Raw genomic sequence first — 72089 nt, forward strand, 5'->3', positions numbered from 1 at the left:
CTTCCTTAGCAACCACACCTTTGGGTTTCAGTGCATGAGTCTTGCCCTTGCCTTTGGTTTGGGTCTTACCCTTACCTTTAGGCTTCCACTTGCCTTTGCCTTTAGACACCATCAAAATGGAACTAGACTTTGCCTTCTTAAGGTTGATTTCAGCAGTTCTCAACATGCTCAACATTTCAGGCAGTGGTTTGTCAATTTCATTCATGTTGTAGTTCATGACAAATTGACTATAACTATCAGGTAACGACTGCAAGATAAGACCAGTGGTCAATTCTTGGCCTAGTAGGAATCCCAACCTTTGTAGATTCTCCACATACCCGATCATCTTGAGCACATAAGGCCCTATGGGGCTTCCTTCTTACATTCTGCTTTGAAACAGTGTTTTAGAGTCTGTCCTTGATACAGTTGTCTAAGATGCTCAACCATATCATAAGCATCCATGTTCTCATGTTGCTTCTGAAGCTCGGGTTCATGGTGGTGAGCATAAGGCATGACACATCTAATGCATCATCTTGATGCTTCTTGTAAGCATCCCTATCAGCTTTAGTGGTAGTAGCAAGGGGTGCTTCAGGAATAGGCTTCTCTAGGACGTACAGTTTTTGTTCTTCTTTAAGAACTATTCTCAAGTTTCTATACCAGTCTAGGAAATTAGCTCCATTGAGCTTGTCCTTATCAAGGACAGATCGCAGAGATAGGGTATTCAATGTACTTGATGACATGGTAATCTACAACAGAATAATGCAGAACTTAGTATCATATATCAATCATTTAATTAGGCCTTTAATTAAATAATTCTCCCACTGAATTCTAAAGCTTGATAGGAGCAAGTCACTACTAGCTCTAAGCCCAAAAGCAAAGACATTCAAGTGGGACAAGATCCATATTATATCTCATCTTGAGTTAGCTTTGGCTAATTGCCCAAGACTTGTATAAATTAGATAGGCAACGTCTACCAATTGGACAAAATCCTTATTATACCTTGTCTTGAGTTAGCTTTGGCTAATCGCCCAAGACTTAGTACAACTTAGGTAGACAACGTTTACCAATTACATCCTATGTAACTCTTGTATCTTTAGGAGAACAAAACTGTTTGTTCATTTTCCCATCTTATGAAATCCATACTATTACTCATCTTGAGTTAGCTTTGGTTAATCGCCCAAGACTAGTATAATATGATTTACATCTTATGGGATATGCCTCTAAGTTCTAAACTTAGTTAAGTCACACCCAAAGTCCAATAGTCGGACATCACAATTGTCCAGTCGCACTCTACCAAGAAAAAACGAGTCACTTTGCTTTGGCAACCCTGACTACAAATGATCGAGGTAGTAGTCAGTACTAAACTTTGGTAGGCATATGTAAATGACCTAATTACGATAGCTACACATGCATCACATACATTCATGGCATATTATGGCATATATCAACATATACACAAATTTAAACGTGACATGGTTATGCCCCTCATAAAATACGATCTTCTCAAGACAATAAGAAGAGCAATGAGTCAACCTAGGTCCAAGCCGCTTCTCCAAGCGCTTCCTTGGTTGTCGTGTGTTGTTGTCCTTCCTTCCTTTTCACCCGTCGTCCAGAAGACTAACTCTTTCTAATTTTGTATATTACAAAATCTAAAGAAACTCGAGTTACATTCGAGTGTAATCTAATTACAACAAGAATAAAAGGGATGAAGGTACGACACACAGGTCGTATTATGAATTACAACATTACACACATCCAATCACATTGGTGTTAAAAGGTCATAACCATGCACCATGTCATATCTATTCATAATATTTTATGACATAAAATTTACTATGATTGGAACAACTAATTATGAGCGGCAACGCTACGGCAGCCCCGACTATGTTTCGTTCTAAAAAAAACACCTTTGGTCGAGACCTTGGTCACACACCAACTACGTTTTGTTCCCAACAAAAGACCCATCTTGGTCAAGACTCAGGATTAGGTCGAGACTCAGAATCTAGCCAAGACTCATAGTCTGGACGAGACTCATCTTCTGGCCGAGAGTCAAGTGTGGCCAAAACTCACAATTTTTCCAATCACAGTAAACCTTTGAGCAATTTCTATATCATATATAAAAATTCTAATAACTTAGCATAGCCCTTCACAAGTGGCTCTGATACCACTGTTAGGATCTAGCATGCTAAACACGCAGAAGCACAGCGAAAATTGACTAGATCCTCTATCCAGCAGATCCATGCAAAGGGAATAAACATTGCATACAAACAATCTATACTAATTTACATGATAGGATTATACCCTTGATGCGTGCACACGATCTCCCGATAGCTCGGATCTCATCACGATCACACGTTCGCGCTTCTATGGTATCCACATGAACAAGCCTTGTCTTTGCTTGTCTCACAAACAAAGCAAGAAGGAGAAGAAAACACACAAGGTTGTGCTAGCAACCTCAAAGTGTGTTTCGGCCAAGAGAGGGGAGGAGGAAGAAGAAGAAGAAGACAAGAGACTTTTCACCTTCTCAAGTTTTCAACCTTTTGAAAAATATCATCCAAAATGATATTTATACTCATCACATGAATACCAAGAGTCTTGCCTTTTCATCTTCCCATCCAATGGCTCAAAATTAACCATTCAATCCAATGATTCAATTTTGACCATTAAACTTCCTTAGTGAACTCAAGTTCGGCCAATGAGTCCAACCCATTGATTCTCATCCAACTTGACTCAATCCAACAATTGGATCCCTTTGAGTCTGACTCAATGAGTCAAATTCGGATTACACTTAATCCAATGATTCATCACATGAACTCATCTCCATATCAACTTGTTCTTTGTATGTGACCCTATAGGTTCTCGTAACGTTGGCAATGTAGCCAAATCACCATTTAGATACATAAGCAATGAGTGGCATCTAGCAAGGCATCATTGTTACCCAAGTGAGGAGAAAGTCGAGATCCGACCTAACCTGTCCGTGGCTATTATCTTGTATGACTTGGTTCCTCTATCCTTGATATCTAGATTGATCAATGAGGCATAGACTGTGTCATCCTCTTATTAATCTTTGTGTTTCTTGATCTCCAAGTAAACACACTCAAACAAATGAGCTCAATATCTCATATTGACTCATTTACGCATGGTCATGCTTTCTTGTCTCCTACTAATCAAGGGGCACACATATATCGCTTCTATCATATGGAAGGGATAGATCCCATCTTCATCACTCACATCCCTCCGCATAATTCATTGCATACCCAGTGATCGACTTTATAGTCCACCCTATTACGGGTGATGTTTGATGATACCAAAGTATACAACTCCTTATGTAGGGAACCGTAGTGACTTCAGGTCTAAGGACTATTCATACCAATAGTCACATGTGAAAGTTTATGACACTCATACGACGATCCATGAAACATTCTCATGGCGGATCATTCAGTATATATTCTCTAATATATACTCATGTGTCAACCTGATATCTCATATCCATGACTTGTGAGATCAAGTCATCTGTTGACCTACATGTTAGTCTCAACGCATTAATATTGTCCTTGTATATTAATGCTCGACTAGGAATAGTTAAGAGTAGTGTTCTCTACAATATCTCACTATTAATTCAACCAATTGATATACTGTAGATAAGAACCTACTACCCAAGGACATTATTATATTTATTCAATCGGCACTGAACTGAAATAAATATAATAACCAACTTTACCTTTTCTAAATAATGATATATGATACAAAAATGAGTCATTTACAATCATCTCATAATTGGTACTAGGGCTAATACTAACAAGCCACGTGTGGATAAGCCTTTGCTTCGTCGCTGCTTATCCTCCAAAGGGCGCCTCCAAGCCCATGGAGGGCGCCCTCCACCAGCGTCCAGGGCACCCTCAAGCTCCACGAGGGCACCCTCTGTCCAACGTCCAGGATGCCCTTAAGCTCCACGAGGGCGCCCTCTGTTCAGCTGCGCGAAGATCTTCAACTAGTGACCTGAGGCACCTCCAAGCTCCATGGAGGGCCTATCAGGACTGTTCATTCAAGGCTTTTGCTTCTTTTTCACCCCCTGCAAGATGGGTTAGTCCAAAATATAAAACACATTCTGCAAGACAGAGTTTAGCAAAACAAAATAAGTTAAACATAAGAATTTGACAGTCACTGGACTGTCTGGTTTTGACTTCAAATTTCCAATCGGAAACCCTAGGTCCAACCAACGCCTACTGTTCCCTCGTCGGGGAATGCATCCTCACCTACTCTACTCAGGAGAGGATACCTATTGCCAGACCAGTCCTCCAAACCAATTGGACTTTTGCTCAGCGCCCGAGGCTCGAGGACTTTCTGCTGGACATCCGCACCACAACACGCCCAGTCTTTCACCTGGTTCGTGACGCCAGGACTTTCCACCTAGAGTCCTCGACTCTAGGACTTATGCCCAAAGCCCTCGACCCGCCAAGACTTTTCGCCTAGAGTTACCACCCCCTAGGACCTAGGGTTACCACCCCTAGGGTTTTCCACCTGCCTAACCGCAACTAGAACTTTTGCCTAAGTACACTTAGAACTTCCCTGCAAAACTCATTCACACCTGCCTTAACTTTGAACCCTTTTCCATTATCAAAACTTAGGTTCGATCGTCAGATGCTTCTCGCACCAACAATCTCCCTCTTTTTTATTATCACAACAAATTCAAAGTAAGTAAAAATATAGCAAGATCATAGCATGAAACAAGATCATAGCATGTGATATGGGTTAGGTTTAGTACGTCCCTGGTAAAAAGGGGAAAAGAGATGGCAGAATTAAGCAAGTATGAATATCGACCAGGATAACAGGCTTAAGGAAATATAGGCCAATATTAGCCGGGATAACATGCTTAAGAAAATATAGGCCAATATCGGCCAGGGTAACATGCTTAAGAAAATATAAGCTAATATCGGCCGGGGTAACATGCTTAGGAAAATATAGGCCAATATCGGTCGGGGTAACACGCTTAAGAAAATATAGGCCAATATCAGCTGGGATAATAGGCTTAAGGAAATATAGGCCAATATCAGCCGGGGTAACAGGCTTAAGAAAATATAGGCCAATATCGGCCGGGGTAACATGCTTAAGAAAATATGGGCCAATATCGGCCGGGGTAACATGCTTAAGAAAATATATGCCAATATCGACCGGGGTAACATGCTTAAGAAAATATGGGCCAATATCGGTCGGGGTAACATGCTTAAGAAAATACAGGCAATATCGACCGGGGTAACATGCTTAAGAAAATATAGGTCAATATCGGCCAGTATTTAGCATAAGAAATAGGCTAATATCATCCGAGATATAACTTGAGAAGGATAGATCAATATCGGATGGGACAATACCTTAAGAAAAGTAGGCCAATATCGACAGGGTTTAAGCGTTTAAGATAGATAAGTCAAGATTGTCTGAAGTAATACATCTAGATATAAACCGATATTGGTCACATATATATGATCGCCCAAGTATATAAAGACACAAGGCCCTACAAGATTCCTAATCGAGTTGTCTATAGCATAGTGAAAATAGGGTGAGCAAACATGAGCGATAAATATAACTCGATATAAGACAGGGCGAGAACAAATATTTCGAGAATATTCATAAATAACTTATGTGATTGTATAACAGGTTGATTGGTTTGGTGGGAAGAATGCTTCTAGACTCTTCTGCACGTACTAGGCAACAAAGAAGGTACATCTGGGGTACAAAAAAGATTATTTAAAAGCTATTTTCGGCAAGTACATGACTAACGTTATCTTATAACAAACTCTAACAAACTGGGGTCCACTTCATGACTACGGAGGTTATATGAAGTGGTATAAAAAGGGGAATCATCTCCGTTGGTCAGGTATGCTCACACTCACCACACTCACAACTATCCATTACAAATCCTAATTTCAATCACTGTTCATCTTCTTCATCTTCTTCCTTCCACACTAAGAGAGATCACTGACTTGAGCGTCGGAGGGCCTAGCCAGGGATTCCCACCCCAGTCTTAGGTCACTAACTATAGTGTTGGTTGGTCTCTTCTACGCAGGAAGTCTTCGGAGCTCCAGATCTTGGTATTTTTCACAGGATCCTTCCTTCTATCCTTGGGTCTTTGCAAAAGGAGGTGTCCTGTAACTTTATTGTTCCGGATTTGCTTTCGTTTTCTCGGATCGGGCGTCCTCAGGTATTCTTCTTCATTAGGAGTAAGTTCTCTCTCCAGCTTTCCATTTTGTCAAGCTTCTCAGACAGGATCAAATTTGGTGCCGTTTGTGGGAAATTCACCTGAATCTGAGATTGCAAGATGGAAGACGCTGGAAAAATGAACCTACTCACTATAAGTCGGGAAGATCTGGATTTCCTTATTAACACTCACGTCTAGAAGGCTCTACAACAACAGCAAGCTCATACTGGAGCTACTCTGCCTGTAGCCCATAATCCAGCAATCTCGACCACTGATCATCGGAAGGGAAAGGAGTTAGAAGAGGAAGATCGTTTGTATATTACTCCGACCATTGCTTCTCCGACTAGATGCCCTCGAGCTTTTCTTCGTACTCCTTTCAAACAGGGAGGACGAAGGCCTGTGTTTCAAGAATCCTCTGGCAAGGCACCGGACAGAGAGAAACGTAAAGCTAAAATGATGGTGGTCAGTGATAGCTCTCCAGAGAGAATTATTTCTCCCTTTTCTCAAAGTGTCCTGGATGATCCACTTCCTAAGCGATACCAAAATCTTCAAATCGACGAGTATACTGGAACCACAGATCCAGAGGACCATCTATTAAAATTTGAGAATGTAGCATTATTACAGTAATTTTCTGATGGAGTAAAGTGTTGGATATTCCTTACAACACTCGGAGGAGCTGCTTAATGGAGAGCTCTCCGTTCCTGGTTCTCCTGTAGCTGGATTCTCCGGAACCACAAGAATCCTTAGAATGGGATTCCGACTCAGCACCTTTTGAGATTTTGAGAAGAGTTGCTCTTTGGAGAGCACAGTACGATGAAAGTTGTAAGCTGTGTTCGGGGGGGAGTTATTGTCTATCGTTGGTTCAAAAGATAGCCAGAAAATTCTATCCGAAGGTTTAAAGATTTCAAGAAGGTTTTCTTGCATCATTTTTCCAGCAACAGGAGGTATCACAAAACTCCCTGGAGCTTATTCTCAATTAAACAAGGATCTAAAGAGTCCATTAGAGCCTATATTAAGAGATTCAATCAGGTAGCCATCGATGTGCCCAATGCTACTACTGAGATATTAGTAAGTGCTTTTTCTCAAGGCTTGAATGATAATGATTTTTTTAAAGATCTGGTGAGAAATCCTCCTGCCAATTTTGACTCATTAATTGAATGTGCTACTAAATTCATTAACGTTGAAGAAGCTCAGGCTACACGCAGAAAAGAAGATACTACTTCTTCTCTTGCTTCTGTTAAGGAGAAGGCTCTTGCTCCCGTTTCTCCACCGAGGGGACCTCGAGTAATCCCTCCACTCCATCGTCATCCCGAATATCATCCACAAGCAGTACAACATATGGAGATGCAGCAAGAAGCACCAAAAAGATAGTGCACTTATCACAAAATCAGCAGTCATCATATAGAAGACTATTTTGTTTTAAAGAATAAGAAAGCAAATAGGGATCGTTATCACAGACAAAACTACTATCAACAGCAATATCCCAAACAACAAAGTCCACTCAAATTAGAATACCGCCCGGTCGAACCTCAACAAGGGGTATTACCAAACCCGGCCGGTACATCTCAGGTGCCTGAGAAAGCTCAGCCTGAGGCCATAACAGACCGACAAGAAGAGAACAGAAGCAATGCCGCTTGGGGTAGCATTAATATGATCATGGGCGGGCCCACTGATGGAGACTCCAACAGGGCCAGGAAGGCGCACGCAAGAAGACTTGAGATCCATGTTGTAGGATGCAGCATGGAAAGAGCAGCAGGGCCGGAAATTAGTTTTGGGCCCAGAGATCTTGAAGGGGTAGAAATACCCCATGATGATGCGTTAATAATTAAGGTTGTGATAGCCAATTACACTATTTCTCGTACCTTTATAAACACTGGTAGTTCCGTCAATATTATTTTCAAAAAAGCTTTTGATCAACTGCAGATTGATCCAATTGAACTTCAACAGATGGTGACGCCTCTATACGGATTCACTGGTAATGAGGTACAACCACTTGGTCAGATAAAGTTGGTCATATCTCTAGGGGAGGAGACCCTTATGAGAACAAGAAGATCTTACTTCATGGTGGTGGATGCCCCATCTACCTATAATGTGATACTGGGTCGACCGGCCGTAAATGAGTTTAGGGTGGTCGTTTCTACTTTTTACTAGAAAATTAAATTTCCTGTTGATGACCAGGTCAGGGAAGTACATGATGATCAGAGGATGGCTCGTAAATATTATGTGGAAATTGTTAGAACTGAAGCTAGTGCCGCCCGAAAAATGTAAAGAATGGAGGTCAACGCCATTCAAGAGAAGTCACCTGTCCTGGTTTATGAGGAGAAGGAAGAAGTCCAGATATAAGCGGTCGACCTGAAGCTGTTACTTATGTCACGGCCGATCTTGATCCTACGTTGAAAATAGAGCTGGTTCAATGCATAAAGAAAAACAATGGTGTTTTTGCTTGGACGACCAAGGAAGTCACGGGTGTTTCTCCTTCAGTAATGGAACATTCTTTACATGTCTTCCCAGATGCTCGGCCTGTCATGCAAAGAAAGAGGAATTTCAGTGCAGAGCAAAATCAAATCATTAAAGAAGAAGTGGCTAAAATGATGGAGGCTGGTTACATCAGGGAGGTGTAATTCCCTAGCTGGTTAGCTAATGTCGTCCTGGTCTCTAAACCAGGAAATAAATGGAGGGTATGTATTGATTTCCGCGATCTTAACAAGGCCTGCCCAAAAGATTATTATCTTTTGCCCCGGATCGATCAATTAGTAGATTCCACGGTCGGGTGTGAATATATTTCTATGTTGGACGCCTATCAAGACTATCATCAGGTCCCTCTTGCTAAAGAGGATCAAGAGAAGGTCAGTTTTGTGACATCTAAAGGTACTTATTGTTATAATGTTATGCCTTTCGGACTAAAAAATACAGGAGCAACTTATCAAAGACTTATGAATAAGGTCTTCCAGAAACAGATTGGAAGGAATATGGAAGTATATGTTGATGATATTTTAATTAAGTCTCTTCAGGCAACTGATCTTTGCAAGGATGTAGAAGAAACTTGCGAAACATTGAGGCAATATGGTCTCAAGTTGAACCAAGGCAAATGTCTGTTTGGAGCCAAAGGGGGAAAGTTCCTGGGCTATATGGTGTCCGAGCGAGGAATAGAGGTCAACCCAAACAAAGTCAAAGCACTTCAAAACATGGAGCCACCACGCAACATGAGGGAAGCTCAAAGACACACCGGCCGGATCACAGCCTTGTCTAGATTCATTTCAAGATCGGCCGATCATAGCTTCCATTTCTTTAAAATACTACGGAAGGCTAACAAATTTCAATGGGATGAAGAATGTGACAAAGCTTTCCAGGAATTAAAAGACTACTTGTCCACCCTTCCTGTGTTGGCTAAACCTGTAGTAGGAGAAAATTTATGGGTGTATCTGTCAGCTAATGAAACTGTTGTAGGCTCTGTGTTAGTTAGACATGAAGGGAGAGAGCAACAACCTATATATTTTTCCAGTCATTTATTAAAAGGAGCCGAGTGTAGATATACTACACTCAAAAAGTTGGCCTATGCATTAGTGTTAACTGCCCGGAGGTTACGCCCATATTTTTTAGCACATACGATTATTGTATTGACCAACAGTACTCACGGGCAGGTTTTACTTAATCCAGAGGCATCTGGTCGGTTGATTAAATGGACAACCGAACTTAGTGAGTATGACATACAGTACCAACCCCGCTCGGCCATCAAAGCACAAGCTCTAGCAGATTTTATTATAGAAGTTCAAGGTCCTGAAGAAGAGAGTACTTGGATAGTTTATGTGGATGGATCTTCAACCAGACAAGGTAGTGGAATTGGTATTCTCCATATATCTCCAAGGGAAGATAAGCTTCAACTTTCTGTCAGGCTGAATTATAGGGCCACTAATAATGAAGCATAATATGAAGCATTGATAGCAGGGTTACAGTCCGCTTGACATGTGAGAGCATCCTGGGTTTATATCTATTCTGACTCTCAATTAGCTGCCCAGCAATTATCAGGTAACTTTGAAATTAATAATGATAGGCTCAGGTTATATGCTGAGACATTTGATAAATTAAAAGCTCAGTTTCAAGAAGTAAATATACAAAAAATTCCTCGATCTGAGAATCAGGAAGAAGATGAATTAGCTAAATTGGCCTCTGCTATAGCACCCTGTAGCTTAGATCGACCAGTTGAGCAAACATTATTAGTATCTTGTATTGAAAGACAGGATGAAATAGAGATACAACGTGATTGGAGAGCACAAATCATATTATATTTGCAGCAAGGCATTCTTCTGATTGATGCAGAACAAGCAAGACTATTTAAGAAAAGAGTTTCCCAAAACACTATGATAGGGGAACATTTATATAAAAGGGCTTTCTCTAGACCTTTGCTTAAAATGTATTGGAACAGAAGATATACAATTTATCTTGCAAGAGGTTCATCAGGGCTCATGTGGCAGTCATATAGGAGGAAGATCCTTAGCTTGCAGAATTTTATTAGCAGGATATTTCTGGCCTACTTTACATGAAGATACTGCCAATTTGTAAGAACTTGCATTTCTTGTTAAAAACATCAGAATATTCCACATCATCCTACACAATTATTAAGAACCTCTATAGTTTCCTGCCCCTTTGATCAATGGGGAATGGATATAGTTGGTCCATTTCCTATGGCAACTGCACAGAGAAGATTTTTATTAGTAGCAATAGACTATTTCTCTAAATGGGTAGAAGTAGAACCACTTGCTCTGATTACTGAAGATGCGGTTATTAAATTCTTGTGGAAGAATATTGTTTGCAGATTCGGTATTCCCCACAAGTTAGTCTCTGATAATGGAAGGCAGTTTCTAGAAGACGGAATCTTAGATTAGTGTAAAAGCTACGGTATTATTCAAGCATTCACCTCTGTGGCGTATCCACAGAGTAACAGTCAAGCAGAAGTAACCAACAGGGAGATTATAAGAGGTCTAAAAACCAAACTGGATCACGTCGGAGGCAGCTGGGTAGATGAATTGCCCAGTGTTCTTTGGGCATATCGCACTACACCCCGAGAAGCTACAGGGATTACTCCCTTCCAACTAGTTTATGGAGGAGAAGCTGTAATTCCTATCGAGGTGGCAAAAGAATCCGACAGAAGACAACTATATGACGATGACAATGAAGGTAGACAACTTATGGAGCTAGATCCGATAGAAGAAATTCGAGATAAAGCTACAACTTGTCTTATATCATATCGACAATGAATGAGACAAAATTATAAGAAAAGAGTCATCCCGATATTCTTCCAAGAGGGGGATCTAGTATGGAAGCGTGTCAAGCCCGTCGGGGATGTTAACAAATTAGCACCACAGTGGGAAGGACCCTACAAGGTGGTAGAAAAACTGGCATCAGACTCATATTATCTTCAAGACACAGAAGGAAGAATTCTCGAGCGCCCATTGGAGTGCAAATCATTTACAGCCCTACCCAACTTAACAAGCTTATATCGCTCGAGAAATATAGATATCCCTGAACGAACGGACTAGTGCCTCTTCAGTATATTCCAATCATCCAATCATGTGAAACTTAGCACGTCCAAAAGAACAAATCAAGTTTACTTTAAGCAATTTCCCTTCGTTCGGCCCTGCGAACAGATAACAAGTATGCTCATAATTTATGTACTTCATTTAATTTGGTTAATACAATGCAGGCTAAGTATCGCCCGAAAAATGGACATGGTTTAAATAGCATGGTGATTACCAGGCAAACATTTTTATTCTGTTCAAGCAACCGTCAATTGGAAGCTTTAAGGAATGACCGATCAGGTTTCCTTAAGGAATTTTGAAGACGTTAAACCATCACAAGGTTAGTGAAAGCATTTTTAATTTCAATCAAAAACATAGTCGATCGTGAAATCTCTTGAATAAACCCGGACGGGTCTTCTTGAGAGGAACCGAAGACTTTAAACCATCATGAATATAGTCGATCAGGAAATCTCTTGAATAAATCCGAACGGGTCTTCTTGGGAGGAACCGGAGACTTTAAACCATCATGAATATAGTCGATCGGGAAATCTCTTGAAGTAACTCGGACGAGCCTTCTTGAAAGGAACCGGAGACTTTAAACCAGCATGAACATAGTCGATCGGGAAATCTCTTGAAGTAACTCGGACGAGTCTTCTTGGGAGGAACCGAAGAATTTAAACTAGCATAAACATAGTTGATCGGGAAATCTCTTGAAATAACCCGGATGGGCCTTCCTGGGAGGAACCGAAGACTTTAAACTATCATTAGCAAAGTCATGCAAGATTGAGTACCTGATCAAAATATGATAGAGCACAGGACTCTATTTAATCGGGATTACACGCCCGATTGAAAATTTAAAGGTTGATGAAATTCTTCATATTAAATCGATCAGGACTATATGCCCGACTAATGGATGATGAAATTCTTCATATTAAACCGTTCGGGATTATATGCCTAGCCTAGATTCATAGTCATCTGGATTTCTTTCCAAAGATCGCTCAGTATTACACTCCCGATCAGGATTCAAACTTCAAAGGGAATTCTTTATATATATAATCCTTCAAAATTACATTCCCCCATCAGAAGTTACAATTATATTAAGTTCTCTAATTAAAATCACTCGGGATTACACGTCTGACTGAAAACTAAAGGATGATGAAATTCTTCATATTAAACCGTTCGGGATTATATGCCTGGCCTAGATTCAAAGTTATCTGGTTTTCTTTATAAAGATCACTCGATATTACACTCCCGATCAGGATTCAAAGTTCAAAGGAAATTCTTTATATATATAATCCTTCAAAATTGCATTCCCCATCAGAAGTCATAATCGTATGAAGTTCTCTATTTAAAATCGATCGAGATTGTACGCCCGACCAAGAACACATAAATCCCATGGAGTTTTTCATATAGAGTTGCTCGAGATTACACGTCCCTCGGAAGCACAGAGGTCTTTGGAATTCTTTATATACAGTCATGCCTGAATAGAGATCAAGGAGTTTATGGAAAAACCTTATTGTTCTGAGCCATATGATCAATTAAGATACCACAATAGGAAAAGCCTTTGAGCAAGATAGTACTTATTCTCAAGAAGCAGCAGCCAGATAATGAAGGTCAGAAAAATAGGTAAGTACAAATTTTTACAAATGTTGCAAGTACTTAATTACAAGTATTTTATGAATACATAATTATGCTTACTCAAAATTACTTGTTAAGTTTTCGGGCAATTCCTGATTAAGCCTGCGACGGTTTATGAATAGAGAGGGGGGTTCTCGAGATAGATAACCACCTTTCCTCAATTGCTGAATAACCCCTGTCATAGTATGATTCAAAGTCCCTATCATACGACGGGTATATTCATCGTTAAACCTCGGAGACCTCAAATAGGCTAAACGCTTGTCCTCCCATCGGTCTTTCTCATGCTCCTTATAACTTTGAAATTCGGTTTGTAGTTTAGCAGCTTGGTCTTTGAAAGTGTTTCTTTCTAATTTAAGCTGCTCTAGTTCCTTTCGGAGTGAGGATATCTCTACATCTTGAGCCTTTCTCTATTCTTGCTCTTGCAGAAGAGCAAACTCACTTGATGATGAATCTTGAGCCTGCTCAGAAAGAAAGATGTTGTGAAGCATTTCCACTTTCTCTAAAATAGTGTTCTTATGAGAAACATCTGAAATAACTTTGTCTTTCAAAGCAGTTTCCACCTGGAGGCTGGAATTTAACTGATCCACCTGTAGCTCCAGGGTTTTCCTTTCAAGCTCTTTGTTTTTCAATAACTGTCGATGATGCTACAATTCCTTTTTCATAGCCTCCATTTGTTGAGTCTGTAAAGCCATCTTCTCTTATAATTGAGTAAGCTCAATGTGGGAAGGAGGAAGATTAGCTTTCAGTGCTTCTATTTGGGCCCTTAACTTACTATTATCCCTTCCCAAAGCAATGAGCAGCTGGTCTAAATGAATACTTGAGGCAAGAAACTAAATAAAATAATAATGCGGTTAGAGGGAGTAATAAGAAGTTAATAACATATAATTAAAAACACTTACAGCAACCGCTTGACGACTGTGACTGTCAGTGTGGTTCGAAATACTGATGCCCCTTAATATCTCTTGGCTATGTAGCCAAGATTCGGCCAATGGGCCTTGTAGCTGTACAGAGCCGTAGGTAGAAGGATCTGAGGCTTGTCCCAGTTGAGAGGGTAAACCTAAAGCCTGCCTAAAAAGAGGTGTGGAGACAGAAGGGGAAGGGGGTCGTGTAGAAGAAGAAGGAAGAGAAGGAGAGGAAGTGGTAGAAATGGGAACAACATAGGAAGAGCTAGAAGGGACGGAAGATGGCAAAGTATTGAAAGTTGATTCAGTTGTTGAGGCACGGACAACTGATGGTCTGGACTCGGAGAAGATCTCCTGCAAGGTGTTCTTTTAGCTCGTGGTCCAGAAGCCAAGGGAGGTAAGGCCAAGGAAAGAGATTGAGAGGATGCAGAACTTGTAGTAGCCATCTGAGAAGCAAAAGTAGCTGAAACAATAACAGAAGAGAAAGGAATAAGTAGACCCGGTCTTATCATATTAAGAGAAAGGTTGGAGACAATGTGAGTAGGGGGCTTTAGTTCTTTACCTCTCTCAAAAGAAATAGGTGAAGGAATAATGGGGATCTGCACAAAAGTACCAAAAGTGTCAAGAAAGGGAACTTTCTCAGTAAGCCTGGGTTTCTTGAGTATGGCAACAAAAGGTTGTTCCTCTTCCTCTTCCAAGGAAGCAGCAGCTTCTGCTGCTTGTTCTTCCTTAGATAACAAACTCAGAGTAGAGGTAGTAGGATTAGCTCGACGAGCCTGTAGCCATTTTTCTCCAAGTTTATTCAAAAAAGACTTGGTCATAGTGGTATTCTTGTACATAAAAGCAGGCAGAAGAGCATCAGCTGAAATATAAAAATTAGGCATTATTATAGAAAATAATTAACAAATGACTAATAAACATAGTCGAGAATGTCTAAACATACTAAAAGAGACCTCCAAGGGGGTTTCGATGGAGCTTATTCCAAAAGAAAATATTAGACCCTCCACAATCAAGGCCGATAAGTAAAATTTAGCCCCCTTTAACTTGGGTAAGGTAGAAGAAACTGAGGGATCAGTAAGGAGGCCCTCAGTGCTAGGAACTAGATGAAGGTCATATATCCAGTTGGTAGGAAAAGGAGGGGGAGAGGGAAGACGCATAAAGAAAAATTTGTGATGTCATTCCTCTTGAGGAGGAATCCCACTAAACAAAATAGCCTTAGGGCGAGACTGAAATTTAAAGATATCAATGTCTACTTGGCGGAGAATGAAGAAGTAGTGAAAAAGGCGAGGGGACAGAGGAAAATCTAGTAGTTTAGATACCCCAACAAAACCCACAAGGATAGAAAAAGATTGAGGAGTAAGTTGATTAAGAGGAATCTCATAGTAGATACTAACATCAGCGAAAAAGGGATGAAGAGGGAAACGGAAACCTTGTAAAGCTTGAACCCAGAAGATCGCTATACTTCCTAAAGGAGGAAGGTGTGGACCATTCTGAGGAGTAGGGCGAACCATATAGGAAGGAAAACCATAGTTCGCTTATAGTTCCACTTCTTCTGAATCAATAAGGTTAGAAGTACACGAGAGAAACCACGCTGAGGAAGGAGCGGCCATGACTGAATAGCAGAAGGAAGGCGAATAAAGGAAGAAGAAGGAATAGTCGGGAAGCGGAAGAGAGTGTCTTAAACCTTTGCTTTTCTTCTATGTCCTATAACAAAAACCCTTAAAAAGATAGGGGAAAACTGGAAAGAAAAGAACCCCGAAGATCAATAATAATTTGTGAAAAACATAAGTACAAAAAAGAAGGGGATCAAATTCAAAAAAAAAAAAAGGTTGAATCTCATGGAAAGGAAGGTAAGCTTAGCAATCATCATCGGAAAACGCGACAAGTATTTCTCTCTCTCTGCACTTTATTCTTAAAAAATCAAAGAGGATGAGGGAAATCAGTTGGTTAGAATAGACCGGTCGAGATTGAGAATGTTACAATAAATCGATCGAGATTGTTGATGCTATAGTAGATCAATCGAGATTGATGATGCAATACTAAATCGGTCGAGATTGGTGAGGCTACAGTAAATCGATCAGTTATAATAGACCGGTCAAGATTGAGAATGTAATAATAAATTGATCGAGATTGATGATGCTATAGTAGATTAATCGAGATTGATGATGCTATAGTAAATCGGTCGAGATTGGTGAGGCTACAGTAAATCGGTCAGTTATAATAGATCGGTCAAGATTGATAATATTATAATAAACCGATCGAGATTGATGATGCTATAGTAGATCAATCGAGATTGATGATGCTATAGTAAATCGGTCGAGATTGGTGAGGCTACAGTAAATCGGTCAGTTATAATAGACCGGTCGAGATTGAGAATGTAATAATAAATTGATCGAGATTGATGATGCTATAGTAGATTAATCGAGATTGATGATGCTATAGTAAATCTGTCGAGATTGGTGAGGCTACAGTAAATCGGTCAGTTATAATAGACCGGTCAAGATTGATAATATTACAATAAACCGATCGAGATTGATGATGCTATAGTAGATCAATCGAGATTGATGATGCTATAGTAAATCGGTCGAGATTGGTGAGGCTACAGTAAATCGGTCAATTATAATAGACCGGTAGAGATTGATGATGCTATAATAAACCGATCGAGATTGATGATGTTACAGTAGATCAATCGAGATTGGTGATGCTATAGTAAATCGATCAAGATTGGTGAGGCTACAGTAAATCGGTCAGTTATAATAGACTGGTCAAGATTGAGAATGTTATAATAAACCGTTCGAGATTGATGATGTTACAGTAAATCAGTCGAGATTGGTGATGCTATAGTAAATCGATTAGTTATAATAGACCAATCGAGATTGAGACTATTATAATAGGCCGGTCGAGATTGAGAATATTATAATAAATCGATCGAGATTGATGATGCTACAGTAAATCGGTCGAGATTGGTAACGCTACAGTAAATCAGTTGGTTATATTGACCGGTCGAGATTGAGAATATTATAATAAACCGATCGAGATTGGTGATGCTATAGTAAATCGGTCAAGATTAATGATGTTATAATATACTGGTAAAAATTAGGTACTTGTGTAAATGATAATAGATTGGTAAATATGATAAGCATAAGGATGAGAAACCAGTTATGAAAAGGGGATAAATTTAGGAAGGGGGTAGCAAACCACCTTTTATATATATATATATATATATATAATAAAAGGAGTTGTCATGACCAGTAACAGTTAACCTTACAATAATCAGGATTAAGGTAAATAGGTTACTCTATAGATAATTGGGGAAATAGATAAGCATGCCTATTATTGATCAGCTGGCGGCGATTCAAGAAGTTAGGAGGAGGATCACGAGATAGGAAGCCTTCTTCTCGCAATTGATCTACTGCTCCTTCAGCTCCGGTAGTATAGGCTTCCAAAATAGATTTTACAATAGGTCTGTTGAATTCAGTAGATCTGATTAGAGTCGTGGCCCGATCCTTAAAGCGATCATCTTCACCAGCTTTATACTCAACCATAGCTGTCTGGGAAGACCTCAGTTCAGCATCTTTTGGGGAGGCCTCTGTCTTAGCTGTGTTCAGGGAAGTGTTTAAAGAAGCTATTTCATTATCCTTCAACTGTAAAGCTTTGAGTTTGTCAGCTAAGGTAAACTCGTAATCAGATTTCAGTTTGTTTGTCTCAACAATCTGCTTCTCTAACTTGGAAGATAATTCAGTGTTGAGGTCCGTAGCGGATTTAAATTGAGATTGAAGGCTTTCAAGCTGAGCTTCATATTACTTCTTAGATTCTTCTAAGAGGGTGGTAGAGGACATCTCAACAACTTGTTGTTTCATCTTCTCGTTCTCATAATATAAGTTATGCATTAGTCGAGCAAGACCCATATTGGCCATCCATTGCTACGAACATAAGAATGGGTCATAAAGTAGTCATGGATAAATAACAAATAAGTAATAGCAGACATACCTTGGTTTCCTCATGAGAGAATTGATCGATTATCTCGGGAGGGGTAAGTTCTCCAAAGAGAGGGAGAATTTCCTCCTGAGCGGTGGTGAAAGAACCTCCCAACAGTATAGGGAGAACAGGGATAGAAGAGGAAGTGGTAGAAAAAGAGGAAGTTAGAATAGAAGGGGGGAGCAAAAACCAAATAAGAAGAAGATGAAGTAAAGACCCCGATTCTAGAAGAGATAGGCTCAGCAGAAGAAAGGGTGGCAGAAGCAAAACCTTCTGAGAGTAATTCCTCGGCAGGAAGAACGAGTCTCCTTTTAGAGGGAGGAGCTCTAGTGAGTTTGCGTCCCAAGCATTTGCCAGGGGCAAGTTCAGCAAGGGATTTTTCTGAGCTTACAGGGGATGTAAGCTCGATAGCAGGAAGGGAAGTGGCTGGTAAAGGAGCAACAGCCACTGATGAAGAAACAATTGGCAAAGGAACAGCAGGAGTTCCTGCCGAAAGAATCTCAAGAACTTCAGGAGCCACTTGAGAGCTAGAAGCTTCAACCAAAGGAACCAAAGCTCTAATTGAAGATGGTGAATTAATTACAGCAAGAAGCTCTTGCTCTTTTGCATGAAGTTCGGCTTCTTCCAGATGTAGCCCTTCATCAATCAGAGCAGAATAAAAACTAGCCACTACACAGAATAGAAGAAAGTGTCTTAGTTAGTAAAAATTGATAGAAGAAGAAACAAAACATTACCTAAGGAGTCGTGTATCTTATATCTGACCGGGCTCAAACCAAACAAATACAGAAGATCGCTCCGCAGCCATTTAGTGATAGAAAGGCGATGACATAACAACTTTTCACAATAAAGGGGAAAAGAAGGGTGAAGATGAAACTCCTTGATATCAGGTAAAGGAGGTAAAGAAGATATCCAAGCATGGGACCAAGGAATAGGCCCGGGAAATTTTATAAAAAAAGAAGTGAGATTTCCAAGCTTTAAGAGAAGAAGGCATATCATCAAAAAGGACCATCTTAGTTCGAGATTAGAAAAGAAAAACACCTGGCTCTGCTACCTTTGGATAGGAAAACATGAAAATATTTTGGGGAGTAGGAGGAATATCAAAGGTACGAAACAACATGTATACACCACACAAATAACGAAAGACATTATCACAAATTGTTGAAGAGGAATGTCAAAGTATTGATTTACATCGATCAAAAAAGGTGGAATGGGAAACCTTAAACCTCCTATCAACTGATCCCTAAAGAAAGTTAAGCAATTAACAGGAGGATGGTGAGGATGCTCATCTGAGGTAGGAATTATGATGTCGTATTCCCTAGGAATTTCATATTGCCTACGAATAGCAACCCTAGCATCCTTGTTGAAAGAGGATGAAATTTGAGCATACCAGGGGCAATCGCTTCTTCAGCCATAGATAGAAGTAAGGTTTAACAGAACAACAAGTTACTGAGAGTTAAGAGAGAAGATCACTGGGAGACGGTGAGCGCAAGGATTGATCAAAGATTGCAGCAAAGAAGAGATGCTAAGGTAAGGAGAAAGAGACAAAGTCGATAAGAAGATGAAGGGCTTAGGGTTGAAAGACCATATAATAACCGTCAGATTAGAATACCTTTTTGCAATAGACACCGTCGATTATAGAAGGATGCAGGCGCTGGTGTTACAAAGAGGATGAGAAAAGACACGCGTCATATGACCATAAAGGGGCATTTATGATGGACGCGACAAATCGAATCATGCAGGAGTTGGTAGCACCTCGTCGCGCGCCTCCAACATTCTCTTACCGTTAAAAAGCCAATTATAATCAAGGAAATTTTGGAAAAATGGGCGCAGTTTACTAAGTGCAATAAAGAATGATGGATTAGGTCTGACAGAGCTCGGGTTAGAAGAAAAAAGGAGAAAATAAGGGTCAGACATGCGTGAAGCATTGCCTAAATTAATATAATTATAAATGACAAGTTAATGTCGGCCGGGATAACACGTTCATAATAGACAGGTTAATAGCGGTCAGGATAACACGTTCATAATAGACAGGTTAATAGCGGTCAAGATAACACGTTTATAATAGACATGTTAATAGCGGTCAGGATAACACGTTCATAATAGACAGGTTAATATCGGTCGGGTTAACATGCACATAAGAGGCAGGCCAATATCGGCTGAGTTAATACGTCTATAAAAGATAAGTCTGTATCAGCCGAGCTTAAAGGGGTTGATTGAGTGTATAATATATCGATCGCATTTGGGGCATTTAGCCTTACATATGGTTTAAAAAATATGTCATTAGTTAAATAAAAAATAAATAAGTTCTACAAATGTTTAGTAGGCAAAGCCCGATCGAGCATGTAATATTGCCCAAGCTAGATAACTCAACTAAACATAAACTCATGTCTAGTCAGTCGGCTGACACCTCCTTCGGCTAGACTTGAAGGGGAGCCCGCTGAAACATGACCTCTCAAACGTCTTAGAAAACTTCAACCCAGCTAAGGGTAAACCCGACCAAGTCGGAGAAGTGGGAATATTTTACCTGGCATGAGGGTAGGATGAAAAATCTGTCATCCAACAGAATTGCCCTCCCCCCTCCCCGTTTAGAAGAACCAGTGTGTTCTTTTATGCCGGGGAGAAAGTTGGAAAAGGAGTGGCCTCGTGGACAAAGGAGGTACAAACTTGTTCAAGCCCCCTCAGACATGTCACAGAACAATCCACTTCCTGCTTGAACATTTTGAGCTCTGCTTCTAGAGCGTCCACCTTAGCCTGCAGACAACCTAGGCCTTGCTGCCATCTTGATGCCAACAGGCTAGTTATGTGAACCTCCTTGGTTAACGTGAACACTTCTGAAGCATGTTGAGTCTGCAAAGCAGTCACTTCTGAAGGTCATTCCCGACCGTACTTGAAACTGAGTGATTGACAGAAATACCTCCAGCTCTCGTGCCAGAGAGTTAGCTAGATCCAAAGTTTGGGCAGCTTCATCTATAGATTTCGCCTTGTCTAACAAGAATTGCCCCCAGAAAGGAGAGTCTAAAGTCATACTCTCGGTAAGGGGAGGCGAACAAGGAGGAAAAGAACTGAGGCAAGTGAAGAAGGAAGGGGGGGTCACAACCCTATTTAAAGGGTCAAAAGACTCACGGGATCACTATACTTGGACTCACGGGATCACTATACTGGGGTTCACGAGATTGTTGTACTAGAAGTCACGAGGACTACTGTAGAGAAGGTCACGAGTCTATTGCAGTGGCCATGGCAGAGTCACGATTAAAAATAGGCAAAACTTGGGTCTAGTCAGTCGGCTACACCTCCTTCGACTAGACTTGGAGGGAAGGCTAGTGATATGAATTAGGTTTAGTAGGTCCCCGGTAAGAAGGGGAAAAGAGATGGCAGAATTAAACAAGTATGAATATCGACCGGGATAACAGGTTTAAAGAAATATAGGCCAATATCAGCCGGGATAACATGCTTAAGAAAATATAGGCCAATATTGGCCGGGGTAACATGCTTAAGAAAATATAAGCCAATATCGGTCGGGGTAACATGCTTAAGAAAATATAGGTCAATATCGGTCGGGGTAACATGCTTAAGAAAATATAAGCCAATATCGGTCGGGGTAACATGCTTAAGAAAATATAGGTCAATATCGGCCGGGGTAACACGCTTAAGAAAATATAGGCCAATATCGGCCGGGATAACAGGCTTAAGGAAATATAGGCCAATATCAGCCGGGGTAACATGCTTAAGAAAATATAAGCCAATATTGGCCGGGGTAATAGGCTTAAGAAAATATAGGCCAATATCGGTCGGGGTAACATGCTTAAGAAAATATGAGCCAATATCGGCCAGGGTAACATGCTTAAGAAAATATAGGCCAATATCGGCCGGGGTAACATGCTTAAGAAAATATGGGCCAATATCGGCCGGAGAAACATACTTAAGAAAATATAGGCCAATATCGGTCGGGGTAACATGCTTAAGAAAATATAGGCCAATATCGGCCGGTATATACCTTAAGAAAGTAGGCTAATATCCTCCGGGATATAACTTGAGAAGGATAGATCAATATCAGATGGGACAATACCTTAAGAAAAGTAGGCCAATATCGGCAGGGTTTAAGCGTTTAAGATAGATAAGTCAAGATTGTCTGAAGTAATACATCTAGATATAAACTGATATTGGTCAAGTATATATGATCGCCCAGGTATATAAAGACACAAGGCCCTACAAGATTCCTAATCGAGTTGTCTATAACATAGTGAAAACAGGGTGAGCAAACATGAGTGATAAATATAACTCGATATAAGACAGGGTGAGAACTAATATTTCGAGAATATTCATAAATAACTTATGTGATTGTATAATATGTTGATTGGTTTGGTGGGAAGAATGCTTTTAGACTCTTTTACAGGTACTAGGTGACAAAGAAGGTACATCTGGGGTACAAAAAAGATTCCTTAAAAGTTATTTTCGGTAAGTAAATGGCTGACGTCATCTCATAACAAACTCTAACAACCGGAGTCCACTTCATGACTACGGAGGTTATATGAAGTGGTATAAAAAGGGGAATCCTCTCCGTTGGCCAGGTATGCTCACACTCACCACACTCACAACTATCCATTACAAACACTAATTTTAATCACTGTTCATCTTCTTCATCTTCTTCCTTCCACACTAAGAGAGATCACTACTTGAGCGTCGGAGGGCCTAGCCAGGGATTCCCACCCTGGTCTTAGGTCACTGACTATAGTGTTGGTTGGTCTCTTGTGTGTAGGAAGTCGTCAGAGCTCCAGATCTTGGTATTTTTCACAGGATCCTTCCTTCTGTCTTTGGGTCTTTACACAAGGAGGTGTCCTGTAACTTTATTCTTCCGGATCCACTTTGGTTTTCTCGGATCGGGCGTCCTCAGGTATTCTTCTTCATTAGGAGTAAGTTCTCTCCCCAGCTTTCCATTTTGTCAAGCTTCTCAGATAGGATCAGCATGAAACAAGATCATAGCATGAAACGTAGTAAGATAAATACAACATAACATCAAAGCATATCATGAAACAAGATCATAGCATGAAACATAGTAAGATAAATAGAACATAGCATAAAAGCATAGCAAATAAATAATTACTTAACTTTTTATTTATCTTTAACTTAACTTTCACTTTCCTCTCCCCCTTTGTCATATATAAAAAATACTAGACATAGAAGGGAACAATTAGCTCCCCCTGAAAGGCAGCTTGTATTTGAAATATTAGCTTTGATAAAGAAACTTTAGCAAAATTTTTGAATTTTTTGAAAATGGCGTAGAGAGAAAGTTATATACATTTAAACTTAGTGAAGTTCTTAAGCTTTAAAAGATGTGAAAGAGAAGTTCAAATAAGTACTTTACTCAAAGCTTAGTTAGATATTAAGATCTTTGATAATTATATTTTGATAAAATACTAAAAAAAATTGATCATAATGTTGGTTAGTCCTAGGAAAACCGTACCAGCTCCACTGTACAAAAATTTTGTACAAGTGTCGAACCTTTCCTTAAATAACCTATTGTGTTCTTTAGAAGTTAAATTAGGAATCGCAGACGGAACTTAACATCATTGATTCCAAATTTAACTTATCTGTTCTTAATGATTTAGATTTGAATCGCAAGTGGAACTTAACACTATTGATTCAAATCCACCTATGTTATTAATTCCATTAAATATTAATTTCCAAAATTGGCTTCCAGGATTGTATGGCGAGGCACATGGCCTTCTTGGATATGGGAGCAACCACCACCGCCAAGACAAAGCCTTTTAAGGAAAGCTAATATTTAATTTCCTTAAATAACTCTAAGTTAACCAAAAAGAACAATCGAATCATAAATTCGAAAAATAAAACAAAAGAAATACAAATTCCAAACAAATCCAAAAAACTCTAGAATGATATGCCTCTTGTGTTTGGTATTTCCAAAAATAACTATACAAAGAAAACTAGTATGTTGCGGAAAATAATTACTAGTTATACCTTTCTTTGTAAGCAAATAACCTCTTGATCTTCTACCGTATTCCTCTTCTTATCCCGGACGTTGTGTGGGCAACGATCTACCAAGATGAGAATCCACCTAAGCCACCTTCTTCTCCAAGCAAGATTCGGCCACCACAATTCTCCAAGAGAAGTAGAGGTCCGACCACCACCACCAAGCTCCAAGGGATGCAAGAAACAAAACCTCCTTTCTCTCCTTCTTCTCCTAGCTAGAACCGGCCACCATCAAGAGCTCCAAGAGAGGATAAAACCAGCCACTAATGAAGAAGAGAAGAGGAGACGGAAAACCTCTAGGGCCGGCCACACCAAGGAGAAAAAGATAGGAAGAAAAGAATAGAATTTTCACCCATGAAGGCACCTCTACCCCCTCTTTTATAATCCTTGGTCTTGGCAAATAATGAAAATTTAAAGAAAAACTTCCTTATTACTTTGCCATGAAATGGAAAATTTAATTAATTAGAATTAAAATCCTTTTCACAATTGTAATGGTCGGCCACTTTAATCCCCAAAACAAGGAGAGTTTTAATTAACACAAGAATTAAAACTTCCTAATTTGTTTCCAGAAATTTATAAAAAAATTCTCCAATAATTTTTCCCTTCATGGTGGATTATAAAAAGGATTTTTTATAAATTAAAATCTTTCTTTTAAACATGTGGATAATTTTCAAAAACGAAAGTTATCTCTAAAATTAAAATCTCCTTTCAATCTACAAATAAGGAAAGATATCAAATCTTTTCTTAATCTTTTGTAGAAACCTATAAAAGATTATTTAATTTTTAAACTCTCTTTTGAATCATGAACATGGTTAAAAAAGGAAAGTTTTCTCAAAATTAAAATCTACCTTTCAATCTACAAATAAGGAAAGATTTCAAATCTTAACTTAATCTTTTGTAGAAAGCTATAAAAGGAAATATTTAAATTTTAAACTCTCTTTTAAAACCATGGAATCCACATAAGAAAAATTTATAAATAAAATCCCTTTTAATGTGATGTGGCCGGCCACATCATGCTTGGACTCCAAGCATTGGCCGGCCACCAACTTGGCTCAACCACTTGGTCTTGGCCGGCCCTAGCTTGGGTTCCAAGCTAGCTTGGCCGTCCCCCTTGGGTTGGGTAAGGAGTGGGTATGTGGTAGGTATAAATCTCTATATACAAGAGGCTACAATAGGGACCGAGAGGAGGAATTGGTTTTGGTCTCCCGATGAAATTAAGCTTCCCGTGTTCGCCCCGAACACACAACTTAATTTCATCAATAATAATTTATACCACTAAAAAATTATTATTGAACTACCACACTAATCCCAAATTACATTTTGGGCTCCATCTTATTATGAGTGTGTTAATCTCCTTGTGTTTAAGATGTCGAATGTGCACTAATTAAATGAGTTACTGACAACTCACTTAATTAATATCTTAGTTCCAAGAGTAGTACCACTCAACTTTATCGTCATGTTGGACTAAGTCCACCTGCAGGGTTTAACATGACAATCCTTATGAGCTCCTCTTGGGGACATTATCAACCTAGATCACTAGGACACAGTTTCCTTCTATAATCAACAACACACACTATAAGTGATATCATTTCTTAACTTATCGGGCTTATTGATTTATCGAACTAAATCTCACCCATTGATAAATTAAAGAAATAAATATCAAATATATGTGCTTGTTATTATGTTAGGATTAAGAGCACACACTTCCATAATAATTGAGGTCTTTGTTCCTTTATAAAGTCAGTATAAAAAGAAACGACCTCTAATGGTCCTACTCAATACACTCTAAGTGTACTAGTGTAATTATATAGTTAAGATAAAACTAATACCTAATTACACTACGACCTTCCAATGGTTTGTTCCTTTCCATCTTGGTCGTGAGCTACTGTTTTTAATTTATAAAGAACCGATAACACGATTTTCTATGTGTGACACCACACTATGTTATCTACAATATAAATTAATTGAACATCTACATTTGGTATATATAAATGTAGACACTTGACCAATGTGATTCTTATAAATGTTTATACAAAATCTAGGCTTTTAGTATACACTCCAACAATCTCCCACTTATACTGAAAGACTATGCTGCCATAAATGCTGCATACATCTTATTCTCATCCATTCAACATGTCCATCAAAAGGTCTTTGCCTTAAGGACCTTAGTGAAAAGATCTACAGGTTATCACTTGATGCAATATAGGCGGCAACAACTCTCCTCATTATACGATGTCTCGTATTGGGTGGTACTTGCGCTCTATTGTGTTCACTTGCCTTATGGACTCATGGTTTCTTCGAGTTTGCTACTGCACCATTATTATTACAATAAATTGTAATCATCTTTGGACAAACTAGAAATCATATCTAAGTCCATCTTAAGGTTACTGAGTCACTCAGCTTCTATGGCTGCCTCTGAGGCTGCCACATACTTAACTTCCATAGTGGAATCTGAAAAGCACCTATGCTTAACACTCCTCTATAGTTATGGCTTTACCTCCTAAAGTAAACACAAAACCCCGAGGTTGACTTACTACTATCCCTATCTGATTAGAAGTCAAAATCCTTGTTACCCACAGGGATCAAATCATCTGCCTTGTAAGCTAGCATATAATCTCTAGTGCCTCTAAGGTACTTCAATATATATTTTACCGCAGACTAATGTCCTTGTCCAGGGTTACATTGATATCTGCTAACCATGCCCACGGCAAAATAGATATCCAGTCTCATACACAGCATTACATACATTAGGCTTCCTACAACCGAAGCATAAGGAACTGCCTTCATGTCCTTTATCTCCTTTGATGTCTTCGGAGACATCTCTTTAGATAAAGCTACTCCATGCCTAAAAGGTAAGAAACCTTTCTTGGAGCTCTGCATGCTAAATGAGCAAGGATTATATAAAGCTTGGGATAAGCACAACATTTTTTTCTTGCGATCCCTTATGTCTTTGATCCCAAGAATATGTGCACATTCTCCTAAGTTCTTCATATCGAATTGTTTGGACAACCATACTCTTACTTCTGACAACACTTTGATATTGTTTCCAACTACCAAAAATGTTATCTACGTATAGTACAAGAAATACCACCACATTTCTATCACACTTCTTGTATACACAAGACCCATTCGATTATTAAATAAATCCATAGGTCCGGATTACTTTATTAAACCGAATGTTCCAAGACCTTGAAGCTTTACTTCAGTCCATAGACTGATTGAGCTTACACACAAGATACTCTTTACTCTTTGCAATGAACCCTTCTGGTTGCTATATATGGATGTTTTCTTCAAGACTTCCATTAAGGAAAGCTATCTTGACATCCACTTGCCAAATAGATAAAAGAATCCGGATAGACTTAAGCATGGCTACCGGTGAAAAAATTTCCTTTTTCAACAAACCTTTCTTTGAAAGTTTCTACCTCCCTATCTATCCCTCTTTTCCTATTGTAGACTTATTTTCACCCAATGGCTTTTACACCATTTGGTGATTTTATAAGCTCCCAGACTCTATTAGAATACATATATTATAATTCTGTATTCTTTACAAAGATGTTGTATCTTTATCTTGGAGTGCTTCGTCATATGTCCGGGGATCAGGTTCATGTCTACCAGGGATCAAGTCCAAAGACTCTCCCAAAACATGAATCTTTTAGGTTGCCTAACAACCCTCCCACTACGACGAGGCACTTTCTGTAATTGTGTATCATTTGTGATACGTGTTGCAGTTTCTTGTGATATTTCATCTTGTACAGTTGGTACTAGATTAGACGTGTCCTTTAATTTCCTTAAGAACAATTTTTACTCATGGGCTTGTGGTTCATAGTCCTTTTCTAAAATCAGGCATTGGTACCAACAATGACCTTCCGATTTTAAGGACTATAAACCTCTTTTCATTTTTCTAGGATAACTCACAAACAAGTGAACTCATGTCCAACTTATCAGTGCCTCTCATGTGCTAGACCACCCAAATTCGAATATGCTTCAGACTAGGCTTAAGTCATTCTGTAATTCTATGGGAGTAGAGAGTTCTGACTTAGAAGGTACTACGTTAACTTCCATTTCCAGTGTATATCCTCAAAATGAATTTTGGTAATTCTAAATAACTTATCATTAATCTAACTATTTCCATAAGAGTCCTATACCTTCGTTTTACTACACTATTCTGTTGGGGTGTACCAGGTGCAGTTAGTTGGGATTGAATCCTGACTTCTGATAAGTGACTCCTAAACTCTCCCAAGAGGTACTTGCCACTACGATCTCAGCATAGTGTCTTGATACTTTTACCTTGACGTTACTCCACATCAGCCTAATACTCTTTGAACTTATCAAAGCACTTAGACTTGCAGCTTATCAAGTAAATGTACCCGTATTTTGAATAGCTGTCTATAAAATTAACGAAATATTCAAAACTACCTATTGTCTGGATAGTCATAGGATCACACAAATCAGAATGAACCAATTTCAACATATCTTTGGCTCCATACTCCTTAGACTTAAAAGCTTATTGGTTATTCTTCCTTCCAAGTAAGATTCGCAGGTTGGAAAATTTTCCACTACCAATGAACCCAAGAGTTCATTGGTTATTATCCTTTGAATCCTACTCAAGTTAATATAACCTAGTCTTAGATGCCAAAAATATGATTGGTTCATTTCTGAAGGTTGCTTTCTCTTATTAAAGTTAGAAGATGTGTTATTAATTTTCATTTATTGCATCGTGGGAGTTATTGGATTATAAATTATCAACCAACATACCAGAACAGATAAATTTCCTCTTTATCTTGATAACAACTTTGTTATTAAAAGAGGCAGAATATCAAGTTCTTTGATAGTTTAGAAAATGAAAACAAATTCTTTCTAAACTTGGTACGTAAAGACAATTTCTCAAAATCCATATTTTATTCATATCAAAGGATAAACATCTCCCACTGCAACAGCTACTACTTTTGCAGTAGTGCCCATGTGGACAGTGTTTTCCCTTTCATATAGTTGTTTGAGTTTCCTGGAACCCTGCAATGAATTGCAGACATGATCAGTGGCTCCTTGTATCTACACACCAAGTACCAGTAGATGACACCACTAAACATGTTTCAACAACTAATGAATAAAATACACCTATATTGTTCTTAGTTCTAAGAAGACAGTCTACCTTAATGTCTAAGTCCTATTTCCAATCATTATAATTGGGACTAATAAGTCTTTTCTATAGTATAACAACTAGGATATTGACTAACATTTGAAAAACTTAAGAATTACAAAAATATTTGGTCAAGACCAACATCTCAAAATCCCCGTGAATTTTATATGCCACAATAGTATGGACATATACAAATTCTAAAAGGAGATTTTATCCATTAATTTTATTATCTTGTCAACTTATGACAAATAAAATTAATAGTTGGTTTGTCTTTAATCAAATATTTGGTCAAGACTCTAAATTTAAAATAATATTGATTCCTCTAACAATACTATTTAAATTTACCAACACCTCAAAACACCGTGAATTTTGCATGCCACGTTAGTATGGACGTATACAAAATTAACATTTGTAAGAGGAGGGTTTTACCCATTAATTATCTTGTCAACCTAACTTTATGACAAATAAAATTATCTCAAACATCGTTAATTTTGTATGCCACGTTCGTGTGGACATATACAAAATCAATCATTTGTAAGAGAGGTTTAACCCATTAATTTTATTATCTTGTCAACCTAGTTTTATGACAAATTAATAGTTGGTTTCCTTTGGGTCACACAAGTAATAGCAGTGACTCCGTTGGGGAGGATACTATTAGATGCATCTAAGTATATACCATTACTTTGATACTAAGTCCATTAAATAGAATTGTGCCCCTTCAGTTGAAGAAGATCACACACATCCTAAATAATTTCCTATAACCATCCATTAAGGAAGTTTGATCTAGTGATCTGCAAACAAACTCATCTGTTGTGGAGGGAGGCACTCAGAGCTAACACGCAAGCTTGTTGCATCACTTACAAACCAGTAATGGAGACCGTGGGATTTATATACTAATCCCTCTCCCACTTAGTTATTTAAAATGAGGAATTTTAACCTATGCTAGCATACAACACATTCACACACACAGTAAATAAAAGCAATAAATTTGGAAATTAATTTTCCAACTATTATGGGATTTTCATCACTGTCCTTCGTGTGCTCCAACCCTAGTTGTTGCTATCTTTAGCCACCGCCATCGGGTCGAGTTGTCGCATCTATCTTGCTTCTTATTCCACTGCACCTCTGGTTCTCCGATAGCACCACGCCTCGCAAGAATACGATCCATGACAAAAATAGAATTTTACATACATCGATCCTATATTCCAAAAAGGAATGTACATGTATTCTAGATCGAACAAAAATAAAATTCTAAAAATAACACAGCTCCTGTTGTATTTGATACATACAATCATGCACACAAAATAATGCCCTTGACATGTCCAAGGGTCCAATCACACATAATATTTATATGCCATAATAGTTGGAGCCTGCAACCAAGGAGTTAGCACATCCTACTATTATCCTGCATAAATTATGTATGACATGTGCATAATCTATTTAAAAATGAAACACACAGAGGCAAACTCTAGCTCTGATACCAATTGTTAGCTAGTCCTAGGAAAACTGTACCGGCTCCACTGTACAAAAATTTTGTACAAGTGTCAAACCTTTCCTTAATTAACCTATTGTGTTCTTTAGAAGTTAAATTAGGAATCACAGATGAAACTTAACATCATTGATTCCAAATTTAACTTATCTGTTCTTAATGGTTTAGATTTGAATTGTAAGCGGAACTTAACACTATTGATTCAAATTCACCTATGTTATTAATTCCATTAAATATTAATTTTCAAAATTGGCTTCCAGGACTGCATGACGAGGCACATAGCCTTCTTGGATATGGGAGCAACCACCACCGCCTAGACAAAGCCTTTTAAGGAAAGCTAATATTTAATTTCCTTAAATAACTCTAGGTTAACCAAAAAGAACAATCGAATCACAAATTTGAAAAATAAAACAAAAAAAATACAAATTCCAAACAAATCCAAAAAACTCTAGAATCATATGCCTCTTGTGTTTGGTATTTCTAAAAATAACTATACAAAGAAAACTAGTATGATGCGAAAAATAATTACTAGTTATACCTTTCTTTGTAAGCAAAACACCTCTTGATCTTCTACCGTATTCCTCTTCTTATCCCGGACGTTGTGTGGACAACGATCTACCGAGATGAGAATCCACCTAAGCCACCTTCTTCTCCAAGCAAGATTCGGCCACCACAATTCTCCAAGAGAAGTAGAGGTCTGGCCACCATCACCAAGCTCCAAGGGATGCAAGAAACAAAACCTCCTTTCTCTCCTTCTCCTAGCTAGAACCGGCCACCATCAAGAGCTCCAAGAGAGGATAAAACCAGCCACTAATGAAGAAGAGAAGAGGAGACGGAAAACCTCTAGGGCCGGCCACACCAAGGAGAAAAAGATAGGAAGAAAAGAATAGAATTTTCACCCATGAAGGCACCTCTACCCCCTCTTTTATAATCCTTGGTCTTGGCAAATAATGAAAATTTAAAGAAAAACTTCCTTATTACTTTGCCATGAAATGGAAAATTTAATTAATTAGAATTAAAATCCTTTTCACAATTGTAATGGTCGGCCACTTTAATCCCCAAAACAAGGAGAGTTTTAATTAACACAAGAATTAAAACTTCTTAATTTGTTTCCGAAAATTTATAAAAAATTTCTCCAATAATTTTTCTCTTCATGGTGGATTATAAAAAGGAATTTTTATAAATTAAAATCTTTCTTTTAAACATGTGGATAATTTCCAAAAAGGAAAGTTATCTCTAAAATTAAAATCTCCTTTCAATCTACAAATAAGGAAAAATTTCAAATCTTTTCTTAATCTTTTTTAGAAACTTATAAAAGATTATTTAATTTTTAAACTCTCTTTTAAATCATGAACATGGTTAAAAAAGGAAAGTTTTCTCAAAATTAAAATCTACCTTTCAATCTACAAATAAGGAAAGATTTCAAATCTTAACTTAATCTTTTGTAGAAAGCTATAAAAGAAAATATTTAAATTTTAAACTCTCTTTTACAACCATGAAATCCACATAAGAAAAATTTATAAATAAAATCCCTTTTAATGTGATGTGGCCAGTCACATCATGCTTGGACTCCAAGCATTGGCCGGCCACCAACGTGGCTCAACCACTTGGTCTTGGTCGGCCCTAGCTTGGGTTCCAAGCTAGCTTGGCCGTCCCCCTTGGGTTGGGTAAGGAGTGGGTATGTGGTGGGTATAAATCTCTATATACAAGAGGCTGCAATAGGGACCGAGAGGAGGAATTGGTTTTGGTCTCCCGATGAAATTAAGCTTCTCGTGTTCGCCCTGAACACACAATTTAATTTCATCAATAATAATTCATACCACTAAAGAATTATTATTGAACTACCGCACCAATCCCAAATTATATTTTGGGCTTCTTCTTATTATGAGTGTGTTAATCTCCCTGTGTTTTAGATGTCGAATGTTCACTAATTAAATGAGTTACTGACAACTCACTTAATTAATATCTAAGTTCCAAGAGTAGTACTACTCAACCTTATCGTCATGTTGGACTATGTCTACCTGCAGGGTTTAACATGGCAATCCTTATGAGCTCCTCTTGGGGACATTATTAACCTAGATCACTAGGACACAGTTTCCTTCTATAATCAACAACACACACTATAAGTGATATCATTTCCCAACTTATCAGGCTTATTGATTTATCGAACTAAATCTCACCCATTGATAAATTAAAGAAATAAATATCAAATATATGTGTTTGTTATTATATTAGGATTAAGAGCACACACTTCCATAATAACTGAGGTCTTTGTTCCTTTATAAAGTCAGTATAAAAAGAAACGATCTCTAATGGTCCTACTCAATACACTCTAAGTGTACTAGTGTAATTATATAGTTAAGATAAAACTAATACCTAATTACACTACGACCTTCCAATGGTTTGTTCCTTTCCATCTTGGTCGTGAGCTACTGTTTTTAATTTATAAAGAACTGATAAAATGATCTTCTGTGTGTGACACCACACACTATGTTATTTACAATATAAATTAATTGAACATCTACATTTGGTATATATAAATGTAGACATTTGACCAATGTGATTCTTATAAATGTTTATACAAATGCTAGGCTTTTAGTATACACTCCAACACATAATTATCACTTTAGCAAAAAAGAGCTAAAAGAATCTTAAAGTTTAGCACTCTAGCAAATATCTTAATTTTACAAAAAAAAAATATTTTTAATCTGAGTCAAAAATATTTATTTGAAAAATAAAAAATTCATTTTAACACTAAGTAAAAAAATTCCAAAATATTTACTTAGTAAAATATAGTAAAAAAAAATTCAAAACTATGTAAAAAGATTAAACTTTTAACACTAACATAATTTTTTTTATTTCAAGAGCTGATTTAAAAACTTTTATTTCAAAAACTAAGTCAAAAGAAAATATCAACTTGTTTTTAAAAATCCCTTGTTCACTCCCCCTTGATTAATGTCAAACAATTTTATTATATAAAAAAAATCCTAGAGTCCAAGCATGAGTAACCAAAATATTTACTTTCAAATAACTGTTTATCCTTTAATTACTAGCTGTTTACCAAAAGATAGTAGCTTTCACTTGGTTAGTCAAATTAAGTAGCTATTCCAGTTACTTTTGACTTAACATCGATCACTCAATTTGATTGATATATGGTTGGTATTTATAGCCCAGACTTATGTCAATCCACAGACATAAGCATTATAAAGTCCAGGAAGTACCCTATGCATCTCTCACCATTGTAAGTGTTGATCATACACAAGCAAGGTAAACCTAGTGTGCTTGTGAGATGCTCTGGCCAAGAACTAAGGGTGCATGCTTTCTTGCGGGTAAATACCTAGGCTGAGTCTAATATTTTGAAAAACTAATAAAATTAAAATTTTGAAAAATATTTTTCCTAGAATTTTAAAGGTTTGAAATGCATTTTGAAAAGTAAAATGAATCCAAGTCTATAAAGCATGTTCATCAAACAAACCAGACCAAACTGTCTAGTATGTCAAACATATACAAATCATAGGGAAGTGTATAGACTGATCAAGTTAGTGCATCATCAGTAGGTGGTGGTAATGGTCGCTCAAGGCCCCGTAGAGACTGAAGGATCTGGTCAAGTCTGGAAGTCACGTCATCCTGGAGAGCAGTCATCTCCCTCCAGAGTGTTCTGAAACCATCCGAGACTGACTGCTGTACCCGCGTGAAGGACTCCTCGAGACGAGTCAGTCGATCCTTGACGGGCAGTGAGGTCGAGGGTCGAGTCGAGATTGATGGCTGTGTTGGAGAAGGAGGATGCTCAAAGATATCTACCTCTGTAAACTCTAACCACTCCTCTCCCTCGATAGGGGCATAAAAGTCATCTTTTTCTAGAGCAGCTAGCTGCGACCCACCTCTCTAGGCTAGGATCCCCTATATAATGACCCGGCCGTTTGGCCTCTTGGGCGGCCCTTGTGGCGGCCCAACTGGTGGCACTTATGTCGTCGACCCATTTGGCGACTTCTGATGTCGTCGACCGACGACTCTTTGGCCGTGCCGTTACTCACTAGGACTTTCTACCCCTGTCCAGTGGATTTTTGCCTCCCCCAGGATTCAAACTCTAGACCTCCAGGCTTAAGTACTAGAGTTTATGAATCCTGGTAGCCAAGTGAGCGGCTTTTTATTGTAACGGCCCGGCCCTTTGGCCTCTTGGGCGACCCTTGTGGCGGCCCTTATGTCGTCGGCCCATTTGGCGACCTCTAATGTCGTCGACCGACGACTCTTTGGCCGTGCCGTTACTCACTAGGACTTTCCACCCCTGGCTAATAGATTTTTGCCTTCCCCAGGATTCAAACTCTAGATCTCCAGGCTTAAGTACTAGAGTTTATGAATCCTGGTAGCCAAGTGAGAATTCGAATCCTGGGGAAGACAAAAATCCACTGGCCAGGGGTGGAAAGTCCTAGTGAGTAACGGCACGGCCAAAGAGTCATCGGTCGATGACATTAGAGGTCGCCAAATGGGCTGACGACATAAGGGCCGCCAGTTGGATCGCCATAAGGGCCGCCCAAGAGGCCAAAGGGCCGGGTGTTGTTTTTAGAGGTATTAACAAGTATAAGAAAGATAAAGAAAAGAAAGAAAAAGGCCAAGGCCTTAAGTAGATCCCAAAGTCAAGACTTTAGGGATTTTGACACACAAGGTTCTTGTTAAAATGTCAAGACATATAAAGAAGAAGTAATTAAGATATTTTACTTTGAAGAGGCTAGTACCCGACTTCCAAGTTTATCATTAAACAAATCCAGGTGACCAATTCCAAGGTCTTGGCCCTGGTAAGACCAAGGTCTTTACCCTAGTAGGACTTGTCACTAGCTACCACAGTCTCTATTAGGGAGCGCGCTTTGGTACTACGCCTGGGCCCAAGAGAAGTTGATTATTATTTTGAAGTATTAAAGTATAAGTTTTGGAACAAATGAAACAAGCTTCACTTATGTTTAGAGTCAGCAAGTTTAGTTTCTTTTAATTCGAAGCATGCAGTATTAGTTTTATTTATTTCCTGATTAGTTTATTGAGCATGATTAGCCTTGTCTTCCAGTATGCAGTTTTATTCTTGTATATCATGAGTACGCAAAGTTTAGTGTTTTGCTACTAGATGAGCATGAATAGTTTTCTTCTTACAGATTCAGTTTTAGCATTTCTGTATTTATATGCACATTCGAGTTTTTGTGAGTTAGACAGCGCTTACTAAGCATTTTGCTTATAGTTTGCATTTCCTCTTACTGCAGATAAAGGAAAGGAAAAACTATAGAAAAGGAAAGTGACAAGGAGGTGCAGAAGGATGTGTGATGCCAGGACTATGGGAGAGACTTGGGGCATTATTAAGTTTCCGTGTTTTAGTGGTTAAGAAACATTTGAGATTGTACCTTAAGTTCCATGTCATTTGAGATTATTTTTGTTTTAGATTGCATGCTAAGATGAATTCAGTTTAGTAAGTACCTTCTTTTGGTGTTTGCATGGAGATATAGTTTCATATGTTTCTGTTATTATGATATATATGTGCATGTTCATTTTTGGAGTATTGTATTGTATTTTAGTCCTGTTGAACTGCATATACTCTGCTGAAATTTTACGTTTTCTGGAAAAATTAAGTACAGTTTGTTACACTAGTTAAGTAAGAGTCTATAGTAGTTATGTAACGGACACCTTTAGAGAGTAGTGAGAAGGGTGGTCGCTACACCCTAAGATGTAATATATACATGCACTAGGGCTAATTGATGCTGACCAAACTCGTCGTAAGGACTAAGGGAAGTAACCCTCCCCTAGGTCGTGTCTATCTTTAAGGTCGAGAATATATATGTGACAATAGGGCATATGGATCTCGAGCCTAGTGACAAGACGATGCAAGTATAATGTTATAAAACATATGTAATGCTATATCTATATCCAAACGCTGATAGATGGTGTACAAAAAGAAGGAATGAGAAGGGCCCATCTTCATAATGTTCCGAGATGCGATCGACAAAATGCAGGAAGTTAGGACTCGGTATATAACATAGTCCTAGTGTTGGGATGTATACTATAAGCGTAGCTTTTATATGAACATCTGGTTTTGAAATATTTTGAAATGAGAATCGCTTTGGTCAAATGTTTGCATTTTATATTTATATATATGTCAATGCAGTTGTCCATTTAATTTATATTATAGATAATATGGTGTATGGTGTCTCATAAAAGATCATGTTATCGGTTCCTTATAAATTATAAATAGTAGCTCACAACCAAGATGGATCGGGGCAAACCATTGTAACGGTTGTAGTGTAATTTGGTATTAGTCTGCCTTGGCTATAAAATTACACTAGTACACTATGTGTGTATAGGACCATTTGAGGTTGTTCGATTTATACTAACTATATAAAAGAATAGAACCTCTGTTATTATGGATGTGTGTCCTCTTAATCCCTATATAATAACAAGTACATATACTTAGTATTTATTTCTTTAACTTACCAATGGGTGAGATTTATCCATTAAATCAATAGCCCGATGAGTTGGGAAATAGTACTATTTATATGGTGTGTTGTTGATTATAGAAGGAATCTGTGTCCTAATTATTTAGGCTGATGATGTCCCCTTGAGAATCTCATAAGGATTATCATGTAAACCCTGCAGGTGGACTTAGTCCGGCATAATAATAAAGTTGAGTGGTACTACTCTTGGAATTAGATGTTAATTAATTGAGTTGTCAGTAACTCATTTAATTAACGGACATATGATATCTTAAACACAGGGAGTTTAATACACTCATGATAAGAATGAGCTCATATTGTAATATGAGATTGGTGCGGTAATTCAATAATAACTCTTTAGTGGTATGTGCTATTATTGATGGACTTGGGTTGGGTGTTCGGGCCGAACACGGGAAGTCCAAGCCCATCAGGAGATCTAAACCAATTCCTTCTCTAGGTCCCTATTGTAGCCTCAATATAAAGCCTCACATCCACCCATCCATAACTTGGTTTTACTTAACTTGGTTTGGTTTAACTTAACTTGGTTTGGTTTAACTTGATTTGATTATAGAAAGGGAGATTTTTTATTAATAGAATTTTTTTATTTTTCTTTCTTTGTAACCAACGGCAAGCCTATAAAAAGGAGTAGGTGGTGGCCTCTAAAACCTAACTTTCTAATTTTCCACAATTTCCCTTCCTCCTTGTGGCTGGCGCCCCTCTTCCCTTGATAGGGTCGGCCACATCTCCACCTAGGGTCGGCCACATCTCTTCCTTGTGGCCAACGCCCCTCCTCCTCCACAACAAGGGTCGACGCTGTTAGCGCTACTCGGAATTCCGTTCTGTTTCCCCTATACAAAAATTTGTATAAGCACGGAACTTTTCCTAGCAACCCATGTGCTTTTCAGAAGTTAAACTTGGATTGCAAACAAAACTTAACATTATTAATCAAAGTTCAATCCATGTGTTCATCAGAAGTTAAACCATATTATAAAAGTTGATTAAATATCTATTTCAAGGATTGGCTTCAGGGTCGTTGGCGAGGCACTCGGCCTTCTTGGGTATGGGATCATCCACCACTTCCTAGTCAAAGTCATTCAAAGAAATTAAATATTAAAACTCCTTACAGTAAACCCTTGGTTAAACTATAGAGACCTTAATCAAAGCATAAGATCGCTAGCCTCTTGTGTTGGTACTTCAGGATCCATACAAAGGAAAAATAAACTAGTACACAGCGGAAACAATTAACTAGTTATACCTTTCTTTGTAGCTTAAAGACCTCTTGATCTTCTGCTGTATTCATCTCCTCCTCTTGGACGTCGTGTGGGCGACGATCTACCAAGACTCAAAAATCACCCAAGTCCTTCTTTCTCCCAAGACTTTTGGCCACCAAGGGATTAAAGCTAGGAGCATCACCTCTTGTTCTTCTTTTTTCCTTGCAACCTATCGGCCACAAGATGGTTGAAGCCTCTTGATGTCGCCGGCCTTAGGTGAGAAAGAAAGGGGAGAATAAGAAAGTTTTAACAAAAATAAAATCTCTCTTTTAAACCATTGTAGATGGCTACAAAATGAAAGATTTTTTAAATTTAAAACTCTCTTTTAAAACCATGTGGATGACTTCAAAAAAGGAAAGTTTTTAAAATTTAAAATCTCTCTTTTAAAACATTATAGATGGCTAAAAAAGAAAGATTTAAAAAATTAAAAACCCACTTTTAAACCCATCGTGGACGACCCCTTGCTTGGGCACCAAGCAAGGGGTGGCCGACCCCTTGCTTGGGCATCAAGCAAGGATGTGGCCGGCCATAAGGATGACTTGGGTGGATGCGAGCCTTTATACATAGAGGCTACAACAGGGACCTAGAGGAGGAATTGATTTTGGTCTCCTGATGAGCTTGAGCTTCCTGTGTTCGACTCGAACAACCAACTCAAGTTCATCAATAATAACTCATACTACTAAAGAGTTATTATTGAACTACCTCCCAAAAGTAAATATATACCTCGAGGTTGACTTACTATTGTCCCTATCTGATTGGAAGTCCGCATCCGTGTAACCCACAGGGAGCAAATCATTTGCCTGGTAAACTAGCATATAATATTTAGTCCTTTTCAGATACTTTAATATATGTTTTACGGCAGTCCAATGTCCCGGTCCTGGATTACTTTGATATCTGCTAACCATACCCACGATAAAATAGATATCCAGTCTCGTACATAGCATCGCATACATTAGGCTTCCTACAGCTGAAGCATAAGGAACTGCCTTCATCTCCTCTATCTCCTTTGGTGTCTTAGAACACAACTCTTTAGATAATGGTACCCCATGACGAAAAGATAGAAAACCTTTCTTGGATTTTTGCATGCTAAAACGAAGTAGGATAGTATCGATGTATGAAGCTTGGGATAAGCACAACATCCTTTTCTTGCGATCCCTTATTATTTTGATCCCAAGAATATATCCACATTCTCCCAAATCCTTCATATCAAACTACTTGGACAACCATACCCTTATGTCTGACAACACTTTGACATTGTTGCCAATGAGCAAAATGTCATCTACGTATAGTACAAGAAATACCACCACGTTTCCGTCACTCTTCTTGTATACACAAGACTCATCCAGACACAGAATAAATCCATAAGACTGGATCACTTCATTAAACCGGATGTTCCAAGATCTCGAAGCTTGCTTCAGTCCATAGATAGACCGATTGAGCTTACATACAAGATGCTCTTTGCCCTTCACAATGAATCCCTCTGGTTGCTTCATATGGATATTTTCTTCAAGTCTTCCGTTAAGGAAAGCTGTCTTGGCATCCATTTGCCAAATCTCATAATCCATATGAGTGGCAATAGATAAAAGAATCTGGATAGACTTAAACATGGCTATCGGCGAAAAGGTATCCTCATAATCGATTCCCTCTTTCTGAGTATACCCTTTTGCAACAAGCCTTGCTTTGAAGCTTTCCACCTTTTCGTCTGTCCCTCTTTTTCTTTTGTAGACTCATTTACATCCAATGGCTTTTACACCATTTGGAGGTTCTACAAGCTCCCAAACCTGATTAGAGTACATAGATTCTATTTGAAAATTCATTGCACTTTTCCAAGATGTCCATGGATCAGGTTCATGTTCACCAGGGATCAAGTCCGAAGATTCTCCCAAAAACATGAATCTATCAGGTTGCCTAACAACCCTCCCACTACGACGAGGCACTACTTGTAATTGTGCATCATTTGTGACACCTGTTGCAGTTTCTTATGGTATCTCATCATGTACCGTTGGTATTAAAGTAGACGTGTCTTCTCTTATGTAATGCCCTGCCCCTTCCTGCTTAAGCTGATGGGGGTTACTTATCTTTTCTTCTTAAAACAGCGGAAGTCTTATCTATAGTATAATTTTTTCTTTAAAACTTTTTCTTTACTTTTCAAATCATCATCACTAACTATCTATCATATGAGTCATATAACATGCTTAACATAAATTTAAATCATAATACTAAAGAGCATGATGAAATGTCATGGAGTCATAAAAGAATGACATAAACATAATTCTTATTAACTAGAAGCAGGTCTTTCTTTTTAGCCGAGTTACTACTACACCCGTCCTTCTTGTCCCCTCCGGCTGCTCTCTTAGTACATCCATTCTTTGCCCTTATCTGTGGTACAAGGAAAGTAAGCTGTGAGCACTCAAGGCTTAGTAAGATCCTTTCCTACTCACAAAAAAACCGTATAGCATAACTAAAACTCCAAGGCATAAAGCATAAGGACAACTCATCATATCATGTATAGAAGCATCATATCATAACATAATCATAAAGTTCATCCTAGCATAACATAATCATGATCATAGCATACCATAACATAATCATAAAGTTCATCCTAGCATAACATAACATAATCATAAACATAGCATATCATAACATGATCATAAAGTTCATCCTAACATAACATAACATAATCATAAACATTATGGCATATCATGATAAAATCATAAAGTGCATCCTAGCATAACATAACGTAATCATAATCATAGCATATCATAACATGATCATAAAGTTCATCCTAGCATAACATAACATAATCATAATCATAGCATATCATAACATGATCATAAAGTTCATTCTAGCATAACATAACATAATCATAATCATAGCATATCATAACATGATCATAAAGTTCATCCTAACATAACATGTCATAATCATAAGCATCATGGTATATCGTAACAAAATCATAAAGTGTTATGCGAGATGACTTTAAAAAACATGATTCATGCAATAATATATGCAACATGTCCTTTGAAAACTTATTACATACATACTTAAACATAATCATAACATGATTAGGGCCCCGGCTTGTACCACATACATAAATGCGCGCGTCCTATGTAGGTCCAAGGTAGCAAGTCTTGAACTCTACAAGGCATACATATTAGGCCCGTTTCTTAGTCCATCAACCTAGGGGCACTAGGAGCTCATCCCTAACGAGGCCCGTTTCTTAGTCCATCGACCCCAGGGCGCTTATGGAGCCCACCCTTGGTACAAGCCATATAAAGTAAAGTAGCATGTCATACATATCATGGTTCTTATTATTTCATGCACATCTTATTTCTTATCATATCATACCATCTAGAATTTGGGCACACAGCTCATCATATTGGCATGTAAAATTTGGGCACACAGCATATCATAAATACATGCATAGTTTGGGTACACAGCTCATCATAAATAGCATGCATAATTTGGGCACACAGCTCATCATAAATATCATGCATAAATTGGGCACACAGCTCATCATAAATAGCATGCATAACTTGGGCACATAGCATAGCATAAGGGTTACCATCATACCTAGATCATAAGTGTACATAATTAAACATAGAAACATGGCAAGTTCTTACCACATCATAAAACATTGCATGTGAGATACATGGAAATCATATTTAGATTTCTAACCCTAATGTCATATAGTAGCCGAATCATATAGTTGTGATTTAGGTAAAAAAAACCACATACAAGCATGTGAACCCTAAACCAATATCATATCATATACCATAAGGAACAACATGAGCATAATTAGGTTAGATTCTAAGTTTCCTAGGCCCTTAAACATGATTGTGGCCGAAACTTGTAAGGCTTGAATCTAGGGTTCAAGTGTCATAAAAGCATGAGAACCCTAAACAATTTTCATAGCAATTATTTCAAGGAACAACATGAGCATAATTAAGTTAGATTCTAAGTTTCCTAGGACCTTAAACATGATTGTGGTCGAAACTTGTAAGGCTTGAATCTAGGGTTCAAGTGTCATAAAAGCATGAGAACCCTAAACAATTTTCATAACAATTATTTCAAGGAACAACATGAGCATAATTAGGTTAGATTCTAAGTTTCCTAGGCCTTTAAACTTGTTGTGGCCGAAAGTTTATGGGCATGAAATCAAGTTCTAACCTCACTACAACATGAGCATGTCATATTAACTTCATAACTTGTCTTAAGGATGATCATGGCATGATTAGTTTAGGTTTAACCATTTTCTAGGCCCCTATTCCTATCATGGCCGAATACTTAGGAGCATGGAATAAAATTCATTCATCATATAGGCATGAGTATATCATGTTAACAACTTTCTCATCATGAAGTACTTATCATAAAACAAAAAGGAGCATGCTTGGTTTGAGTCTCAACTTACCTATCTCCTTTATTCCTGTTTGGCCGAGAGTCTAAGGGTATGACTCCAAGTTCTAATCAAACATTCTAGCATATAAACCTTAGATAAATCCCTACTTTAAGATACATGTTACAAGAAGTATATTGAGCATGTCAAGATTTAGGTTTCTACATTTCCTAGGTCCTTCTTTTTGGTCTTGTCTTGGCCGAAAATTTCATGAAGGTATCCTAGATTTTTAGACAACCAAATCTCATAGAAAATACACAAGCTATTGTACCACAGGTGAGGGAAACTTACATCCTTTCGCTTGTGGTTTTTCTTGAAGAAAAAGGTATCCTAAGTGCCAAGGAAGAAGAGAGCTTCTTCTTCTTGTACCTCCTTTTGCTTCTCTTGCTTGGAAGGGATGGATCTTGAAGGCTTCTTCTCTAAACTTAGTTTTCTTGGAGAGGAACTAAGCTTAGCTTTCGGAATAAGGAGAGGGAAGGGCTCTTGGTTTCGGTGGAGAATGAAGAAGGAGAAGGAAGGAGGAAGAAAAAAGAATTAAATCCCTTGTTTTTCTTCTCCCAATCCTATTTATTCCCAGGTAAATGAAACATGTCTTCATTCATTCCCTCAACTCCTCTTTTCCCTCATTCCTTTAATTCCCACGAAAATAGAGAGAGGGAGGGAAGTGGGCAATTTATCTTTTGCTTGCTTCTTCTCTTTACCAAGAGGAAGAGGAGGTAAGCAACTTGGTTTTCTCTTGCTCTCTTGTTTAGTTTTCTTTTATTTTCTTCTCATCTTTAACTAAATTTTTCATTCCTTTCTATCCATAAATTATTCATTATTCTAGTGGTTATCATACATCAATTTATCTCCATTATTTGTGGGAGGTTCAAGGTTCAATCCTTGACCTCACCTCTTCTTATTCTATTTTTGGTTTCTATTTTCCCTTTTCTCTTATCCTTTTTATTTCTATGCTCTAGAGAAAAATAATACTCATATTCTTATCTTATAATTTCGTGGGTGTTACAGTACCCCATACCTCATAGAAAGTTCGTCCTCGAACTTAGAATAGCGACGGATACTTCTGTCTCATATCATCTTCCCGTTCCCACGTGGCTTCTTCGTATCGCTGATTTTGCCACAGAACCTTCTTTAAGGGTACTTCTTTATTCCTTAGTCTTTTGACTGTTGGGTTTTTCGGGCCGCGAAAATCGTATTTTCGTGTCGCGAAAACCCCGAATCACCCATGCCACTAGATCTCTTGCGAAGAAAACTTTTGAAAATACGAGTACGAGTTTAAAGTTTCAATCTACAGTAGATCTACAAAGGAAGAAAACATTTTTATACCTTTGAAGCGTGCCTTTCGCGTATCCCGCTCGTCCAAAATGCCGGATCTCTAGACCGTCAAGCGTACGGTCCTCTAGAAGTATCCACACGGACAACTTAGGTGGAGAAGACCTAAACAAAGGTGTGCTAGCACCTTGATAGGTCACGGCAAGAAGAAGAGAGGGAGAGAGCAAGAAGAACTCAAGGAAGAAGAAGGAATGAATACACACTTGAATGAAAAATGAATTTCATACAAAACCATAAGTGGCCGGCCACCTCTCCAATGTGTAACCCCCATTCTCATTAAATGTAGCCATTAAAGAGAATGGAGTTGTAACTCCCATGAGGTGGCACACTTTGATGATGTGGCACATCATCATTGGTCCACATCTTGTCATCTCACTAATGATGTGGCGATTAGTCAAGTAAAACTTGACTCTTCCTCTTCCTCTCAAGTCAAGTCAAACTTGACCAAATCTCTTCCATGGTTGATCTAATCTAACCATTTGATTCAAGCCAACTTAATATAATGAATCTAATTCATTATATTAAGTTGATTTAATGAGTCGTAATCTAAATTAGACTCATTGAATACTTGAATCAACTTGAGTCCAACTCAATTTAGCCCAATTTGGATTACTCTTAATCCAATTTGATTCATCAAATGAATCTAATCCTCTTGGTTCATCATATGAACCAAATCTCCATCTAATTGTCCTTAGTGTGTGACCCTATAGGTTCTTGTAACGTTGGCAATGCCCTAAACTCATTTAGGAGCATAAGTAATGAGCGGTATCTAGAAACACATCATTACTACCCAAGTTACAAGAATGTTGAGATCCAACATCACCTTGTGACTACTAATTGTGACTCCTCACAATATATGACAAGTGTCCTTCTATCCTAAACATCTAGATTGATCAATGTGAGGCATAGACCGTGTCATCCTCTGACCAATCTAAATCTTGAACTCTAAGTATACTCACTCGATCAAATGAGCTCAATATCCTATATTGACTCATTTGGGCATGGCCATGCACTTCGTGGTCTCACTCTATCAAGAATACTGATGACACTCCCGTCATATAGGAGGGATAGATCCCATCTACATCACTCACATCCCTCCGCATAATTTATTACATACCCAGTAATCGTCTTTTAGTTCACCCAGTTACGGGTAACATTTGACGAAACTAAAGTACATAACTCCTTACGTAGGGAACTATGGTGACTTCAGGTCTAAGGACTAGTAGTCATACTAATAGCCACATGAGAAAGTATATGACACTCATATGACGATCCATGATACTTTCTCATGGCGGGTCATTCAGTATACATTCTCTAATGTATACCCATGTGTCAACTTGATATCGCTATATCCATGACTTGTGAGATCAAGTCATCGAGTTGACCTACATGCTAGTCTTATTGCATTAACATTGTCCCTGAATGTTAATACTCGACTAGGAATGATTAAGAGTAGTGTTCTCTATATCATCTCACTATCAGTTCAACTAACCGATTGATATAGGTGAGAACCATCTACTCAAGGACATTATTATACTTAGTTTATTTGGCACCAATACAAGTAAGTATAATAACCAAAATCCAAATGCCTTTATTTATATATAGAATATGATACAATAAGTCCAAAAATACAATCATCAAATGATTGGCTCTAGGGCTCTAGCTAACAATCTCCCACTAGCACTAGTGCTAATCAGTGTAGGCTCTAAGCCCAAATGACCTAGTGTGACCATCATGCTTCTTCTGTGCCAAAGCCTTGGTAAAGGGATCTGCGATGTTATCTTCTGTAGGTACTCTACAAATCTTCACATCTCCTCTCTCGATGATCTCTCGAATGAGATGGAAGCGTCGTAGTATGTGTTTGGTCCGCTGGTGTGAGCGAGGTTCCTTCGCCTGTGCTATAGCTCCATTGTTGTCACAATAGAGCTCAATAGGGTCAGCAATGCTAGGAACCACCCCAAGTTCAGTGATGAACTTGCGAATCCAAACTGCCTCCTTTGCTGCCTCTGAAGCAACAATGTACTTGGCTTCTGTTGTAGAATCAGCTACTGTATCCTGCTTCGAACTCTTCCAGCTGACAGCACCACCATTAATGCAAAATATGAACCCCGACTGCGATCTATAGTCATCCTGGTCGGTCTGGAAGCTAGCATCACTGTAACCCTTTACAGCTAGCTCATCATCGCCTCCATATATCAAGAAATATTCTTTAGTCCTTCTTAAGTACTATTCTTGACCGCTATCCAGTGACTTTCACCTAGATCTGACTGGTATCGCTCGTCATGCTCAAAGCATACGAGACATCAGGTCGAGTACATAGCATGGCGTACATGATCGATCCTATGGCTGAGGCATAAGGGATCTGATCCATGCGGTCTCTCTCCTCTCTAGAAGAGGGACCTTGAGTCTTCGAAAGACTCACGCCATGTGACATCGGCAGAAATCCCTTCTTGGAGTTCTGCATGGCAAACCAAAAGAGTACCTTGTCAATGTATGTACTCTTAACTTAGGTCAAGCAATCTCTTAGATCTATCTCTATAGATCTGTATCCCTAGAATGCGGGATGCCTCACCTAAGTCCTTCATTGAGAAGCAACTCCCTAGCCAGGCCTTGACAAACTAAAGCATAGGGATGCCCTTCCCAATGAGTAGTATGTCATCCACATACAATATGAGGAAGACAACTATATCCCCTACAACCTTCTTGTAGACACAAAGCTCATCTTCATTCTTGATGAAACCAAACTGTTTGATTGCATCATCGAATCGAAGATTCCAGCTCCGAGACGCTTTCTTTAGTCCATAAATGGAACTATGCAGCTTTCATACTCTGCTAGTATGCTGTGGATCTACAAAACCCTCAGGTTGTGTCATGTACACATCCTCAAGCAGGTTTCCATTCAGAAACGCGGTTTTGATATCCATCTGCCATATCTCATAGTCATGGTAGGCTGCAATAGCAAGCATGATCCGAATGGACTTAAACATCGCTACTGGAGAAAAGGTTTCATCATAGTCAATACCATGAATCTGCTTGAAACCTTTAGCTACCAAGCGACCCTTATAGATAAGTCCATCCATGTCAGTCTTTCTCTTAAAGACCCACTTACACCCAATGGGTTTTACCCCTTCAGGTGGATCAACCAAAGTCCATACTTGGTTGGTGTACATGGATTCCATTTCGGATCTCATGGCCTCTAGCCATTTCTCGGAATCTGATCTCATCACAGCTTCCTGATAGGTGGTAGGCTCATCCTCTATGAGCATAACGTCATCATGGTCAGACAAGAAAAATGAGTATCTCTCAGGTTGACGACGTACTCTATCAGACCTACGAAGAGGTATGTCTACTTGAACTGGTTGTTGTTCCTCAACTCCTTGTGGAACAACATCATCCACAATACTTTGTGGTTCCAGTTCAATTTCCATCGAGGTATCAGTGCTATTGTTCGCATCTTGAACTTCTTAAAGATCGAACGCGCTCCCACTAGTCTTTCTAGAAACAAAATCCCTTTCTAGAAAGACCCCAGTCTTTGCTGACTGGGAATGTAGAAGTAATATCCCTTAGTTTCCTTGGGATATCCAATAAAGTAGCACTTGTCGGATTTGGGTCCTAATTTGTCTGAGACTTGACGTCTAACGTAAGCCTCACAACCCCAAATCCTCATGAAAGACACCTGGGCATCTCTCCCAGTCCATATCCTATATGGTGTCTTTATCACGGCCTTGGATGGAACTCGGTTGAGTATAAAAGCTGCCGTGTCTAGAGCATAGCCCCAAAGGTATGTCGGAAGATCTATGTGACTCATCATAGATCGCACCATATCTAATAGGGTATGATTCCTCCTTTCGGATACACCATTCCACTGTGGTGTTCCAGGAGGAGTGAGTTGGGATAGGATCCCACACTCTGCTAGATAGTCATGAAACTCATGGCTAAGGTATTCTCCACCTCGATCGGATCGAAGTATCTTAATACTCTTGCCAAGCTGGTTCTATACTTCATTCTTGAATTCTTTGAACTTTTCAAATGATTCAGACTTATGTATCATCAAGTACACATAACCATATCTACTGAAGTCATCAGTAAATGTGATGAACTATCTATAACCGCCTCTAGCAACAACATTGAAAGGGCCACATACATCACTATGTATGAGTTCTAACAAATCAGTTGCTGTCTCGCTGTGCCCACTAAAGGGAGTCTTGGTCATCTTGCCTCGTAGGCATGACTCGCATATCTCATATGATTCAAAATCAAATGAGTCCAGTAAACCATCCTTATGGAGCTGGGATAAGCGCTTGTCATTTATATGACCTAAGCGACAGTGCCAGAGGTAGGTTTGGTTCATGTCATTTGACTTGAACCTCTTGGTATTTATGTTATAGATAGGGATCTCAAGGTCTAGAATATAGAGTCCGTTTATCAGAGGTGCACTACAATAGAACATATCGTTTAAATAGACGGAACAACATTTGTTCTTTATAGTAAACGAGAAACCTTTCTTGTCCAAACAAGAAACTGATATAATGTTCTTAGTTAATGCAGGCACATAACAACAATTGACTAACTCTAGTACAAGCCCAGAGGGCAGAGATAGATAGTAAGTCCCTACAGCAACAACAGCAACCTGTGCTCCATTGCCTACTCATAGGTCCACCTCGCCCTTTGTCGATGCCCTGCTATTTCTCAGCGCCTGCACATCAGTATAAATGTGAGAAGCGCATCCAGTATCTAATACCCATGATGTAGAAATAGATAGATTGACTTCTATAACATATATACCTGAAGTGGAAGTCTCACTTCGCTTCTTCTTAAGATCCTCCAAGTATACCTTACAGTTCCTCTTCCAGTGCCCGGTCTGACCGCAGTGGAAGCAGGTAGCATCCTTGGCGACCCCTCCTTTAGGCTTCAGTGCCTTGCCTTTGCCCTTGGCTTGGGACTTTCCCTTGCCTTTGGGCTTGCCCTTGCCCTTATGTTTCTGAACCATCAGAACAGTGCTGGGCTTAGCCTTCTTAAGGTTTAACTCAGCAGTTCTTAACATGCTAAGCAGTTCGGGCTGTGGCTTGTCAATCTCATTCATATTGTAGTTTAGAACGAATTGACTGTAGCTATCTGGCAAGGATTGCAAGATCAGGTCAGTAGCCAGCTCTTGACCAAGAGGGAACCCCAACCTTTGTAGGTTCTCTATGTACCCAATCATTTTGAGTACATATGGGCCTACGGGAGCCCCGTCTGACATCTTGCACTGAAACAGTGCCCTTGAGATCTCAAATCTCTCATGCCTCGCTTGTCCTTGATACAGCTGACGAAGATGTTCAACCATATCGTAAGCGCCCATTAACTCGTGTTGCTTCTGAAGCTCAGAGTTCATGGTCGCGAGCATTAGACAGGACACATCTAATGCATCGTCTTGATGCTTTTTGTAAGCATCTTTGTCAGCTCGCGGGGCATTGGCAGGAGGAGCCTCCGGAATGGGCTGCTCCAGAACGTACAGTTTACGTTCTTGGGTGAGAACTATTCTCAAGTTCCTGTACTAGTCCAGGAAGTTTGCTCCGATGAGCTTGTCCTTCTCGAGGACAGATCGCAGGGAGAAGGTGTTCGTGTTCGACATCATGGTAATTCTACAACAGAAATAAATGCAGAAATAAGTATCATATTCTTAATCATTTAATTAGGCCTTTAACTAAATGATGCTCCCACTGAATTCTATAATTCATGTGGGACATGATCCACATCATACTAACCCTTGAGTTAGCTTTGGCTAATACGCCCAAGACTTAGTATGATCGGTAGGTAACGATTACCAATTACATCTCTATGCAACTCTTGTTTATAGAATCAAAATCCGCATTTATATTAAAACTCGAGTTAGCTTTGGTTAATACGCCCGAGAGTTAATATATATGTGATTTTGACCTAACTTTCCAACCGTTGGAAGAATGCCTATAGTTATACTCGATCCAACCGAGTTAACTAGGAATACTCAATCTAATTAAGTTGTACTCACCCATGCGTTGATAGGCGGGACCAAGATTGTCCCTCCGTACCCTACCAAGATAGTATGTGTTGCTCTGCTTTGGCAGATTCAACAACTACATGCGATCGAGGTAGTAGTAGGTATCACGGCATGGTAGGCATTAGAGTTGACGTGATTTAGATCTAATCTAAATGATGATGCGTATCAAATACTTGATTTAGATCTAATCTAATCGTGGGTTGCATCATGTGCACGATTTAGATCTTATCTAATCGCTAGGCACTAATTAACTAATTAATTAAACATGCATCACATACATATAAGTAATTAATTAAATTATTTTGTGATTATGTCATGGCCCTACTACGATCTTCTCAAGCCAATGAGAAGATCGGATGGTCAACCTAAGGTCAACAGCTTCTCAAGCTTCTTCCTTTGACCACCTTGTGTTGCTCGCGCCCTCCTCGTAACTCTGTCTCGTGTGGACCTTCCACCGCTTCAAAATTACATTATAATTTTGAAACTCGAGTTACATTCGAGTCTAAATCTAATTTACAACCAGAATAAAAGGAAGGCACGATGCGCAGGTTGCGAAAAATAAAATAAATAAAAATAAGATAAATACAGCACACACATCACATAACGGCACGCAGGCCGTATTATGAATTACAACACAATTGTCCAATCGAATTGGGTCTTTGGACCATGACTATCAAAAAAATAATATATAATTCAAAATTATATATTTTTCATAATTTTTCTATAATTTTTAATAATTTTACAGATTTTATGAGTAAATTTTTCCCGACGGTCCCGATTAGCGATTTTGGGCGCAATCGCGGAGCAAATCCCCTTGCGGGGTTAGGGGCAGTACCCCTACCCGCGATCTAACCATCGCGAGTTGCTCCTAAGCGATCCAAGAGCGCCTTAGCCCGCTGTCCCAAAAGATTTTGGGTCGAAACATTACCGTTTTAGAAAATTCTTCTCGGTAGTCGAAGCCTACAAGTGCCGAAATACTTGTGCTTCGCTTCTACGAGAAAAATACCCATAAAATCATAAAAATTAGAAAATTCACAGAATGTTACAGTATGCATATTTTTCACAAAAATACTAATTGAAACTAGTACTCGCTTCGCACGTGGCTCTGATACCACTGTTGGGTTTTTCGGGCCGCGAAAACCGCATTTTCGCGTCGCGGAAACCCCGAATCACACATGCCACTGGATCTCGTGCGAAGAAAACTTTCAAAAATACGAGTACGAGTTTAAAGTTTCAATCTACAGTAGATCTACAAAGGAAGAAAACATTTTTATACCTTTGAAGCATGCCTTTCGCGTATCCCGCTCGTCCAAAATGCCGGATCTCTAGACCGTCAAGCGTACGGTCCTCTAGAAGTATCCACACGGGCAACTTAGGTGGAGAATACCTAAACAAAGGTGTGATAGCACCTTGATAGGTCACGGCAAGAAGAAGAGAGGGAGAGAGCAAGAAGAACTCAAGGAAGAAGAAGGAATGAATACACACTTGAATGAAAAATGAATTTCATTCAAAACCATAAGTGGCCGGCCACCTCTCCAAGTTGTAACCCCCATTCTCATTAAATGTAGTCATTAAAGAGAATGGAGTTGTAACTCCCATGAGGTGGCACACTTTGATGATGTGGCACATCATCATTGGTCCACATCTTGTCATCTCACTAATGATGTGGCGATTAGTCAAGTAAAACTTGACTCTTCCTCTTCCTCTCAAGTCAAGTCAAACTTGACCAAATCTCTTCCATGGTTGATCTAATCTAACCATTTGATTCAAGCCAACATAATATAATGAATCTAATTCATTAAATTAAGTTGATTTAATGAGTCGTAATCTAAATTAGACTCATTGAATACTTGAATCAACTTGAGTCCAACTCAATTTAGCCCAATTTGGATTACTCTTAATCCAATTTGATTCATCAAATGAATCTAATCCTCTTGGTTCATCATATGAACCAAATCTCCATCTAATTGTCCTTAGTGTGTGACCCTATATGTTCTTGTAACATTGGCAATGCCCTAAACTCATTTAGGATCATAAGTAATGAGCAGTATCTAGCAACACATCATTACTACCCAAGTTACAAGAATGTTGAGATCCAACATCACCTTGTGACTACTAATTGTGACTCCTCACAATATATGACAAGTGTCCTTCTATCCTAGACATTTAGATTGATCAATGTGAGGCATAGACCGTGTCATCCTCTGACCAATCTAAATCTTGAACTCCAAGTAGACTCACTCGATCAAATAAGCTCAATATCCTATATTGACTCATTTGGGCATGGCTATGCACTTCGTGGTCTCACTCTATCAAGAATACCGATGTCACTCCCGTCATATAGGAGGGATAGACCCCATCTACATCACTCACATCCCTCCGCATAATTTGTTACATACCCAGTAATCGCCTTTATAGTTCACCCAGTTACGGGTAACGTTTGACGAAACTAAAGTATATAACTCCTTATGTAGGGAACCATGGTGACTTCAGGTCTAAGGACTAGTAGTCATACTAATAGCCACATGAGAAAGTATATGACACTCATATGATGATCCATGATACTTTCTCATGGCGGGTCATTCAGTATACATTCTCTAATGTATACCCATGTGTCAACTTGATATCTCTATATCCATGACTTGTGAGATCAAGTCATCGAGTTGACCTACATGCTAGTCTTATTGCATTAACATTGTCCCTGAATGTTAATACTCGACTAGGAATGATTAAGAGTAGTGTTCCCTATATCATCTCACTATCAGTTCAACTAACCGATTGATATAGGTGAGAACCGTCTACTTAAGGACATTATTATACTTAGTTTATTTGGCACCAATACAAGTAAGTATAATAACCAAAATCCAAATGCCTTTATTTATATATAGAATATGATACAATAAGTCCAAAAATACAATCATCAAATGATTGGCTCTAGGGCTCTAGCTAACATTGACGTCTCGATCCAATATCTGAATTGGTCGGCTTTCGTAGGTTAGGTCCTCTTGTACTTGTACTGCCCGTGGTTCGATCACTTGGTCCGTGTTCGGAATGCATTTCTTTAGCATCAAAACGTGGAACACGTTGTGAATGGCTGACATCTCTTGAGGCAGCTCTATTTCGTAGGCTACTTTGCCGATTCTTTTCAGAACTCGGTATAGTCCTACATAACGCGGGCTTAGTTTTCCCTTCTTACCGAACCTCATTACTCCTTTCATAGGAGCTACTTTGAGAAATACTGAGTCTCCGACACTGAATTCCAATGGCCTTCGTCGCTTATCCGTATAATTCTTCTGTCGGCTCTGAGCAGTTTCTATTCATTGGCGGATGCTCTGTATAGCTCGGGTGGTGTTATCGATGAACTCGGTTTGGAATCCCATCTCTTTCTTTTCACCGCCTTCGTACCAACATATAGGGGATCTAAATTTCCTCCCGTACAGAGCCTCGTAAGGTGTCATCCCAATAGTCGCCTGGTAACTATTGTTGTAGGCGAATTCTGCTAGGCATAAATATCGGCTCCAGCTCCCTTTGAAGTCTAATGCGCATGCCCGTAACATATCTTCTAATACTTGGTTAACCCTTTCTCTTTGTCCGTCGGTCTGAGGGTGGAAGGTAGTACTGAATAATAGCTTCGAAACCAAGAGCCTTCTGGACGCATTCCCAAAAATGTGAAACAAAACGACCATCTCTGTCTGAAATGATGGTCTTAGGAATCCCATGTAGCCTAACAATTTCCTTGACATATAATTGAGCCAGTTGCTCAATTGAATAAGTCATCTTGATTGCTAGGAAATGGGCGGATTTGGTTAATCTATCCACAATTACCCATATGGCGTCATAGTCGTTTGTTGTCTTGGGTGTCCATAGAGATATCTTCCCATTTCCATTCTGGAATTTGGACAGGTTGCAGTAATCCTCCAGGTCTCTGATGTTCTGCTTTAACCCTCTGACAGGTCAGGCAGGTACCGACATACTGAGCCACATCTCTTTTCATACCGGACCACCAGAATTTCTTTTTCAAATCTTGGTACATTTTGGTGGATCCTGGGTGCATTGCATAGGGTGTTGAATGATCTTCCTCTAGTATCCTTCTTCGCAACTCTGTATCCCCGGGAATACATAATCGGTCCCTGAGGTATAATATTCCATTGTCCACGATCCGGAATCCGTCATTCTTTCCTTCTAGGGTTTCTTGTTTAATCCTTTGGAGACTTTGGTCACTGGTTTATTTCTCCAATAGGTTGTCAAATAATGTGGGTGCTATGGTCATGGTGGAGAGCTGCCCGGACAGATTTTCGATCCATTGACTCATAATATCTCTCGGTTTCCCGATAATTTCGAACACTGGTTCGCCTTCAGCATCAGATATAGCTTTAGCATATTGACTAAAAGTAGGTAACTGACCTGTGACGATAGTAGAGGCGCTCACCACATCTTCTTTAGTAAGCGAGAAAACCCTGGCGTTCGTTGTAGTTGGCGGGGCTTCCAATCTCCCTTGGCTAATCGGTGTTCCTTCAATAGTAGCTTGCATCTGATGTAGTTGTGAGGGGGTACTCTTATTCTGGTTGTTCTGCTGGGGTGGTGCCTGAACCCGGTTAGTGCAGTCTCTGGCCAGATGTCCTTCCCCTCCGCAATTATAGCACCTCCTTGTACCCTTGTGGCATACTCCGAAATGCAGCTTTCCGTAAATAGTGCTCTGGGGATATTTCGGTTGCTTATTCACTGAGCCACCTTTAGCATTGTCCCATTGTTTCCTTTTTCCGGTAGAGGTCCCTTTCCAGCTTGTTTTGCTACCTGAGGGTCTCTGTCCTTCTGTTCGGGCCTGACTCTTATTCTCGTTCATCGCTTTCTGATAATGTTCTGTGATTAGGGCACTGTTGACCAATTCCTCTATAGTCTGCGGTCTATTAACTCCACCGGCCACGTTCAGTGCTATCTCGGGTCGAAGCATCTTTAGCATCAGTCTGGCCTTTCTCTTTCTGTGCGAACCAACTCTAGACATAGGCGTGCCAAATGGTTGAAGCGTTTTACTGCTTCGTTCACTGATAGGTCACCTTGCCGAAACTCGATGAATTCATCGTAATGTCGGTTCGTCACTTGCATATGGAAGAACTCTTCGAAGAACTATGTCTCGAAGTCTGTCCAGTTCATCAGATTAATCTGTCTCTTTGACTTCACTCTTTCCCACCACATCCTTACGTCTCCGGAAAAGCAGAATGATACACATTTGATCTTCTCCGATACGGGCCAGTCCAGTAATTCCACTATGCTTTCCACTGTCTTGAACTAGGCCTGAGCGTCCCATGGCTCGCAAGTACCTGAGAAGTTTTCCGGCTTCAGCCTTAGCCACTGTATTAAGTAGGTCTCCTGTCGGACCACTGGGGCAGGGGCTATCGGTGGTACTGGTGCAACTATTGGGATGACGGGCACTGCATTCTGATTTACTGGCGGGGTGGCAGGATTTTCTTGCTGACCCATCAAAGTCGTGATCAGCTGTTGTTGCTCCGTGATCTGACGCTGGAGGTCGGTAACTACCTGAGTCAGATCTGGTGGAGTTGCTGTCTCATCTGCCCGGGTAGTACGTCTCCTAGCCATGCTTATCTTCATCAAATGACAATAAATTATCATTATTTCTATCCAGGCTAACATAAGATCGTTATTATTCTTATCCTACCAGCATGCATACCTAAACTAGAACTGTAACTTATCATCATCAAAAGAAATAAGTAAATATGCATAATATTAAAGCATCATAGAAGAATTAATTTAAGCATATAGATTCTTACTTGGAGCGGCAGGATGGAGGCTTGACATGTGTGTAGTGAAAAGGCTAAACTTGACTCTGATACCAAACTATAACTACTTATCTTTTCTTCTTAAAACAGCGGAAGTCTTATCTATAGTATAATTTTTTCTTTAAAACTTTTTCTTTACTTTTCAAATCATCATCACTAACTATCTATCATATGAGTCATATAACATGCTTAACATAAATTTAAATCATAATACTAAAGAGCATGATGAAATGTCATGGAGTCATAAAAGAATGACATAAACATAATTCTTATTAACTAGAAGCAGGTCTTTCTTTTTAGCCGAGTCACTACTACACCAATCCTTCTTGCCCCCTCCTGCTGCTCCCTTAGTACATCCATTCTTTGCCCGTATCTGTGGTACAAGGAAAGTAAGCTGTGAGCACTCAAGGCTTAGTAAGATCCTTTCCTACTCACAAAAAAACCGTATAGCATAACTAAAACTCCAAGGCATAAAGCATAAGGACAACTCATCATATCATGTATAGAAGCATCATATCATAACATAATCATAAAGTTCATCCTAGCATAACATAATCATGATCATAGCATATCATAACATAATCATAAAGTTCATCCTAACATAACATAACATAATCATAAACATAGCATATCATAACATGATCATAAAGTTCATCCTAACATAACATAACATAATCATAAACATTATGGCATATCATGATAAAATCATAAAGTGCATCCTAGCATAACATAACGTAATCATAATCATAGCATATCATAACATGATCATAAAGTTCATCCTAGCATAACATAACATAATAATAATCATAGCATATCATAACATGATCATAAAGCTCATCCTAACATAACATGTCATAATCATAAGCATCATGTTATATCGTAATAAAATCATAAAGTGTTATGCGAGATGACTTTAAAAAACATGATTCATGCAATAATATATGCAACATGTCCTTTGAAAACTTATTACATACATACTTAAACATAATCATAACATGATTAGGACCCCCAAGGTAGCAAGTCTTGAACCCTACAAGGCATACATACTAGGCCCGTTTCTTAGTCCATCGACCTAGGGGCACCTAGGAGCCCATCCCTAACGAGACCCGTTTCTTAGTCCATCGACCCCGGGGCGCATATGGAGCCCACCCTTGGTACAAGCCATATAAAGTAAAGTAGCATGTCATACATATCATGGTTCTTATTATTTCATGCACATCATATTTCTTATCATATCATACCATCTAGAATTTGGGCACACAGCTCATCATAATGGCATGTAAAATTTGGGCACACAGCACATCATAAATACATGCATAGTTTGGGTACACAGCTCATCATAAATAGCATGCATAATTTGGGCACACAGCTCATCATAAATATCATGCATAAATTGGGCACACAGCTCATCTTAAATAGCATGCATAACTTGGGCACATAGCATAGCATAAGGGTTAACATCATACCTAGATCATAAGTGTACATAATTAAACATAGAAACATGGCAAGTTCTTACCACATCATAAAACATTGCATGTGAGATACATGGAAATCATATTTAGATTTCTAACCCTAATGTCATATAGTAGCCGAATCATATAGTTGTGTTTTAGGTAAAAAAAACCACATACAAGCATGTGAACCCTAAACCAATATCATATCATATACCATAAGGAACAACATGAGCATAATTAGGTTAGATTCTAAGTTTCCTAGGCCCTTAAACATGATTGTGGCCGAAACTTGTAAGGCTTGAATCTAGGGTTCAAGTGTCATAAAAGCATGAGAACCCTAAACAATTTTCATAGCAATTATTTCAAGGAACAACATGAGCATAATTAGGTTAAATTCTAAGTTTCCTAGGCCCTTAAACATGATTGTGGCCGAAACTTGTAAGGCTTGAATCTAGGGTTCAAGTGTCATAAAAGCATGAAAACCCTAAACAAATTTCATAGCAATTATTTCAAGGAACAACATGAGCATAATTAGGTTAGATTCTAAGTTTCCTGGGCCCTTAAACATGATTGTGGCCGAAACTTGTAAGGCTTGAATCTAGGGTTCAAGTGTCATAAAGGCATGAGAACCCTAAACAATTTTCATAGCAATTATTTCAAGGAACAACATGAGCATAATTAGGTTAGATTCTAAGTTTCCTAGGCCCTTAAACATGATTGTGGCCGAAACTTGTAAGGCTTGAATCTAGGGTTCAAGTGTCAGAAAAGCATGAGAACCCTAAACAATTTTCATAGCAATTATTTCAAGGAACAACATGAGCATAATTAGGTTAGATTCTAAGTTTCCTAGGCCCTTAAACATGATTGTGGCTGAAACTTGTAAGGCTTGAATCTAGGGTTCAAGTGTCATAAAAGCATGAGAACCCTAAACAATTTTCATAACAATTATTTCAAGGAACAACATGAGCATAATTAGGTTAGATTCTAAGTTTCCTAGGCCTTTAAACTTGTTGTGTCCAAAATTTTATGGGCATAAAATCAAGTTCTAACCTCACTACAACATGAGCATGTCATATTAATTTCATAACTTGTCTTATGGATGATCATGGCATGATTAGTTTAGGTTTAACCATTTTCTAGGCCCCTATTCCTATCATGGCCGAATACTTAGGAGCATGGAATAAAATTCATTCATCATATAGGCATGAGTATATCATGTTAACAACTTTCTCATCATGAAGTACTTATCATAAAACAAAAAGGAGCATGCTTGGTTTGAGTCTCAACTTACCTATCTCCTTTATTCCTGTTTGGCCGAGAGTCTAAGGGTATGACTCCAAGTTCTAATCAAATATTCTAGCATATAAACCTTAGATAAATCCCTACTTTAAGATACATGTTACAAGAAGTATATTGAGCATGTCAAGATTTAGGTTTTTACATTTCCTAGGTCCTTCTTTTTGGTCTTGTCTTGGCCGAAAATTTCATGAAGGTATCCTAGATTTTTAGACAACCAAATCTCATAAAAAATACACAAGCTATTGTACCACAGGTGAGGGAAACTTACATCTTTTCGCTTGTGGTTTTTCTTGAAGAAAAAGGTATCCTAAGTGCTAAGGAAGAAGAGAGCTTCTTCTTCTTGTACCTCCTTTTGCTTCTCTTGCTTGGAAGGGATGGATCTTGAAGGCTTCTTCTCTAAACTTAGTTTTCTTGGAGAGGAACTTAGCTTAGCTTTTGGAATAAGGAGAGGGAAGGGCTCTTGGTTTCGGTGGAGAATGAAGAAGGAGAAGGAAGGAGGAAGAAAAAAGAATTAAATCCCTTGTTTTTCTTCTCCCAATCCTATTTATTCCCAGGTAAATGAAACATGTCTTCATTCATTCCCTCAACTCCTCTTTTCCCTCATTCCTTTAATTCCCACGAAAATAGAGAGAGGGAGGGAAGTGGGCAATTTATCATTTGCTTGCTTCTTCTCTTTACCAAGAGGAAGAGGAGGTAAGCAACTTGGTTTTCTCTTGCTCTCTTGTTTAGTTTTCTTTTATTTTCTTCTCATCTTTAACTAAATTTTTCATTCCTTTCTATCCATAAATTATTCATTATTCTAATGGTTATCATATATCAATTTATCTCCATTATTTGTGGGAGGTTCAAGGTTCAATCCTTGACCTCACCTCTTCTTATTCTATTTTTAGTTTCTATTTTCCCTTTTCTCTTATCCTTTTTATTTCTATGCTCTAGAGAAAAATAATACCCATATACCTATCTTATAATTTCATGGGTGTTACATCTTATTTCTTCAAAAATAACTTTACTCATGGGCTTGTGGTTCATTACATAGTCCTCTTCTAAAAATCGGGCATTGGTGCTAACAATGACCTTCTGATCTTTAGGACTATAAAATAAATCACCTTTCGTTCCTTTAGGATAACCCACAAACAAGTGAACTTCTGTACGTGATTCCAACTTATCAGTGTCTCCCTTCAGCACATGTGCTGGACGACCCCAAATACGAATATGTTTCAGACTAAGCTTACGCTCATTCCATAATTTTGTGGGAGTAGAGGTTACTGATGTTGGACCCCGTGGTTGTTTTAATGTGATCAACCAAGTTAGTTAGGTCCTGTTTATTTTTGATCCCTGTGTCTAAGTGTGTAGGAGCTTAGGAGCATAGGAAGTCGAGCGGAAGACGCAGCTAGCAAAAAGGACGGCACGGGAAGGGAGCCGACGGGCTCGGTGCATCCGAAGGACGAGAGAGCTGTGGAAGAGTACACTGGTGGGCGAGAAAAATGTACGCGACGTTCGAGGGACGTAAAGCTGGGACTGAAGACTGCTCAAGGAGATGGCCAGGAATTGGGTTCAGTGTTAGGATGTATACTAAAAGCCTAGCTTTTGGTATAAACATTTATCTAGAAATAAGAATCACATTGGTCAAATGTCTACATTTATGATAAATGTAGTTGCTCAATTAATTTATATTGAAGATAACATGGTGTGTGGTGTCATACATAGAAGATCATGTTATCGGTTCCTTATAAATTATAAACAGTAGCTCACGACCAAGATGGAAAGGAACAAACCATTGGAAGGTCGTAGTGTAATTAGGTATTAGTTTATCTTAACTAAATAATTACACTAGTACACTTAGAGTGTATTGAGTAGGACCATTTGAGTTCATTCCTTTTATACTGACTTTATAAAGGAACAAAGACCTCAGTTATTATGGAAGTGTGTGCTCTTAATCCTAATATAATAACAAGCACATATATTTGATATTTATTTCTTTAATTTATCAATGGGTGAGATTTAGTTTGATGAATCAATAAGCCCGATAAGTTGGGAAATGATATCACTTATAGTGTGTGTTGTTGATTATAGAAGGAAACTGTGTCCTAGAGATACTAGGTTGAGAATGTCCCCAAGAGGAGCTCAAAAGGATTGTCATGTTAAACCCTGCAGGTGGACTTAGTCCGACATGACGATGAAGTTGAGTGGTACTACTCTTGGAGCTAGATATTAATTAAGTGAGTTGTCAGTAACTTACTTAATTAGTGGACATTTGTTATCTTAAACACAGGGAGACTAACACACTCATAATAAGAAGGAGCCCAAAAATGTAATTTGGGATTGGTGCGGTAGTTCAATAATAATTCTCTAGTGGAATGAATTATTATTGATAAAATTAAGTTGTGTGTTCGGGGCGAACACGAGATGCTTAATTTTATCGGAAGGCCAAAACCAATTCCTCCTCTCGGTCCCTATCGTAGCCTCTTAATTATAGAGTACTATACCCACCTATACCCACCTTCTTACCCATCCTATAGGGGGCGGCCCTAGCTTGAACTCAAGCTTAGGTGGCTGGCCCTATTAAAATAAAAAGGAATTTTATTTTTTAAATTTTTCTTATGTGGATAACATGATTTAAAAGAGAGTTTAAAATTTTAAATCTTTCCTTTTATAAGATTCTACAAAAGATTAAGAGAAGAGTTAAATCTCTTTCCTTATTTGTAGATTAAAAAGTTGATTTTAATTTTGGTAAAAACTTTCCTTTTAATCATGTTCATGATTTAAAAGAGAGTTTAAAAATTAAATATTTCTTTTATAAAGCTTCTACAAAGATTAAGAAAAGATTAGATATCTTTCCTTATTTGTAGATTGGAAGAGATTTTAATTTTTAAAGATAACTTTCTTTTTATCCACATGTTTAAAAGAAATATTTTAATTTATAAAATTTCCTTTTTATTGACCATCATGAAGGGAAAAATTATTAGAGAAATTTTTTATAAAATTTCCGGAAACAAATTAGGAAATTTTTAATTCTTGATTGAATTAAATTTCCTTTGCTTGGTTTAAAGTGGCCGGCCACATTGTTGATGAGAAAAAATTATTTTTAATTAAATAAATTTTCCTTATCAATGGCAAAAGAATTAAGGAAATTTTTATTTAAATTTCCTTATTTGCCAAGGCCAAGGATTATAAAAGAGAGGGTAGAGGTGCCTTCATGGCTAACAACTCTATTATTTTTCCTCTCTCTTTTTCTTCCTTGGTGTGGCCAGCCATCCTCTCCTCCTTTCTTCTCTTTGATGGCCGAACCTCATCCTTCTTGTGGAGACTCATATGGTGGCCGGATCAAGTTTAGAGAAGAAGAAGAAGAAGAAGAAGAAGAAGAAAGCTTTGTTTCTAGCATCCCTTGGAGCATGGTGGTGGTGGCCGAACCTCTTCATCCTAGAAGAAGTTTTGATGGCCGAAACTTGCAAGGAAGAAGAAGGTGCTTGGTGGTTCTCATCTCGGAAGATCGTTGCCCACACAACGTCCGAGGTTAGAAGAGGAATACGATAGAAGATCAAGAGGTCTTTCTAAAAGGTATAACTTCCTTTCCGCATTATACTAGTTATTTTTGGAAATAATACCAAATACAAGAGGCATACGATTTTAGTGTTTCGAATTTGTTTTCGATATAGTGTTCTTTTGTTTTCTTTTCCTTGTGATTTGATTGTTCTTTTCGGTTGACCTAAAGTTATTTTAGGGAATTAAATATTAGCTTTCTATAAAAGGTTTTGTCTAGTCGGTGGTGGTTGCTCCCATATCCAAGAAGGCCATGTGCCTCGCCACGTCAGTACTGGGAACCAATTAAGGAAATTAATATTTAATGGAATTAATAACTTAAGGTGATTTGGTTCGAACGTGTTAAGTTCCACAGGAGATCCAAGTCTAAACCTAAAAGAACAAATAGATTAAGTTTTGGATCAAACATGTTAAGTTCCGCAGGAGATCCAAAATTTAATTTAAAAGAACACATGATAGCTAGGAAAAGGTTCAGACCTTTGTACAAAATTTTGTACAGTGGAACCTCTAGGTTTTCCGAGTAGCAACCTCTAGGTTTTCATGGTAGTGATGTGCGTGTATGATTAAAATTCCTCGATTTAAAAAACTAAGTAGGAGAGGAATTATTTAAATAAATTCCACGGTCTCCATTACTGGTTTGTAAGTGATGCATTCAAACTTGCGCGTTGGCTTTAAGTGTCTTTCTCCATATCGGATGAGTTTGTTTGTGGATCACTAGATCAAACTTCCTCTATGGGTGATTATAGGAAATTATTTAGGTATGTGTGATTTTCTCTATCTGAAGGGGCACAATCCTAATTAATGGACTAAGTATCAAGTAATAGTATATACTTAGGCACATTTAATAGTATCCTCCCCATCGGAGTCACTACTATTATTTGTGTGAACGAAGATGAACCAACTATTAATTTTATTTGTCATAAAGTTAGGTTGACAAGATAATAAAATTAATGGGTAAAACCTCCTCTTACAAATGTTTGAATTAGTATACGTCCACACTATCATGGCATACAAAATTCACAATGTTTTGAGGTGTTAGTGAATTTAAATTATATTATTCGAGGAATCAATATTATTTTAAATTCTAAAGTTTTGACAAAATATTTTATTTTGTGATTCTCAGGATTTCAAAATGGCTTTCAATTCTCTTACTGTTATTTTAAAAGAAAATAAACTTATTGATCCAAATTATATTGATTGGAAAGGCAACTTGGACATTGTCTTAACTGTTGAATAATACAAGTTCATACTTCTTGAGATCTGTCCTGGCATGCCCGATAAGGATTCTAGTGAAGAGGAGATAGAGAGACATAGGAAATGGGTCAAGGCAGATGAGATGACACGGTGTTACATTTTGACTTCTATGTCAAATGTGCTACAACATCAGCATCAGGCCCTACCCACTGCCTATGACATGATGCTCAATCTCAAGGAACTCTTCGGACACCAGAATCGGGCTACCAAGTAGGAGGCCATGAGAAACTTTATGACGACAACCATGACTGAGGGGACACCCATAAGGGATCATATACTCAAGATGATGGCTCATTTGAATGAGATGGAAGTCATTGGAGCTGAAATCGATGGGGAAACCCAGGTCGATATCGTTCTCCAAATGCTGCCCAAGAGTTTTGAGCAGTTCCGCCTGAATTACAACATGAACAAAAGGGTTTATTTGTTGGCAGAATGTCTGATAGAACTCTAAGTGGCAGAAGGGTTATTTTGTCAAGGTTCTTAAGTTCACATTGCTAAAAACGTTTCTGCCTCTAAGCCGAAAGGCGGAAAGAAGAAGAAGAAACAAGTTGGTTCGCTAAAGAAAGTGATTTGACCTCAAGGGACTGGACCGTAGGCAGGTGTGAAGAAGCCGAAGGGCAAGTGCTTCACATGCAAGCAGTCTGGGCATTGGAAGGTGGACTGTCCTCGCAGAAAGGAGAACAATAAAGGTATACCTTATTCATTAGTTGTTGAAACAAGTTTAGCGGTGTTATCTACCGGTACCTGTGTGTAGATACGGGAGCCACTGATCATGTCTGCAATTCATTGCAGGGGTTCCAGGAAACCAAACGACTACATGAAGGGGAGATCACCATCTACATGGGCAATGCTACGAGAGTGGCTACTGTTGCAGTGGGAGATGTTTATTTATATTTTAATAGGAATAAAACTTTGATTTTGAAAAATTATCTTTACATATCATGTTTTAGAAAGAACTTGATTTCAATTTCTAAATTATTTATGGATGGATATTCTGTTTCTTTTGATGACAAAGTAGTTGTCAAGAAAAATAGGATGGTTATCTGTTCTGGTGCATTGGTTGGCAATTTGTATACTCTTAATCCAATAACTCCCACGATGAACAAATGGAAATTAATAACACATCTTCTAATTCTAATAAGATAAAGCAACCTTTGGAAATAAACCAAACATATCTTTGGCATCTAAGGTTGGGTCTGTTGGAATGTATATTAAAAGCCTAGCTTTTGTAAATATTTATTTTTGAAATAAAAGAATCACATTGGTCAATATCTATATTTATTTGTTAAATGTAATTGTTCAATTAATTTATATAGTAGATAACATGGTGTGTGATGTCACACTCAGAAGATCATGTTGTCGGTTCTCTATAAATTATAAACAGTTGCTCACGACTAAGATGGAAAGGAACAAACCATTAGAATAGTCGTAGTGTAATTAAGTATTAGTTTATCTTGACTAATAAATTACACTAGTACACTCTAAGTGTATTGAGTAGGATCATTTTAAGTAAGTTCTTTTTGTACTGACTGAATAAAAGAACTAGACCTTAGTTATTATGGAAACGTGTACTCTTAATCCTAATATAATAACAAAAACATATATTTAGTATTTATTTCTTTAACTTATCAAAGGGTGAGATTTAGCTCGATAAATCAATAGGCCCGATAAGTTGGGAAATGATATTACTTATAGTGTATGTTGTTGATTATAGAAGGAATCTGTGTCCTAGTTATCTAGGTTGAGAATGTCCCCAAGAGGAGCTTATAAGGATTGTCACATTAAACGCTGCAGGTGGACTTAGTCCGACAAGACAATGAAGTTGAGTGGTACTACTCTTGGAGCTAGATATTAATTAAGTGAGTTGTCAGTAACTTACTTAATTAGTGGACATTCGTTATCTTAAACACAGGGAGACTAACACACTCATGATAAGAAGGAGCCCATAATGTAATTTGGGATTGGTGCGGTAGTGCTATAATAACTCTCTAGTGGAATGAGTTATTATCTATGAACTTGAGTTGTTTGTTCGGGGCGAACACGTGATACTCAAGCTCATCGGAAGGCCAAAACCAATTTCTCCTCTAGGTCCCTATCGTAGCCTCATTAAAGCCTCAAGTCCATCCAAATATAAGCTCATTTTGGTGTCCAAGAAGGGGGCCGGTCCAATGCTTGGTGACCAAGCAAGGGCCAGCCACATCCTCTTCTATGGAGGTCGGCCCTATTGTTTGGTGACCAAGCATGAAGGGGCTGACCACATTAATCAAACAAGGAGGGTTGTTTTGAATTTTTAAAATCTTTTCTTTGTAGAAAACTATAAGTTTTAAAAGAGATATTTTAATTTTAAAAACTTTCCTTATTTGAATTAGGTCACATGTTTTAATAGAGAGTTTTAAACATTTTAAAACTTTCCTTTTTTAACCATCCTCATGGTTTTAAAAAAAAGGAAGAGAAGTTTTAAAAATTAAAATTTTCTATTCATGTTAAAAAGGGAATTTTTGAAGAGAAGTTTTAAATTTTAAAACATGGTTTTAATTTTTAAAAGCTTTCCTTTTTAATATTCACTTTAGGAAAGAGAGCTTGTAAAATTTTATAAGAGGTTTTCTTCTTGTAAAATTTTATAAAAAAATATTTCCTTACTCTTTAAGGGTGCCGGCCACCTTGCTTGGGCACCAAGCAAGGGTGGTCGGCCAAATTGAAAATAAAATAAAATCATCAATTAATTTTTGGTGATTGATTCAATCAAGAGGAAAGAAAAGGAAAAATTAAAAGGGAAAAGGAAAAACTAGAGGAAGATTTTAATTTTTGTAAAAATTCTTCCCTTATTTGCCTTGGGCAACTAATATAAAAGAAGGGGTGAATAGGCTTCATGAGACACAATTCTTATTCTCTTGCTTAGAGATCTTGGTGTGGTCGGCCCCTTCTTTCTCTCCTTTCCCTTGCTCTCTTTTCCTTGGTGGTGGTGGTGGCCGAATATTAGACGAGGAAGAAGAAAGCTTTTGGGTGGTGTTCATCTTAGAGGATCGTCACCCACACGACGTCCAAGGCGAGGCGAGAAATACGACAGAAGATCTCGAGGTCATTAGCATACAAAGAGAAAGTATAATTAGCAATTGTTTTCCGCATCATGCTAATTATTTCTTTTTGTAAGAATTCCAAACATAAAGGCATTAGATCTAGTTTTTCGAATTTATTTTTCGAGTTTGTGTTTTCTTTATTTTTCGAATTTGTGATTCGATTGTTCCTTTTGGTTAACCTAGAGTTATTTAAGGAAATTAAATATTAGCTTTCCTTAAAAGGCTTTGTCTAGGTGGTGGTGGTTGCTCCCATATCCAAGAAGGCCACGTGCCTCGCCATGCAGTCCTGGAAATCAATTTTGGAAATTAATATTTAATGGAATTAATAACATAGGTGGATTTGAATCAATAGTGTTAAGTTCCGCTTGCGATTCAAATCTAAACCATTAAGAACAGATAAGTTAAATTTGGAATCAATGATGTTAAGTTCCGTCTGCGATTCCTAATTTAATTTCTAAAGAACACAATAGGTTATTTAAGGAAAAGTTTGACACTTATACAAAATTTTTGTACAGTGAAACCGATACGTTTTTCCTAGGAGTACTAACCAACAATTGGTATCAGAGCTAGGGCTTGCCTCTGTGTGTTTTGGTTTTCAAATTTATTATGTACATATCATACATAATTTAGGCAGGATAATAGTAGGATGTGCTAACTTTGTGGTTGCAGGCTCCAACTATTATGGCATTTAGATATTGTGTGTGATTGGACACTTGGACATGTCAAGGGCATTATTTTGTGTGCATGATTATATATATCAAATACAGCAAGAGCTGTATTATTTTTAGAATTTTATTTTTTTCGATCTAGAATACATGTACATTCCTTTATAGAATATAGGATCGATATATGTGAAATTCTATATTTGTCGTGGATCGTATCTTTGTGAGACGTGGTGCTTTTGGAGGACCAGAGCTACAGCGGAATAAGAAGCAAGATAGATGCGACAACTCAACCCGATGGCAGTGGCTAAAGATGGCAGCAGCTAGGGTTGGAGCATACTGAAGACAGTGATGGAAAAGGCCGTAATAGTTGGAAAATTAATTTCCAAATTTATTGCTTTTATTTACTGTGATGTTTATGTGCATGTGATGTATGCTAGAATAGGTTAAAATCCTCATTTTAAATAACTAAGTGGGAGAGGGATTTAAATAAATCCCATGGTCTCCATTACTGGTTTGTAAGCGATGCAACAAGTTTGCGTGTTGGCTCTGAGTGCCTCCCTCCACAACGGATGGGTTTGTTGCGGATAACTAGATCAAACTTCCTTAATAGATGGTTATAGGAAATTATTTAGGAGCGTGTGATCTTCTCCATCTGAAGGGGCATAATCCTATTTAATGGACTAAGTATCAAGTAATGGTATACACTTAGACGCATTCAATAATATCCTCCCCAACGGAGTCACTGTTATTATTTTGTGTGACCAAAGAAAAACCAACTATTAATTTTATTTGTCATAAAGTTAGGATGACAAGATAATAAAATTAATGGGTTACTCCCTCCTCTTACAAATGTTGAATTTGTATATGTCCACACTAACGTGGCATGTAATATTCACGATGTTTTGAGGTGTTGGTAAATTTAAATAATATTGTTTGAGGAATCAATATTATTATAAATTTAGAGTCTTGACCAAAATTTATTTTGTGATTCTTAGGATGACTTTTAACCCACTAGCCATTATACTGAAAGAGAACAAACTTACTGGTCTCAACTATATAGATTGGAAAAGGAACCTAGACATTGCTCTTACTGCCGAGAGCTATAAGTTTGTACTGACTGAGGCTTGCCCTGATGCACTTAACGGTGACTCTACCCTAAAGGAGATCGAGTATTATAGGAAATGGGTAAAAGAAGATGAGATGACACGGTGTTATATTTTGGCTTCAATGTCAAATGTATTGCAACATCAGCATCAAGATTTACCAACAGCTTATGATATAATGAACAATCTCAAAGAACTCTTTGACCACTAGAGTCGAACTGCTAGGCAAGAGGCAATGAGAAAGTTAATGACAGCCACCATGTCTGAGAGGACACCCGTAAGGGATCATATCCTCAAAATGATGGCTTATCTGATCGAAATACAAGTCCTTGGAGGAGAAATCGATGGGGAAACCCAGGTCGATATAATTCTCCAAATGCTACCCAGAAGTTTTGAGCAGTTCCGCCTGAACTATAACATGAACAAAAGAGAGTATACGTTGGCAGAACTTCTGACAGAACTACAAGCAGCAGAAGGTATATTTCGTCATAATTCTCAGATTCACTATGCTGAAAATGGTTCTACTTCTAAGTCAAAAGGTAAGAAAAAGAAGAAACAGGTCTTTTCAGCAAAGAGAGGGAATAAACCTCAGGGTACAGGACAAAAAGCTGGAATGAAGAAGCCGAAGGGCAAGTGCTTCATCTGCAAGCAGTCAGGACATTGGAAGGCGGACTGTCCTCGTAGGAATCAGAACAATAAAGGTATATCTCATGCTCTAGTAGTTGAAACATGTTTAGCGGTGTTATCTACCAGCACCTGGTGTGTAGATACGGGAGCCACTGATCATGTCTGCAATTCTTTGCAGGGGTTCCAGGAAACCCGACGACTATTTGAAGGAGAGATAACCGTCTACATGGGCAATGCTACTAAGGTGGCAGTTGTTGCAGTGAGAGACGTCTACTTATCTTTTGATAGGAATAGAAATTTGATTTTAAGAAATTTTCTTTATGTACCCAGTTTTAGAAAGAATTTAATTTCAGTTTCTAAATTGTATTTGGATGGATATTCAGTAACAATGTGGTTATAAAGAGAAATAAGGTGATTATCTGTTCTGGTGCATTAGTTGGCAATTTATATACTTTAAATCCAATTTCTCCCACAAAGCAAAATATAAAAATTAATAACACATCTTCTAACTCTAATAAGAGAAAAGAACCTTCAGAGATGAACCAAACGTATCTTTGGCATCTAAGGCTTGGTCATATTAACTTAAGTAGGATTCAAAGACTCATAGCTGATGGACTCTTGGGTCCATTAGAGTTGGAAAATTTTCCAACCTATGAATCTTGCTTGAAAGGTAAAATGACCAAGAGACCTTTTAAGGCCAAGGGGTATAGAGCCAAAGAAGCGTTAGAACTGGTTCATTCTGATCTGTGTGGTCCTATATCTATCCAGGCAAGAGATGATTTTGAATATTTTGTCTCTTTTATAGACGATTATTCAAGATACGGATACATTTACCTGATGCGCCGCAAGTCTGAGTGCTTTGATAAATTTAAAGAGTACAAGGCTGATGTGGAGAAACGTCTTGGTAAAAGTATCAAGACACTACGGTCTGATCGTGGTGGTGAATACCTCTTTGGAGAGTTTAGGAATTACTTATCAGAGGCCAGGATTCAATCCCAGTTGTCTGCACCTGGTACACCCGAACAGAATGGTGTGGCAGAACGAAGGAATAGGACTCTTATGGAGATGGTTAGATCGATGATGAGTTATTTAGAATTACTAAATTTGTTTTGTGGATATGCTCTGCAAATGCCAGTACACATTCTGAACTTAGTACCTTCTAAATCAGTATCCTCTACTCCCACAGAATTATGGAATGGGTGAAAGCCCAGTCTAAGACATATTCAGATTTGGAGTAGTCCAGCACATGTGCTAAATCCAGATGCTGATAAGTTAGAATCTCGTACAGAAGTACGCGTGTTTGTGGGTTATCCCAGAAGAACGAAAGGTGGTTTATTTTATAGTCCAAAAGATCAGAAGGTCATTGTTAGCACCAATGCTCAGTTTTTAAAAGAAGACTATATAATGGACCACAAGCCCAGTAGCAAAATTGTTCCAGAAGAACTTTGAGAGGACACGTCTACTTTAGTACCAACAGTACAAGATGAAGTACCACAAGAGACTGCAACACGTATCACACATGATACACAACCACTGACAGTGCCTCATCATAGTGGGAGGGTTGTAAGGCAACCTGAGGGATTCATATTTTTGGGAGTCTTCAGACTTGATCCCGGGCAAATATGAACCTGATCCCCGGACATATGACGAAGCACTCCAAGATATAGATGCAGTATCTTGGCAAAAGGCAATGAATTCAGAAATAGAATCTATGTATTCTAATAAGGTATGGGAGCTTGTAGAACCACCTGATGGTGTAAAAGCCGTTGGATGCAAGTGGATCTACAAAAGGAAAAGAGGGACAGACGGGAAGGTAGAAACCTTCAAAGCGAAAGGGTACACTCAGAAAGAGGAAATCGATTATGAGGAGACCTTTTTGCCAGTAGCCATGCTTAAATCTATCAGGATACTCTTATCCATTGCCGCTCATATGGATTATGAGATTTGTCAAATGGATGTCAAGACAGCTTTCCTTAATGGAAGTCTTGAAGAAAACATCCATATGAAGCAACCAGAAGGGTTCATTGAAAAGGGCAAAGAGCATCTAGTGTGCAAGCTCAATCGGTCCATTTATGGACTGAAGCAAGCTTCAAGATCTTGGAACATCCAGTTTAACGAAGTAATACAGTCATATGGATTTATTCAGTGTCCGGATGAGTCTTGTGTATACAAGAAGTGTAACGGAAACGTGGTGGTATTTCTTGTACTATACGTAGATGATATTTTATTAATTGGCAATAATGTCAAGGTATTATCGGACGTAAGGGTATGGTTGTCTAAACAATTTGATATGAAGGACTTAGGAGAATGTGCACACATTCTTGGGATCAAAGTTATAAGAGATCGCAAGAAAAGAATGTTGTGCCTATCTTGAGCTTCATATATAGATACAATCCTTGCTTGTTTTAGCATGCAGAACTCCAAGAAAGGTTTCTTACCTTTTAGGTATGGAGTAGCCTTATCTAAAGAGATGTCTCCGAAGACATCAAAGGAGATAGAGGATATGAAGGCAGTTCCTTATGCTTCGGCTGTAGGAAGCCTTATGTATGCAATGCTGTGTATGAGACCTGATATTTGTTTTGCTGTGGGCATGGTTAGCAGATATCAGAATAACCCTGGACAAGGACATTGGACTGCTGTAAAGTATATATTGAAATACTTGAGAAGGACTAGAGATTATATGCTAGTCTACCAAGCAGACGATTTGCTCCCTGTGGGTTACATGGATTTGGACTTCCAATCAGATAGGGACAATAGTAAGTGTACGTCAGGCTATGTGTTTACTCTAGGAGGTGGAGCTATTGTATGGAGGAGTGTTAAGCAGAAATGCATCTCGGACTCAACCATGGAAGCTGAGTATGTGGCAGCCTCTGAGGCAGCCAAAGAAGTTGTATGGCTCAGGAACTTTCTAATGGACTTAGATGTGATTCCTGGATTGCCCAAGATCATCACAATTTATTGTGATAATAG

Source organism: Zingiber officinale, chromosome 11B (assembly GCF_018446385.1).
Source record: "Zingiber officinale cultivar Zhangliang chromosome 11B, Zo_v1.1, whole genome shotgun sequence".
In the NCBI taxonomy this organism is placed as follows: domain Eukaryota; kingdom Viridiplantae; phylum Streptophyta; class Magnoliopsida; order Zingiberales; family Zingiberaceae; genus Zingiber; species Zingiber officinale.